This window comes from Hevea brasiliensis, chromosome 3 (genome assembly GCF_030052815.1).
Source record: "Hevea brasiliensis isolate MT/VB/25A 57/8 chromosome 3, ASM3005281v1, whole genome shotgun sequence".
Lineage (NCBI taxonomy): Eukaryota > Viridiplantae > Streptophyta > Magnoliopsida > Malpighiales > Euphorbiaceae > Hevea > Hevea brasiliensis.
In genome coordinates, this window is record NC_079495.1 from 1,070,330 (window position 1) to 1,134,907 (window position 64,578).

The window sequence follows — 64,578 nt, forward strand, 5'->3', positions numbered from 1 at the left end:
TTACAATTAAACCTAATTTGAAGTTTCTGGTGTAACTTATTCAGTAATCATATAATAGCTAATGTGGAATTCTTACTACATATACAAACGATTTATTGACGGTTTGGTTAATTTGAGACATCAATCAAGTGTAAGTGTAACACTCATTACTCGGTCTATAGTGTAGCCGAGCAAAGTGTGCTACATTCGGTGTCGGAGCACCCTATTCTGTCTTGTCATATACAATATCAATTCATTTATATTATATTATGTGTATAATTTTTTTTTATCCTATTCTGTCACATCATTTCTCATGTTAATCGTTCATGTACCATATCATAACATTACTCATAATATTTTCAAATAAAATAAACCTGCATTTTATTCATATAACATTACTCACAATAATATAAAATTTTATATACAATCCAAAATTTAGTTGCATATCTCCATCTGATTTATTACATACAATAACCAAAATACAAAATCTAACTATACATGAGCCCTACCAAAAAGAACTAGTGAGGTGACAATCTACACTGTAGCAGATCTGCTCAAGTTCTGTCTAGGCTCTATTGCTGCTGCTGCTGTGGCTCTCCTGTACCTACGCGTGGTAATAACCAACGCGCTAAGCATAATGCTTAGTGGTGCATATATTGAAATAAAAATAAACAAATAACTGAAATAATTATTCTACGTGTATTCTTATAGGGAAATATAAAATTTTATGAATTTTCTAGGTCTTTAACATGTTTATAGAACTTTGGACAAAATAAATTAATCGGAGTCTTTTTATCATGTATCTTATGTTTAATTCAATGAAGTTCACCTTAACAATCTTCTCATATATTTATTTCAATTAATGATTTATACTCATTTCTGTGCTCAAGTAACCTATGACAGACTATAAAGACTGGATACACGGGAGTATACAAGTTAGACAGTCGTATGTCTATCAAGTATACAACGGTCATATCAGGCATAAGGCCAGCGGCAGGCATAAGCCAGTAATAATAAAAATTGGCACTATGGCCATCGGGCAGGCATAAAGCCAGTAGAATAATTATCTTAGACATATGTTGTCTGTCAATGATTATCCCTGTGGGCAGTACTGTAATATGTAGTCCCTAATTGATATACCAATCGATCCAAGCTATATAAATGAGTCCAGGTGTACTTTGGGCAGAATAATATTATTAAGTTTTTATAATTTCATTAATTCATGTTATTTTTATGCTTAACAATTTATTCTAATTCATTTCATCTCATATGCCTAATTGTTTTATGAGCTTTTCTTTAGGTCCAGATTTGGTGCACTGTCTTTGCATAGCAAATTAACTAGGATGTAGCTACTGTTTGGCCACACTCCCTTCATAGAATTTGTTCATTTATGTCTTATAGTCACTCAGAAATTTTTATTACAAATTTTCAAGTTTTGTAGAATTAATTATGGCTAAATTACCGGCCTGAATTCATGTACCCTGTTCTACCAGGACTCATGTTTAGATCAGAAACTTTGACTCCCATTTTGGAGTTCTTATGTTCATAATTTGAGGACCAAGTCTAAAACAAAGTTGGAGCCCTGTTTCTTAGGGTTCCAGATCTGTATGGCCCAACCCAATTGGATTTTTCTAGTAGGAGATATAGCTAAATGTGTGTTATGAGGTCAAATGGTTCTTTTGAAAATTTCCAGAATTTATATATTAACTTAACCTAGTCAATTGACCTAGTTCCCTAGGTTTTTGGATTTTGGTTAAAAGATCAATATTGTATATCTATGTCTTATAAAACTTTTGCCATTGGTTTCATTGCATTTAGATTTTTATAGACCAAGTTATGGCCATTTTGCAAAAACTGGTCGGGTGAGCTTTAGTCCAGAAAATTCTGGATAGAATGGTGCAGGTCAGTTTGGTGTCCCGATTTGAGTCAACAATTTCATTTGGTTAGAGGCATTTCTGGGCTTGGTGTTCTCAATGAAAGTTGTAGTCCTAGGTCTAATCTTTAGAATAATTATCTTAAACATATGTTGTCTGTCAATGATTATCCCTGTAGGCAGTACTGTAATATGTAGTCCCTAATTGATATACCAATCGATCCAAGCTATATAAATGAGTCCAGGTGTACTTTGGGCAGAATAATATTATTAAGTTTTTATAATTTCATTAATTCATGTTATTTTTATGCTTAACAATTTATTCTAATTCATTTCATCTCATATGCCTAATTATTTTATGGGCTTTTCTTTAGGTCCAGATTTGGTGCACTGTCTTTGCATAGCAAATTAACTAGGATGTAGCTACTGTTTGGCCACACTCCCTTCATAGAATTTGTTCCTTTATGTCTTATAGTCACTCAGAAATTTTTATTACAAATTTTCAAGTTTTGTAGAATTAATTATGGCTAAATTACCGGCCTGAATTCATGTACCCTGTTCTACCAGGACTCATGTTTAGATCAGAAACTTTGACTCCCATTTTGGAGTTCTTATGTTCATAATTTGAGGACCAAGTCTAAAACAAAGTTGGAGCCCTGTTTCTTAGGGTTCCAGATCTGTATGGCCCAACCCAATTGGATTTTTCTAGTAGGAGATATAGCTAAATGTGTGTTATGAGGTCAAATGGTTCTTTTGAAAATTTCCAGAATTTATATATTAACTTAACCTAGTCAATTGACCTAGTTCCCTAGGTTTTTGGATTTTGGTTAAAAGATCAATATTGTATATCTATGTCTTATAAAACTTTTGCCATTGGTTTCATTGCATTTAGATTTTTATAGACCAAGTTATGGCCATTTTGCAAAAACTGGTCGGGTGAGCTTTAGTCCAGAAAATTCTGGATAGAATGGTGCAGGTCAGTTTGGTGTCCCGATTTGAGTCAACAATTTCATTTGGTTAGAGGCATTTCTGGGCTTGGTGTTCTCAATGAAAGTTGTAGTCCTAGGTCTAATCTTTCCACTGGTTAAAATTCAGATCATTTAGACTTGTCTAGAAGAAGTTATGGCCTAATGAACATGTACTGTTCATTTGGTCAATTTTCTGGGTTCAAGGTCTGGACATCCGAATTAGGACAGTAAATTGGTCAACTTATGGACAGAATTTGGGCATGGTTTCTTCATGAAAAATGGGGCACTTTGTCCTAGGTTTCATCTCCAATTGGCCTCACACCAATTGGAGCAACACAACTCCAGTTATAACTTAAACAATGCACTGGACTCAAAGGTCCGATTTTCCTGCATAAAAATCAAGACTCCTAAACTCAATTCTCCCAACTCCACAAACTTCATTTAACATATATAGCACTTCTAATGGTCATTAAATCATCTCAACATCATCCATTTCAAGACACACATCAATTTCCTCAAAGTTAGGTAAAAAACCCTAGCTCACAATTCTTCAATTCATGTAAACACATGCCAATCAATTTGTTCATCACAATTACTCATCGATATCACTAATAAACACAAATAATTTCCTCAAAACCATCAAACCACAACTCATATAATGGCTGCTGAAATTTAGAAATTTTCTATCCCTACAAATTTCTTTTAATTTTATATCAATCTAACTTAATTTAGCAAGCTTGTCATACTTAGAAAAGAAATAGAAATAAATTAGTGCACTAACCTCTTTGAGATCAATTTAAGCTCTCCAAAACTTCAATATTTCTTCTCTTTGTTACTACCAATAGCTTTCCCAAGACTAGAAATGTATTTTTTGTGAAGGTTGTATGAAGATTTATGGAGGAAATTAAAAGAAATAAAGCTTGAAAAAAGAAGAAGCTATGGAGCTTTCTTTAGGGAATGGTTTGGCCAACTCTAGAAAATGGAAGAAGATGAGTGATTTTTGGGTTTTTTAATCTCATTTTAACCTTTTTATGAATGCTTGTTGGATAGTGATTGGCTAACAAATTTTTATTACATCATGCTTACATGTGCATGATGTCATAATCCTAATTAAATTTTATTTTCTTTTCATTTCTTTTCTACTTAATTTTAATTTAATTTGTAGCAATATTTATTCATATTTTAGATTATAATAATTATTTATTTAACTGGACAAGTTGGCCAAAAATTATCTCTGAAGACGAAATGACCAAAATGCCTTCCGTTTGGCTTAATAGACTAAAATTGTCTGTACCGATTGAAAAATTTTTCTAAACATTTTCTTGGCATTCTAATGTCATAGAAACCTCAATGACTCTTCTCTGAAGTCCCAAAAATTATTTCATGAATTTTCTCATGGGTCTGGGGTCGGTACCTGTCTTTACCGATACTTCTCCGTGCGGTCACCCATCGCTAGGGCACCGTGCGGTCACCCATCGCTAGGGCACCGGCTCATTTAACTTGATTGTATTTTTATTTTTAAAATTTTTTCTTAATTTTTTTTTTTACACTTATGTGAGTTATTTATGACTCCCCACTCTAGTCTAAATATTTTTCTAAACGTTCTAACTATTCAGACCGACACTGATCATCGAAATAGTAGAATATACGGAATTGCTACAGTTAGGGTGTTACAGTAAGGGCTATGATTGAGTTTTTTAAACAAAAAAATGAAACCCAACTAAAGCAACACATCAGACAAGAGGAGAAAATGAGGGGAGAGAGGATCGACAGTCAAGACGTTTGACCACTCTTAGACTAGACTGATATTATATTTTTTTTAAAAAAGAGAGAGGTTTTAGTAAGAGAAAGGAATTAAGCATCTAAAATTTAATTTGTGTGTCTGTGAAACCCCATTATTAAAATTCTTTTGATCAATAGGTGAAAATACAAAGACATGTAAAATCAAAATAATGTTATTTGGATGATGGTACAGATAAAAATATTATAAACCTTTATATAAATGACATATGTTTGAGCTCTCTCATACTAGACTGAGATTAAATTTTTTTAAAAAAAATATAGAAGTTTTAGTGAGAGAAAGGAACCATCTAAAATTTAATTTATATGTCTGTAAAATCCCTTTATTAAAATTCTTTTGATCAATAAGTGAAGATACAAAGACAAGTGAAATTAAAATAATATTATTTAAATGATGGTACAAAAAAAAATATTCTAAACCTTTATATAAATCACATATGACCATAACGACTATAAGTCTCCTCTTATATGAAGAAATCATCATAAATGATTAAAGTGAGTTGCTAGGTTCACTGCATATTGAATGTTTAGTCAAAATCACTACTCTTGATTCAATAGTAAAATTATTACTAGTTGATAAAAATTAATGAATTTCCTCTTCGTTAAGTAAGAGTTTAATTTTATTATAAAGTTGATAAAAATTAATGAATTTCCTCTTCGATAAGTAAGAGTTTAATTTTATTACAAAATATTATAAAATAACCTATTCTCAATATGCTAGAGAGTGCATTATTAAAATCGATTAAAAAAAATAGTTTTAAAATGTAACTTAATATTGAACCAAATAATTTTAGAAAAATAAATAATTAAATTTTAACTATATTTAAACAATATAATTTAAAAAAAGTAGTTCAAACCACACGAAATTAGAATACACTCCATATGCTCAATTTTTTAGAATATCGTCAATTTTCCAAGAAGAAATGATAAATTAATATTTAATATTTTACATTATGAAATAAGCATTTGAATAACAAATTATTAAAAATCTGTTTAGTGTTATTATTTGAATTACTATTAAAAAGTACTATATTAAATATATTAGTAAAAATTATTAAAATTATTTTCATATTAAATTTAATATATTTTAATCATAAAAATTATAAAATAATTAAAAAATATTTAAATTACTTATTTTTAATAATGTCTAAAATAATAAAATTTTAAAATGAAAACTTTAACCTTAATGCGAAATAAACTCTAATTCATGGATAATTTTTTTTAATCTAAAGATAATTTCATTCCCATTAAAAAAAAAAAAAGTCTAAACTTAAACAAACAAAACCTTTAAGCAATCGAGTGTGTGAACGATCTGACATTACAGGAGACCATAATGCCACTCGCTAAGGAAAGCACAGCCAGTGCCTCTGCTAATCGAAAAACTTGAAAATACGATCAAGCAAAGGCCACAATCATCTTCAAAATTAGAGCCGAGTCAAAAGAACTAGGAGAGAACCCTTAGACCTAGTTGAGCCATAACCCAAAAACTATACAAATAGAGAATCATCAAACAGTAAGATAGAGCTCTTTTGGCACTCTCAAAATCATTTAAGTGATCGGATGCTTCATCTATGATATCATGTATGTCCCTGGAGGTACTAGAGGTACCAAAGCCACACCAAATTCAAAGATACGCAACCTAACTCAAAAGTATCAACCACATAATACAAATCCTAGCACCATGAAAATCAACTCAAAATCACAACCCACATAGTGGCTTATCTAGTAGGTATCGGTACATGCAGGTCGAAACAAGCCTATCCATGAAGCACATCCAACCAAAAAAACCCAAAAGGATATTTTACAAATCAAGCCTAGAGAGAGGGAAAGGAAACCCACATTCCAGGGTTAGGGGAAGGCCAACCCTACTCAGAAGGGAAAGGAAAAAGCAACATCTAGCAAATGAAGACTTCTGAAGCTAAAAAAAAAAAAAAAAGAGGGAAGTTTCTATCTCCCCGTGATAGAGAGAGAAGAGGCAGTATATGGAATTAAATAAAGTGGCAGTGAAAAATTACAGACAAGAAGTCCTCCATTACAGGGAATGAATCCCATAAATTTCAGACACAGATCTATTAAAAATAAATAAATAAAACTATGATATGCTTCTAACAATGCTTCTAACAAAACTGGCAAATGTATGCTCAAAAGCTTAGGGGACAAAATAAAGAGAAAGCTTGGATAAAAAGAGAATATGGTTCAGAAAGTGACAACATTTGTCCATAAAAAAAAAAGGTGCATGTATTATTATTATTATTATTATCTTTGTCTTTATTAAAAAATAATTAATATTTAATTTCATTAAATATTTTAATCATTTCATCTTTTTAAAATTTGAGTGCTGCTAAATAGCTCAATTTGAGCTGGCTCAAATGGTATTAATGTACGTAGTTTTACTATTATACCCTTAAAAGAAAGAGAGGAAACAATTTAAAAATGGCTTCAAAGCTTGGAGCTGGTGAGATAGCTCATTTCATGGCTCATGCAAAGGAAAGCGTGCATGCAACAAGCTATTATTGCTTGCAGCTATGCACACCATTCAAGAACTGATGATTCGATGAGTGTGTCTACTGCATTAATGCATGCACATATGAGCTAACACATGCAGCAGTGATGAGCATTCCTTGTTTTTGCCTTCCTTAAAATATTTTCATTCTTTGTTTTTGCCTTCCTTAAAATATTTTCATTCTTTGTTTTTTCTTTTAAAGTTGATTCATTCTCTCAGTTTTTTCAATTTTTTTATGGCGGGGTTAAGTCAGGGAAGGTCATATCGTAGGCAATTGTTTGATGAGATATTTGATTTTAGTGAAGATGATAGTTTGTTCACTGAAGATGTGGAGGAAGATGAATCAGCTGGTGATCAAGATATGAACGAAGGAGGCATTAGAGCAGTAGCAAACACTAATGCTATTGAAGAAGGTCCTCTAACAGGGATGTTATTTCCTTGTATCAGCACTATGTTCAACTTCTATAAAGAACATGCTAGATTGAAAGGTTTTAGTGTTTTCAAAAGATCAGCAGTTAATGTACGGGGTGGATCTCGCAAATATCAAACAATTAGTTGCGATAAAGGAAGGAAAGCAATTGGTGCGAAATCATCAAAAAGGATAAATTGTCCTGCAAAGATTAATGCAATCCTAAGAGAAAATGGAATGTGGCAGATTTCAAAAGTTATTTCAAGTCACAATCACGAATTGGAACCTTCTATGTCTAGATTGATGGTTGCTCACAGGTCACTGAATATGGATATGAAGAGGAGATTGGAGGCAAACGATATAGCTGGCATAAGACCCGCAAAAAGCATTAGGTTGCTTGAAGTTCAAGCAGGTGGACCAGAAAATTTAAGCTGTTTGTCAAAGGATTGTCGAAACTTCATTGAGCGAAAGAGGAGGCTACGACTTGGTGATGGTGATGCTGAGGCTATACGTAAGTTGTTTGTGAGAATGCAACGAAACGATCCTGAGTTTTTCTATTCATTTGATCTTAATGATGATTCCAGGCTTTCAAATGTTCTATGAGTTCATCCTCGTAGTCGAGCTGCTTACGAGGAATTCAATGATGTTGTTAGTTTTGACACTACTTACCTTGTTAATCGATACAAGTTGCCATTTGCCACCATTGTTGGAGTAAATCATCATGGGCAATCTATTTTATTAGGATGCGCCTTGATCTCACATGAAGATGTAAACACTTTTAAGTGGTTGTTCATGACGTGGCTTGAAGCAATGGAAGATGTTCATCCTAATTCTATTCTTACAGATCAATGCGAGAGCATGAGGAAAGCCATTAGGGAGGTAATGCCTAATACTAGACACAGATTTTGCTTGTGGCATATATTATGCAAGGTACCTGAGAAGTTTAAGGGTGTTACTGATTATGATAGTGCATGCCTTGAGTTTAAAGCTGTAATATATGATAGCTTAACCATCGAGATGTTTGCGAGAAATTGGAATGAGTTTGTGGTGAAGCATGGGTTGGAAAGAAATGAATGGCTTTCCAAACTATATGTTGATAGGGAGTATTGGGTTCCAATTTATCTCAATCACACATTTTGGGCTGGAATGGTTTCGACTCAAAGGAGTGAGAGCATGCATGCCTATTTTGATGGGTATGTTAACTCAATGAGCACACTAAAGCAATTTGTGGAGCAAGATGAGATTGCTATGTGTGACAAGAATTAATAGGTTTTCTTTGCTGATTTCAAATCAAAAAACACAGTTGTAAATTGCATATCTGTTTTTAAATGGGAACAACAGTTTCAAAAGGCATTTACTAATTCAATATTCAAGCTCGTTCAAGAGGAGATTAAACGAATGTGGTATTGCCATGTCATTCAGCCAACTGAAGAGGGAAGGCGTGAAGCAGATAATGAGCCAGGAATTGAGAGACATAAAATTATGGAGAAATCCATAATCAACAACTGGTTTCATAGGGAGTTTGTTTATGATGTAGAGTACAGGGAAAATGGCCAATATTTCAGCTGCAATTGTAAGAAATTCGAATCAAAAGGAATATTGTGCTGCCATATCATGAGGTTGATGTCACTCAAAGACATAAAGTTCATCAACGAACGATATTTGCTTAGGCGATGGAGAAAAGATGTTAATCGTGTCCATAGTAAAAAGTTTTTTCACGGAGGGTACCCACATATGACAGAGGAGTTTGAGAAATACAGGGAGATGGAGAGGTTATTTCAAGAAGCATCCGATTTGGCTTACGATGACAATAAGATCAAATTTGTGAAACAACGGTTGGTTGAATTGAAGCGGATTTATTGAGTGGAATGATGGAATGATTGCTCCTACCAAGAATGCACAAAGTTACTATTGACACTAACAATGTTGATGAAAACGAAGAAAATGAAAGAGTTATTCTTAATCCACATGTGACTCGTAGTCGTGGACGCCACGAATAAACAGCAGATCGATGGGAGATCACTCAACGAGCAAATTCGTAGGAATAGAAACAAGGAAGGGGCAAAGTGAGAGGTCACCAAGAAACAATATTAACTCGAATATTGCCGAAAGGGTATATATATATTTTTTAAATCAAGACTAATGTTATCTATTTCATTTTTTTAGATATTTCATGTAACTTGTGTCCTTTTACATGTAAAGGTTGGGCGCATAATAGCCAAACACCAGTGCACCAAACACAAGGAAATGTTGCTGATGTCGTAATTAATCCGATTGTCGTGGAACTATACCAAGCCATCATAGTATTAGGCATTAAGGAACCCATTATACTACTAAGCATTACAATGGAACGTTAAGAAATTAGAATAGTATCATCAATGTAATAGCAATTTTTTAAATTTTATTACAACTTATCTTATGAAATAGTCAGAGTTGCGTTTATAACTTATCAAAATTAGTTAGCTAATTTTAGTCTGCTTCTGCTTCTTATGTAAGCAAGACGTAGCATATTATATAATTTATTATAACTCGTGTAAGATCATTTTTCTTGTTAAGTTGAGATTACATTTCTGGATTATAATCATAGCCATGGTCGGACAGTGCTAAATGGCACAAATGTTGTGGCACAAATAGCACAAATGCTTATAAAATGACATAACTATCCTTATTAAAATTTTGAATGGAAGAGATGTCAAGAGACAGAGTATAATTTGAATTTTCATTATCTCTCTTCTATCTAACAACTACTTGAGTAAATAGGATGAGAGTTCCCATGCTTTTCTTGAGCTACCCACCATAATTAATATTATGTGAGTTCCAATTAATATTTTAATAATTAAGTGTTTATTATTTATGATAACACATAATAATAATTAAATATTATTTCTCATTAATTTAAAATAAAATATTTATATTATATATAAGATTTTGAAAAAATTTTATCATCTTAAGTTAACTTTTAAGATATAATTAGATTTAATTTATTTTCTTAAATATGATATCAGATTGAATTACTTATAAATGTGTTTGTCTATAAATTTTATCTTCAGATATTCATATTCTAAATATGTTCTCCTTGAGACTTTTAGAGTGAATTAAACTCAATTTATTTTTTTAATTTTAAATTTTTAAGAACCTCTTTTAACAAAATTTCGGTGAATTAAAAAAATGATATAGGGAGATTTATTTCAATAGAGAAGACTAGTAAAGACATGCACCCCATCTACATATAAAAATGTAAACAGAATCATTCAAGTCATGTTCACTTTTTCTTTGTTTGAAATAATTTTCTTGGTTTCTTTCCTCGGCACATGCGATGACTTTGGCTCTAATAGCTGTGTCTCTTGCTTCGGAAACCATGCTGTATGGACAAATTACCGCACATGCACGCCCCCTAATTAATTTATTTTCTTTCCATTTCTTTATTTTTTAATCTAAGAAAGGAAAATAAATCCAAAAAGACAAATTGACTAAGAGGACACACTATAAAGCCATTAAAAAAAAGGACAGTGCTAAATGGCACAAATGTTGTGGCACAAATAGCACAAATGCTTATAAAATGACATAACTATCCTTATTAAAATTTTGAATGGAAGAGATGTCAAGAGATAGAGTATAATTTGAATTTTCATTATCTCTCTTCTATCTAACAACTACTTGAGTAAATAGGATGAGAGTTCCCATGCTTTCCTTGAGCTACCCACCATAATTAATATTATGTGAGTTCCAATTACCTTTTTGAAAAAGTTTAAAGAAGTATACTATTGTTTTATTGAACAAACCCTTATTTGTATCTATCTTCATCTTCTTTCTAAGAAACTCTTTATTGTAAAGCATTGTATCTATCTTTATCACCTTAGTAGATGGGACGGTAAAACAATAAATAAGCCTCAAGCTACAAAATGTCGAGAGGGGGGTGCTAGAGATCAAGCTGGAGTGCTTTCCTCTTACTCAATAGTTAATGCATATACACCAATTCTGTCAATTAGAAGATGCATAATTGGAACAAATGTTTAGCCTGCTGTTATTTATATATAACATCCTATGTATTCTTATAAGGACTTAATTTTCACAAATGAGGAAAAGCATTCCATCAGAATTTTAATATATTGCAGATATGCAATAACTTGAGTTTGAAAAGCAAAGGCTTGGTAACATGCGCAATTCATATACAATAGCAGTCCCCAAGCCAATGAAAATAGTACTGCAAAAAAAAAAAATCCAGCTTCCAAACTTGGTAAGGATAAAAATTATGGCAAAACATTCGACACACATAGAGGATAGCATAGCATATTGTCTCATGAAACATAAACTTAGCATACTATATACATAAGACAACACCAAAAAGGACCCTATCCAAACTGTAGCTACTGCCCAGCCCTTGTAATTTCAGTTTGAAACTCAATCCTATAGTCATCAGCCACTGTCAAAGTGAATTCCACCTCATCATCCTTTCCCAATTGGTTTTCCTGCACAAATGCACGCCATACTTTTTCAAACCTTGCTTTCTTGAAGACTCCCTCTTGACTAAACCGAGTCACATACTGAACTTGAAATTGTTTATGCACACCAGGTACTTGTATGTGAACCAACCTCCCATTCAAGCCAAGAAACGTCTTCGCAAATTCAATTGGAATATTCTAGTAAATAAAACAAGATACATTTTATACATGTCAATAACTATTTGAAAAATAATTTACATAATCAATAAAGTTTTCAACATAATTCGTAAATGGCTAGTTTACCACTTTGTATTTCCAATCAGCGGTGTTCATCACAGACACAAAGTTTGACTGAGTAGGAAGGGGTTCTGCATCAGGATTACTGTTGTGCTCTATAAAAAACATGGAATTTAATAATAATAAAGAGAAAAACAAAGCAAGTTCTTATTATTTTATTGGTTGCATGAAAGAAATAAAAAAAAAAAAACTCATAATGCGAAAGTCAGCACATTCACCTATTACATCATCATCATCTGAAGATATTTGAATTACTTCCGGAAATGGTGGAAATCCATAATCAATCTCAACTCCTTTTTTATCGAACATTAACATCTCAACCTGCTGTGTACTGATGACAGAAAATATGATACAGAACTTCTGTTTCAACTTGTAGTATTTGATAAGTTCATCAACACCATCTGTAAAATATAAATTCCCATCTTTCTCATCCACTACAACCGCAACCTGCCATGAGTGACCTTCCAAACCTTTGACAAAAAGTGTTATGGTATCAAAATTTAAATCGCCCAGCAGATGAGTAACATGATTTGGAATCCTCTGTATATGTCGAAAAAAATGGATGAGAAACAAATATCATATCAGCATCAGTAAATTATCACTTATTTCTATTTTATATTGACTAAAGAAAAAAAAATTAGATAAAAGGATATAAAGAGCTTACGATCCTGCTAGTGTTGCGTTCAACAATGAAATAGAACCTATCCTTTTCTCCCATGGTGCTCTTAAGAGAGGATTCTTTCTCTTTCAGTTAAAAATGAACGAGGACGTCGACCGTTTATTAATGTTTGAAAGGAAAGATCTCACCATTTTCGATTCTCTCTCTCAATCTCTACGTTAGGTAGATCTTTGAACGTTTATTATTGTTTGAAGGGAACTTAATGGCAGTCAACAAACCCTCTCAACACTCATCTGGATATTAATTGCCCATTTAATAAACGGAAATGTAGTGGGAATAGTGATATTAAAAAGGAAAAAAAATATGACACAGGGAGGGTTCGAACCCTTGACCATGCTGGGAAGCATGCACCAGTGCCAATCGGGCTATTAGCCCTCATCCAATAATTTCTTCAATGGAAATGACTTTATCTTGTTAAGGTGTGTTTTAAAGGGGAAAAAAAAAAAGAATCTGACACTGGGAGGGTTCGAACCCTTAACCATGCTGGGAAGCATGCGCCAGTGCCAGTCGGGCTATTAGCCCTCATCCGATAATCTTTTGTATGAAAAATATATATACACACAAGAGTTATTAAAAAATCAACACATATATTGATTTATACATTTCTATATCTCTCTCCACATGTTTATCTCTCTCTCCCTTTATTTATCTTTATATATGTGATAATCTTAATATCTCTGCCTATAACTCTTTTTATTTCTATCATTCTCTAAATATCTTTGACTATCTCACTCTATATTTATCTTGTTAAGGTGTGTTTTAAAAGGAAAAAAAAAAAAGAATCTGACACTGGGAGGGTTCGAACCCTTAACCATGCTGGGAAGCATGCGCCAGTGCCAGTCGGGCTATTAGCCCTCATCCGATAATCTTTTGTATGAAAAATATATATACACACACAAGAGTTATTAAAAAATAAACACATATATTGATTTATATATTTCTATATCTCTCTCTCCACATGTTTATCTCTCTCTCCCTTTATTTATTTTTATATATGTGATAATCTTAATATCTCTGCCTATAACTCTTTTTATTTCTATCATTCTCTAAATATCTTTGACTATCTTCCTCTATATTTAAATTAAAAACAATGATTTAATGATGATAATGGTGACAATATTGTACACATGGTGATTATAGCAGTGGTGTTGATTTAATTATTGATGGTCGTATTGGTGATTATTCTAATAGTAGTGAAGTGGTGTTAATAATATAATTCAATCATTTTTTATGACTTATTAGCATTTGATTTTCTTCCCCTATCACAAATGATACAATAATATTTCTGGCACTTCAAACATGATTTTTTTACAACACTAATACCTTGCAATATCGTGTGCGCTTGGTAAAACAATGGCGCCAAGATTTGTTTACCATTTTCCCTCCCAATATTCCCTCCATTCATGTGGAGGGTGAGTTAGACAATTTACATCCATTTGTGCCATTTGTGACATTTTTTTTTGCGCCAAAAAACATTTCCTTTTAATTAATAGAGAGCTACCATATCAACAAAATTAAAAAGGATATTTCATTGTTTTTAACAAAATAACACGCTTAAACTGCTCAATAATAATCCGAAAGAAAAAAACCATTGGCACTGGATATCAATGCAAGTTTAAAACAATATCCATCAAATGAACCATTAAAATTTGAAATAGTAACAATTTAAATATAATGACCCATGCGGATGATGTAAATGAAGAAGCTTGATTTTTCCATAATCGATTGGATGAAGGTGCACTCATCGCTTTCTCTAGTCCATAGAATCTAACAAACCGAACCCATCCCTTTGCAATTCTTGCTTTCGCTTTGGCTTCTTTCCACGTTTGGATGTCTCCTCTGTACAAACATACCCAAGTTTAAATGGCATGGGATGATCTAATCTTCGTCCAGGTTTAGGCAGCTTCCACACAATGATTGTGGTTCTGTCTCGTCCAATAAATTGCACAGCTTCAAGTGCAGGGATATCCTTTCCAAATAAAGTTGACACCATTAGAAGTAATAAAAAAAAAATCCAATTGAAATTGTGTATACAGAAAATTAATGTACTACAAATGATAGTAAAGCATACCACTTTATATTTCCAATCGTAATTCTTGCAAACAAATTTAAATGACCATTGAGAAGGATTGACATGGTTCTGTGATACCAAATGATCTACACGGTAGTATAAATCATTTAAGCAATTGCGTATCAATTCATTCTCATGAACATCTACATGGCAGGACAAATAATTAAACAATTGCGTAACAATTCATTCTTATGAATAGCATATAATTTGGTAAGAAAAAAATTGAAATTTCTCACCTGTATTTAGATTTGCATGCATTGTATTTTGATAAACATTGGTTAGCCCTATGTTATGCTCTTGCGTCCTCTTAGGGTAGTAAATCTCTCTACCACCAGAATTGATTATGACCACTTTAAATTCATATGGAGGATTGAAAGTGAAGATCAATTTGTAGTTCAGTTCTACTTTGTGGTAATCCATGAATTCTGATAATCCCTTGTCAATTATAGATACTCCTAGTCCTGCTTGACTAGCACTTCCTGTGTTTCATTTGATGGTGTGCGCAAATGAAATGTCGCTTGAAATTGTTCCATTCTCTCTTAAAAACCTTGACGGATTAACTTAGAAGAACACAAACACAAAAGATGATAGATGATAGATGAAAGAGGTACGTGAATCATACATAACAGATGATAGATGAAGGTTTCACTTACCATGGATTCGAATTTGATTACATCCTCAGTTATACGAACCTCAAATGTGTCTGACATTATTGCTTCGATTGATAGGATAAAGATTTGAGAGAGGAGGGTATGATACTCGTTTGTCAGCTAACAATTACGGATAGATATGTGAATCAGATGTGTTTTTGGGTGGTAGATATGTTTTAGGGTGATACTTGAATAATGAGCATGGGAAAGGGATGAGCATGCCATTGAAAATTGGAGATGGCAATTACTTTTGACGGCTCAAAGATCTTTATTGGTCAAACAGATATGTCCAACATTGTCATTGGAAATATGCAATGGAATTAATAAAAACTTATTGTTGAATATGAATGGCTCACACTAAGTAAATGTTGGCGTTAAGGGCAAATTTTTTGAATCAATATGGGTCGGTTTGGTTTCAAGAAAAAAACTTGTGTTCAATTCAGATCGAACCAATACACATAAATTCGAATGCTCCGCCCAATTATGCATTTAATTATGTCATTTTTTAATTAAATGTTAATATTATGTTTGTAACAAAATTACTTTTATATAAATTTGAAATTTAAAATTTAAGTAATTACCATATTAAATTTTATATTAATTTTTATAATAATAACTCTATATATTAAAGTATAGTAGTGGTGGTGGTGATGGTGTGATGGTGGTAGTGGTGGTGGTGGTGTTAGAGTTATATGCTATAAGTTATATAATATGCTATGTTATACTATTTTAAGTAAAGTTATATTATATAAAATTAAAATATAAATTTAAGTAAAATAAATAGAATATTAAAATTGATAGCAGTGGTGTAATGGTGGTGGTGGTAGGGGTGGTGGTGGTGCTGGTGGAGTGGTGATGTTGGAGTGGTGGTGGTGGTGGTGGTGGTGGTGTAAGAGCGGTGGCAGTGGTGGTGGAGTGGTGGGGGTGGTGGTGGTGATGGAGTAGTAGGGGTGGTGATAGGGTGTTGGTGGTGGTGGTATTGGTGGAGGTGGTAGTGATAGGGTGATGGTGGTGGTGGAGTGGTGGGGGTAGTGGTGGTGCTGGTGGAGTGGTGGGGGTTGTGGTGGTGGTGCTGGTGGTAGTGGAGTGATAGTGGAAGTGGTGGTGGTGTTGGAGTTATATGCTATAAGTTATATAATATGCTATGTTATACTATTTTAAGTAAAGTTATATTATATAAAATTAAAATATAAATTTAACTAAAATAAATAGAATATTAAAATTGATATTAAAATTGATTGCAGTGGTGTAATGGTGGTGGTGGTGCTGGTGGAGTGGTGATGTTGGAGTCGTGGTGGTGGTGTAATAGTGGTGGCAGTGGTGGTGGAGTGGTGGGGGTGGTGGTGGCGATGGAGTAGTAGGGGTGGTGATAGGGTATTGGTGGTGGTGGTATTGGTGGAGGTGGTAGTGATAGGGTGATGGTGGTGGTGGAGTGGTGGGGGTAGTGGTGGCGATGGAGTAGTAGGGGTGGTGATAGGGTATTGGTGGTGGTGGTATTGGTGGAGGTGGTAGTGATAGGGTAATGGTGGTGGTGGAGTGGTGGGGGTAGTGGTGGCGATGGAGTAGTAGGGGTGGTGATAGGGTATTGGTGGTGGTGGTATTGGTGGAGGTGGTAGTGATAGGGTAATGGTGGTGGTGGAGTGGTGGGGGTAGTGGTGGCGATGGAGTAGTAGGGGTGGTGATAGGGTATTGGTGGTGGTGGTATTGGTGGAGGTGGTAGTGATAGGGTAATGGTGGTGGTGGCACCACCACCACAACCCCCACCACCACCACTCCACCACCACCATTGGAGTGGTGGGGGTAGTGGTGGTGGGGGTTGTGGTGGTGGTGCCACCACCACCACCACCACCACCACCACCACTATCACTCCACTACCGCCACCACCACCACCACCACCACCACCACTTTACCACTACTACCACCACTATCACCGCTACTACCACCACCACTACTACTATCACTCTACCACCACTCCATCACCACCACCACCACCCCCACAGCTGTTCCCACCACTATCACAGTACCACCACCACCACCACCCACCACCACCACTATCACTCCACCACTGCCACCACCACCACTATCACTCTACCACCACCACCACCACCACCACCACCACCACTCTAACACTACTACCACCACTATCACTCTACTACTACCACCACCATCACTCTACTACTACCACCACCACTACTACTATCACTCTACCACCACTCCATCACCACCACCACCACCACCACCTCTGTTCCCACCACTATCACACTACCACCACCACCACCACCCACCACCACCACTGCCACCACCACCACTATCACTCTACCACCACCACCACCACCACCACCACCACTCTACCACTACTACCACCACCATCACTCTACTACTACCACCACCACTACTACTATCACTCTACCACCACTCCATCACCACCACCACCACCACCACCTCTGTTGCCACCACTATCACACTAACACCACCACCACCACCACCACCACTCCATCACCACCACCATTATCATTATACCACCACTATCACTCCACCACCACTACCACTCTACCACCACCACTATCACTCCACCATCGCCACCGCCACTATCGCTCTACCACCACCATCACCACCACTACCACCATCACTTCACCACTACCACCACCACCACCACCACCACCACTATCACACCACAACTATCACTGCACCATTACTACCACTCTATCACCACCACCACCACCAATACCCTATCACCACCACCACCACCTCCGTTGCTGCCACTATCACACTACCACCACTACTTCAACAACACCACTCCACCACCGCCGCTATCACTCCTCCACCACTATTAAATAATTTAATATATATTCTTAAATTGATATATATAATTTATATATTGAAATTTATATCATATTTCAATATTTTATATATTGAAAAAATATAAATATAACTAGTTTAACCGTCACCCTACCCACACTAATCTAGCACCTCCATCATTATCACTCCACCGCCACTATTAAATTTCAAACCAATTTTAATATGATAATTACTTTAATATCAATATTTATTGTTATAATATTTAATTTCATTTTTGAAATGCTATTTACTTCACTCAAATTAATATATATCAAATTTATATCATATTTCAAGTTAAAAAAAAATAAATATAACTTATAGTATAACTTAACATTAAAAATCAATATCTCTTATCTTATAACAAACATATTATATGTCATAACTTATAGTGTATAATATCTCTATATTTGCATATTTCCCATAGCATTAAATCAAAGATATTAATCGGATTGAATAACGCAATTCCCTTGCTTTTGGAGATAGAACCACCATAACTCATCTCTTATCTCTACTCTCTCCCTATTATCATTCTACGCTCCCTATTATCATTCAACGGTTTCTCAATTCCAACAGAGCAGATAGTATTAATTATTATATCTTTATTTATTAAAATAATATTTTTAATTTATTTAAAATATAAAATAAAATAATTAAAAATTTAAAGAAAATTTGGACGCTACTATAAGTAGCGTCCAACTTTTCTTAAATATTTTTAATTATTTATTTTTTTTAATTTTAATTTTTTATTTTATTAAATTTTAATTTAATTTTAAATTAAAAAATAATATTTATAATAAAAATATTATAATATATAATATTATATATTATAATTTTATTTATTAAAATAATATTTATATTTTATTTAAAATATAAAATAAAATAATTAAAAATTAAAAAAAAAAGGTTGGACGCTACTATAGGTAGCGTCCAACCTTTAAATTTTTTTTTAATTTATTTTTTATTATTTAAAGGAAAGCTAGCGCCCACTTTCCTTGTAAATTTTGATGCGACGCTATTATAAATAGCGTCCAACCTTAAAAACGCTTATTATAATTAGCGCCCCGCACTCATCTCGCCCAATTTCAGAACTCACCCCTTTTGGTAATTATCTTCCAACGCACCTTTTTTTGGTATTATTTTGTTTTCGATTACACATTTTTTGTCAAAAGCCCCTTATTTCGGCCTTGTGTGTTTTCTTTGTTTGGCTAAGGGACAATAGGGTTATTTTAGTTGGATGTGATGGGTTTTTAAACTATCTTTCATAAGACAATATGCTCTGATTTCCTTTGTTTTTTAATGTCAATGTCAAACATTATAAATAACCATTGTTGTCACTTCTAATGTTCTTCCTTTTCTTTTATAACCAGATAATCCTTGCTTATGTTAGTAAAGCATAATAATTGAAAAACTATAATTTTTCTACTTGTTTGCTATAAAGCACTAAGAGCACCATCCGCTTATCGCATTTTATCAAGATTTCTTTATCTAATTTGAAAGTGGTGTTAAATATCTCTTTAAGCAAAGATTGTAGAAGAATATTGAACTAAAGCCTAGCATAAAAGGCACATAAAACAACAATCATTATCATGTAAACCACCATAATTTTAAAACAACCCAATAAAGCACACAATATGCAACTAATAATAACAGAGACTCACCAAATTTGAAGAAGCAAGTACACACCAACAAGCCGACAGATGAGAAAAGCAAACAAGTGGATGACAAACAACCTAAGGACACTGGACAAAAATAGATAAAACAATCTCATAACCATAGAATGAATAAGCCAACACAATCAACAAAATAATTTTTCGTGATCTGCTTTCTCATAAGCATAATCATTAAAATAGAATCAGTATATCCACCACAATGAATGTCCATTGCATGTCTATCATGCATGCACGTTAAACTAAGCTAAGAACCCTATGTGAGAGCTACTTTACTCCAGCCACCAACATGTCTTATTAAGTCTCACGTTAAACAATGAAACATTCATTCCCAAAGTAAAAGTCTCCACGCTCAACATATATATATGGAGATTAACGGAGTTTAGTGGTATCAATCTAATTACATTCATTAGCTCAATTCTTTCCCATGGATACAACACCACAGAGAAGGATTAGGAGGTCCATTAACTAGCCCGCATCTCCGGCAACGCTGGAAACAATGTACAATAGCACTAAGCAACAGTTGGAAGAGCTAAAACCGAAGTGAATCACATCTGAAAAGATTGGTTCTTGATATGGGTAAGGAATACATCATCGCTACCTTATTGGATGAGCCACCACTCTTGAAGTCTTATGATATCTTCCTTCGCTTGCCTCAAACAAATGGAAATTCAACAAACAATGACAACAATGTTATTATCATCTCTCGATACCTCAAGATCTGCTCAATCATTACCCTGTTGAGTCATTACCTCATCTTTGAATGAAGAACGTGTCAAGTTGGCGTCTTGTGTGAAGCTATGGAAAGGATTTGTTTTCTAATTCTATGTTTCGTGGATATGTTTTGTTATCTATGGTTATGTTTCATATATTAGCTTGTTATCTTGGTTATCTTATTCCAGTGTCCGGTTTCTATATTATAATATTTCTTTTGTATTTTTTTTTTGTTTTCTTTTTTGTTAATGATGTGCTATGTTCCATGTTGTGTTAAATAATGTCTTATTTTGCTCAAACACGAAAAATGATTATGTTTTATAAAGATAAAGATTTGAAACTCTAAATGTTATATGTAAATATAAAACTAAGACCTTAAAATCTAAAAGCTATAGCCTCCATGATTCAACAAGAAAGATTAGTAAGGTGATCCTTCAAACGTGGCTATCATATTTTTTTACAATTGTTTTCCTTGTAACTTGTTTCATTTTATGCAAGCAATTTTGAATTGTCTTATAATCTCCTATGCTTATTTGGCATTGTAATTCAAATCATTTTGATTGTAAAAAAAATAAAGAAACACAATTTGCAAAATTTTTACAGATATTTTAAATTTAAGTAAGTAATACCACAAATAAATATTTCTAGAAAATGAGAAAATATCATGACAAAATCTTTAATCCACCAAAACAATTTCATAATTTAAATCTACTAATATATACATTAGGCTTTAAGATAACACATCAAAAGGGTAATCACTTCATTTTTTCCAGTACTATAAACTACATCAAGTAACATCCGAATAAAACCCCAAAATGATCCCAAAGAACAACCAGAGAAAAAGCACTATAATCCAATTTTTTGGACTCCATATTTCTTAACTGCAGATTACTTATTGAAGGAGATTCTTCACGTGGGTCTTCCTTTCCAAACATTAAGGATTTCTTTGACTCCATATTGATTGTCGAAAGATATTGTTGACATGGCTCTTCATTACCCAAAGTTGTTGAGATTCCAGATGAAGCAACAAGAGACATTCCATCACCACCACGATATGAATTCATAGGCAGATTGTTAGCATGATTGAATGCATGCAAGGCCTCCTCCATTGTGTCATATGATTTGTACAAGCTCCTGCTTACACCAATAACATGTGGGGCGCATTCTTGCCATGAGGTGTAAATCCCAGGTTGAAGACCATGGAAGACAACATAAAATTTTTCTTTTCTTCTATTGCTTGTGACCCTCATATTTTGAGAGTACAGTAGGATATGAACGTTAGATGAATGGAAGAAGGAAGGTTATTCATCTCCATAAGTCATGAAGTAGGTATAGTCATAAAGAGTTTTCATGGAAGCTTTCAATTTTTAGAGTTCCAACAGCTGCAAATGTATTAATTTCACATTGAAAAATGTTGTAGTTAAGTGGCTTATAAATGTTGTAGGTAAGTAGATATTAAATGAACAGACTTTATAGTTAAGTGGCTTATAAATGAGCTAAATGGCTTATAAATAAGCTAAATGGCTCACAGTCACTCTAAATGGCTCATATCTTAAAAGGGTAAAACGGTAATAAATTTCAATGTAATTACCAATATGTCATTTTGAGCTGGCTCAATTTGAGTCGTGTAGCATTTTTGTTAAATAAAGTGGCAGTGAAAAATTACAGACAAGAAGTCCTCCGTTACAGGGAATGAATCCCATAAATTTCAGACACAGATCTATTAAAAATAAATAAATAAAACTATGATATGCTTCTAACAATGCTTCTAACAAAACTGGCAAATGTATGCTCAAAAGCTTAGGGGACAAAATAAAGAGAAAGCTTGGATAAAAAGAGAATATGGTTCAGAAAGTGACAACATTTGTCCATAAAAAAAAAAGGTGCATGTATTATTATTATTATTATTATCTTTGTCTTTATTAAAAAATAATTAATATTTAATTTCATTAAATATTTTAATCATTTCATCTTTTTAAAATTACAACAACTTTCAAGATATTTTAAGTTTCTTTTTCAAAATAGAAGATTCACAATATCTGTAACAATAAAATTTATAAATAAAATAATAATAATATATCTAAAAATTAATAGATAAAAATATTAAAATATTTAATGAAATCAATCTTGGAGATATTTTTTTTAATTTATTCTTCAAAATTTTTCTTCATAGAATTTTTTTTTTAATTTTCTTTTTTCTTCTCCAACATGGCTAAGAAATTAATTAATATTTCCAGAAAAATAATATTTAATAAAAATAATGCTGCAGAAAAGGGAAAGCCATGCCAAGCCATGCCAAAAAAACACCACCTATATATATTTCTCTTTTCACTTTCACCATCCGTTTCTTTCTCCACCACTTTGCCTGGAAACTGAGAGCTTCTTCTGATCTCTCTAGAAAAATTGGAACAGAAAGCAAACACTTTGCTATTATTATTAAGTGCGTCTGCGTGTCCTCTCCTAAAGCTCCCTCTTGCCTCTTTGAGATCTATTTGCTTCGTCAACTAGATAGAGATTGCAGAGAGAGGACAACGAGAGATACGTACTTAGATACAGACATAGATTGAGAGGGAGAGCACAGCAGGTAAAACTTATCTCTTTCTCAAACCCTATTACAAAAGCCCTAAACCTTGAGGTTTTTCGGTCGTTTAATTGGACCTGCAAAATTTTCAGATCTGTTTTGCTGGTTTCTGATTTTCTTTTTGTTTGTGGGTCATTTCTGTATTTGAAGCCAGTGATTATAATTTTTATAAAAAGAAAAGTGTAACAGTTTTTTTTTTTGGAAAATTTTTCCCTCCCAGTTCTTAATTCGTTTTAGTTGACAATGATTGGGGCCTTTGTTTCATTTTTTATCTGTTTTGTTATCAGTTATGTTTTAGTGAGATCTGAGATGGGTTTTAAGATGGGAGATGGGTTTTAAGCTGGGGTTTTTACATTTTAGTGGATTTTAGGATTTGGCTTTTGGTGGGTCGTTATTAGCTTGTAGAAACGTGTTGAATTTGTTGGAGTTAATTTTGAAGTTGGTTTTGGAAAGAATATTTGCGAATATGTGAAGAAGGATGCGATATGCTCTATAGATTTTGTGTATCTATGTAATTAATCTCGTCTTGGATGGGATAATATGGTTGATGATACTGGTTGGTTTGTGTATTGCTGGTTCTAATGGTTATTTGATTCTGTGTCCTTTCCGTTGTTTCTGACCTCAGATAAATCTATGCCCCAATCCTTTTTATCATACACGATTACTTGATTCTTCCTAAAGCCCTGTTGCATACTGTCGCATTTCTTTTAGCTCGAGAAATGATTGTTTGGCCTCACATCTTCCTTTTTCTAGATGCTGATCTTTTTGCTTTTGCTTTTGTTTTTGTTTTTAGCGTTGGACTAATTGTTTGTTGAATCGGGACATCAAAGGAGATAGAATTCAAATAATTCGTGGAAGTATCACATGGATTGGTCTAAACAGCTACTCATGGTCAGGAGATGAGTAGGGTATCTAGCAGGAGGGCATTACAGTTACTCCACGATTGCATGCAACTTAATTTAAGTCCAAGGATTCTATTGCTATCTGATGATCACAGATAATGTTGGAATGTACTTCTAGCTGGCAATCATATTAATTTTTCCATGGGGAGATTTTGCTGATTTGATCAGTCAAATTACATTTCCTAAGGCTGCAAGTCCAGCAATATCTCTGCTGTTCTTTTATACGCTTATACTGCATAGTTGTGTGCTTCATAGAATTGGATTTGGCTTTGGCTTTACTGAGACAAAGCATGTTTAATTGAGCGACTTGCTAGTGTTTTCACTGAATATTCAGTGATAGGTGGAACAAACTCTCAGATATGCAGATTTAAGCAGCAAGTAGCAATGTAATTTATTTGGCTTGACATTCATTGGGGGGGTTGTTCTTTTGGCTGGAGTGCTATTTAAGTATCATCTTGCCCTGTTACTTACATTTTACTTGTAGTACCAATCAGTAACATGGAGACTAAGTTTGTGAATGTTAACAATCTATCGGGTATCCTTCATCGACTGCTTCCTGCTGTTGGACCTGGACTTTTGATCGGAATTGGATATGTTGACCCTGGAAAGTGGGCAGCAACTGTTGAAGCAGGTGCTCATTTTGGATATGATTTAGTCCTGCCTATGCTCATTTTCAATTTTACTGCTATTTTGTGCCAATACCTCTCAGCTCGAATTGGTGTGGTTACTGGAAGAGATCTTGCCCAGGTATTTGCCTCTTTATTTGAAGATACTATATTAGGTTTATATTACCTTCTTTGCCATAATATTGCTACTGATGATCCCTTGGAAATTTTATGTTTTTATTCCTTTTTTTTAAATATATATATGTTCAGGGTTAGGTTTTCATGAACTATTTCTTCCTCTGGCATACTGGGAATTAGTGAAATTTGGAAATGAAAAATAAATTGGTGCAAGTTTAAATGGAATTGTTCATGGTACATCTCCTACTTTTCTTTTGGGTCAAAACATGTGCATGTGTCTTTGGAAAGGTAAACTATTTATCTTCATGAGCATATATAGTGACGGAGGCAGAATTTTTAATTAGGAGGCCCCAATTAAAAAATATCATTTTTAAAAATGAACGCACACGTATATTTTATATTCAATTCAATCACTAAACAAGACGTATTGGAGAGCTAATTGTAATTTAAAATGGTTTACAATGCTAAGCAGAATTCATTTTGCTACTGCCATTTCACAAATTAAGATCATTAGGGGGCTTCTTCATCTTTCATTCTAATATTTTACTACTAACACAAAACTGTCGCAAATGTCCTATACCATAGACTAGTCCATTCGCTCTAAGAGCTATGTTATGACTGAAGTCCCAAAGCCTGAAGAATAGATTTTCAGCTTCCAATATGGCAGTAGGGTTGAACACATTCCATAAATTATAAAGTATCTCATGATTCATTGGAGCTTTTCATTAATGACAAGATTAAGATAACCTCGTATTTCTCATAAAAAGAGATTGTAAATTTGAGTCTTCGGGTGGTGTATGAGCTATAAGAGCAAAGCGAGATTGTAAATTTGCTAACTAATAGACGTGAGAAGCCGATGATAGATAAATACGAGAAACTTAAAACAAAAAGAGTTCTGATGGAGTACTTACAGGTGAAGATTGATGATGCTATTATGCTTTTCCATGACTTCTAAAGTGCATTTGATGACTGTAATACTACCACCTGGCATTACTTGTTAACCATCTCTTTGAATATATATATATATATATATATATATATATATACACCTCCCTTCAGTTGAAAGTGTGATGAGGTTGTCTCCTTGACATCCTGCAGCACGTGTTCAATTCCAATACAACTACAAGTTTCAAATTACTAATAAGTCCCTGTTTTTATTTTTTGAAAATTTCAGGGGGCCTCAATTCCCCCATTGGCCCTAGTGTGGCTCCATCCCTGAGCAGATATATGCATAGATCTATCAGTTATCTGAGGATTTTCATTCCAAAGAACAAAATTTAATTTTGTTGATAGTAGTTGGCTTCTTTGTAGTAGCTCTTTTTTTTAGTTTGGTTGGTTGGCTGGCTATTCTCTTTGAATCTCTCTTTCTCTCTTCCATAGTTTGTTGAAGTTTAATTAACCATTTTCTTTGTCCTTTTCCATGCCATAGATTTGTCACGATGAGTATGACAAGTTCACGTGCATGTTTCTTGGAGTTCAAACAGCACTTTCTGTGATTGCATTGGACCTCACTATGGTAGTTTTTCTCATTCTTTTTTAAATATATACATTTGGCTGCTTTTTTTCAAAAATAATGACCTAAGACATCTAATGTGATTATAATACTCTATTCCATTGTGTTTAGTTCCTAATATATGAATGTAATGATTTCTCTAGATCCTTGGTATTGCACACGGTCTTAATCTTCTCTTTGGGGTAGACTTGTCTACTGGTGTTTTTTTAACTGCTGTTGATGCTGTTTTATTTCCACTTTTTGCCACCCTCCTCGTAAGTCCAATGACTCAATTCTATCTATTATCTTATCTTAAAAATATCACCCATAATTTACTTATTGTTCTGTTTTGCAGGAGAGATTCAAGGCGAATTTCCTATGCATGTGTGTGGCCGGCTTTATATTGCTTTTTTATTTTCTTGGAGTGCTTACCAGTCAAAGAGAAATTCCACTTTCCTTCAACGGGATGCTGTCAAAGTTAAGTGAGGAAAGTGCATTTGCCCTGATGAGTCTTCTTGGAGCTAATATTATGCCTCATAATTTTTACCTCCATTCATCTTTTGTGCTGGTATTTTTCTTTTCCTTTGTCTTTCTCTCATGATCCTTTCTTATGCCTGTGATTAATCAATGTCATTTTGGTGATATTGCTGAATTTTCCTTGTCATTTTATATGGCATTTCATATCTTACAAAGAATTTTACTGCCGTTTGAGCTTGCCTACTTGTTTTCATCTGACATGGCCAAAAGGCTAAACAGACTTATCCTTCTCGTTGGATTTGGAAAATGAATATGTACTCTGTAAGTTCATTTCTGGCATTGAATCAGTGAATATGTGCTATAGATTTGTGCGTGTGCATATTGTTCTTTAGATTGGCAAGGAATCTGGTGTGAATTCCAAGGCACACTTGTCCCCTGGTCTCTGGATAGGTCTGTGTTTATGTTTGGTGAAGGCTCCAAAAGTTTGGGTAAAAAAAAAAAGGCTCGATGCACAGATTAGGGTTTAGATCAGCTGTTTTTTTTCCCCTGATGTGACATAATTACCAGGTGCCTTCGTGTTTCATTATCATTACAATTACTACTTTCTGCTCCTTTAAGCCAATTTTTGAACACATTGTTTTATGCATAGCTTGTTCATGAGGTGGGGATGGAAAGCATTTTAGAAGGTGGAGATGCATAGAACCTGTTACAAAATCTTTATGATCTTGAATTTGCTTGAAAGGAAATTTTTTTTTATATGTAATTGAGTAATGCCTAAACCAGACTTGTAGAGATGTGTTATTATAATTTTCATGAAGGTAGTCTGGGCTTTTGAGTTTGGATGACGTGCAACTGTGGTGTATGATTTACACATGAAGTGCGTTGCTACTTACTATTTCATCTCATTGATTTTTGTCTGACTGTTCTCTTTTCATGCTCAAACATTTCCTTTTGAGTTCATTATATATATATATATATATATATATATATATATATATATATATTTTAACTTCCATTTGTCACTTTATCAAAATCTAGTGTTTTAAATGTTCTTGCAGCAGCATCAGGGTTATCAGAATATTTCTAAGGGTGCCTTGTGTCATTGCCATTTTTTTGCCATCTTATGCATCTTTAGTGGCATTTATCTGGTGAATTATGTGCTTATGAACTCAGCTGCAAGTGTGTTCAACAGTACTGGCCTTGTTTTGCTTACTTTTCCTGATGCAATGTCACTAATGGAACAGGTATGATTCTGTCATAGCACTTGGTCTTGATTACTTATTCTTTTGGCATAACATTTTCATATTCCTCTAATGAATTCAGGTGTTCAGAAGTCCTGTGGCACCCCTTGCCTTTTTAATCATTTTGTATCTTACAAGTCAAATCACAGCATTAGGCTGGAATCTTGGTGGACAAGTAGTCTTACATGATTTCCTTGGACTAGATATACCTAATTGGCTTCAACATGCTACGATCAGAGTTATTGCCATTGTTCCAGCTCTTTATTGTGTATGGACTTCAGGAGTAGAAGGAATATACCAGCTGCTTATTTTTACACAGGTTACAATTGCACTGCTACTTCCGTCTTCTGTGATCCCACTTTTCCGGGTTGCATCATCAAGGCCGATAATGGGTGTCTACAAAATTTCTCAGCTTTTGGAGTTTGTAGTACTGATTATTTTCATGGGTTTGCTAGGCTTAAAGATTATATTTGTGGTAGAAATGATTTTTGGTGACAGTGATTGGGTTGGTAATTTGAGATGGAACATGGGTAGTGGTGCATCAGTTGCTTACATTGCACTTCTTATAACTGCTTGTTCGTCATTTTTTTTGATGCTTTGGTTAGCAGCAACACCATTGAAATCTGCAACACTCTTAGATCCTCAGGTATTGAACAGGGAAGTACCCGATTCAGCTGAACCATCCACATTGAAGGAGGAAAGTCTTTTATGTGAAACTATACATGATGGAGTGGAACCCATTCAGAATGAGGAAGAATTGCCAGAACCAGGGAAGATTTATTCTGATAGAAGTGGTCCAAATGCTGAACCTGATTTGCCTGAGACAATCATGGAATCTGATCAGGAACTGCATTTGAAAGCTATTAACGAAAGTCATTCTGATGTTAAGTTTCATAGCCCGTCAATAACTTATCAGGAGGAATCAACTTCCACAATAGACACCGTATCAGTATCAACTTCTGTTGATGAAGTTGTTGATGGTGATCTGCAGGTCATTGCAATGGTTAAGGATGAGTCAGTGGAACCAATTGAAAAGACTGGGGGGATAGAGGGAGATTTACAGCCTGAAAAGGAGGATGATGAGGGAGATACTTGGGAGACTGAAGAATCGTCCAAAGTAGTTCCTGGAAGCACATCTCTGACATCTGATGGTCCACCATCATTTAGGAGTCTAAGTGGAAAGAGTGATGAAAATGGGAATGGTGCTGGAAGTCTTTCAAGATTAGCTGGGTTGGGGCGTGCTGCAAGGCGTCAATTAGCTGCATTTCTTGATGAATTTTGGGGACAGTTGTTTGATTTTCATGGGCAAGCAACTCAAGAAGCGAAGAACAAGAAACTGGATTTGTTGCTAGCTGATTCAAAGCTTGCATGTTTCTCATTGAAAGTGGATATTAAAGGAAAGGAATTTAGTAGATATTACCCACCTTTTGGTGGCAGGGGAACCAATTCTATGATTAATACGAGTTTATGTGATTCCCCCAAGCAGCTGAGGGTGCAAAGCAATATGGACTCTTCATATGGAGTTCAAAGGGGATCATCCTCATTGTGGTCCAACCACATGCAATTGCTGGATGCATATATGCAAGGTTCCAGCCACAATGCTGTTGACTCTTCAGAGAGGCGGGATTCTAGTGTGCGCACTTTTCCTTCTTCTGAGGGCTGGGATAGCCAGCCAGCTACGGTACATGGTTATCATATTGCATCTATAGTCAATAGAATTGCTAAGGACAGAAGTTCCAATTGCGTGAATGGTCAAATGGAATCCCTGTCTTTGGGCCCAAGAAACTATAGGGATCCAGTTGCTGTTGCTTTGGGGCAAAAATTGCAAAATGGATTAAGTTCTCCACAAGCCTCAAGGTATCAGAACTTTGCAGCATCTGGAAACAGCCCGCTGCAATCAGAAAGACCAAGTAATGATGTTTGGTTTTCTGGATCTGTTGATAACACAGTGATGACAACAAATTCAAAGAAATATCATAGTTTGCCCGACATTTCAGGACTTGCTGGTCCTTACAGGGACATGTATCTGTCTGAAAAGGGTACTCAGTGGGACAATACTGTTGGATTTGGAGCAACTGTTGGGAGAACAAGTTATGAGCCTTCCTTCTATTCAAATTCTGGATCAGGAATGCGAGGTTCTTTGGCTTTTGATAATGTATCAAAAGGATATGGGGATGCTTTCTCTTATTCTATGAGTTCAGACCATGAATCCATCTGGTCCAAACAGCCATATGAACAGTTTGGCATTGCAGATAAAAGTCGTGCTGTTGGGAGTGGAGTGGGAAATAGGTCAAATTCAAGTACTCAAGAAACTCTCTCTCTTGTGGATTCAGAGGCTCAGCTTCTTCAATCATTCAGATGTTGCATTGTTAAGCTTTTGAAATTGGAAGGGTCTGATTGGCTATTTAGGCAAAACGATGGAGCTGATGAAGATTTAATTGATCATGTGGCTGCTAGAGAGATGTGTTTGTATGAAGTTGAAACAAGAGAGAGAAATCGCATGGTTCACATGGGTGAGCCTCAGTATTCCTATTCTGATAGGAAGTCTGTTTCTGCATTGAAGAATGATGAGGCTGGTATAACCAACATTCTGGTTTCATCAGTTCCTAATTGTGGAGAGGGCTGTGTTTGGAGGGCAGATTTGATAATAACCTTTGGGGTTTGGTGCATTCACCGGATTCTTGATTTGTCAGTCATGGAAAGCCGACCAGAGTTGTGGGGAAAATACACTTATGTGCTTAATCGTCTTCAGGTCAATTTCCTGAACCTTTTGCTATCTAAGTTCAATTCAATTGCATGAAGTGATGTTGATCTTTGCATATGATGTTTGATCTGAAATCTGGCTTGTTAGCAAACTGATACTCTGCTCAAGTTGGAGGAATTTTGCTTTTTCATTTTGTGCATTTTTGCATATCCTTTTTCCTGTTTGAGCCAGGCCATTCCTTGATGGTGCACTCATCATTCTTAATTATCACAACTAATCATCTTGTTCAACTCTCCTTTACCTTTTGCTTGGAAGCAAATTTAGGGAGGAGGTAATATGGGAGAAATGAGAAGTTGGATAGGAGAATTATTCTCTTTCAATTTTTCAGATTGGAAGGATTATAGAAGAAATGAAAATGGAAGGAAAGTTGTTGAATTTACTTTTGGTTGTCTCCCATTTTATGATGGTGAATTTACATTTTTATCCTTGGTCTTAAAAGATAAATGTTGTTGTAGGGTAAATTTGTAATTTCAAATCATTTCCACCCATTTTTTTTTTCTCCAAGTTTGGGAAAAAGTTTTTAGTGGCCCTGTGTATTTTCCATCCTATTTTCTTTCCATTTTCCCTTCTCCCCACTTCCCTCTCTCCCAAACATGGTAAATTTTTATATTTAAATTTTCTGCACCATTTTTCTTTCCTCCAAGTGTCCACCATTTCCCAAACATTAGCATTAATGTATTACTTGCCCTCCCCTCATCCAGCCAAATTTATCTTGTCATCTTTATCTAGCAACAAATTATTTCAAGTGTAGGGTTTATGAGGCTTTATTTTTTTTTCCTCCCCTTCATTTGGGAGGCATATATGTGGTTTGTTGGTTGTTACTGCTTGGATCTTGAACTCATGGGATGGATACAACTTTTTCTTAACGAGGCATGTATAAAACTTGAATCATTGAATTGCACACAAACAGTTGCCACTGCTAACCAAAGCCTTAAACCATGGTGTCAGTTCTGAATGTGACTACCATTTGTTTTCTTCTTTCCTTGTACTTAAATACTAACAGCAGCATCTTTTGATTAGCAGGGGATCATTGACCTGGCATTTTCAAAGCCCCGTAGTCCGTTGTCCCCATGCTTCTGCCTTCAACTCTCTGCAGCATATCAGCGTAGGTCAAGCCCACCTGGAACAAATGGAATGTTGCTCCCTGCTGCCAAACCAAGGAGGAGGGAATGCACTACTGCAGCAACGCTGCTTGAATTAATCAAGGATGTGGAGACTGCAATATCTGGCCGAAAGGGTCGATCAGGCACTGCCGCTGGTGATATAGCTTTCCCAAAGGGAAAAGAAAATTTGGCTTCTGTGCTTAACCGCTACAAGAGGCGATTATCCAACAAGCTGAGCGGGAGTAAATGAGGGGTCTAAGTCAAGCAAGGTTGTGAGATAAGGTTCTCAATCTGCCTCAACCTCAAGTGGGTAAATATAGGGCTGCTTGATTTTGAAAAGCAGCGTATATACTCTGATCAGAAGTTTAGTTACGGGGCTCTCTCTCTTGTGTATTTAAAAGTTAATGTGCTGCAAATTTTACTTGGTTGTGTGTTATATATACATAGGATAAAGACTAAGGGATACGTAATTGCAGCATGATTAAAGAAAATGGTAGAAAGGTGGAAAGTTGCTTGAAACGCATTTTCTGGTTTCAGTAACTTGTCACCTTCAAGGCAATGTAGATTATTGCATTGGGTGGGGGGAAAGTTTCTATACCTAATCTCTATCCTACTAAAAATGGTGTATATCTTTAGTTTCTCTACTGAAAAACAGACAATGTTACTGCCTTTTTGAGTTTACAACAGCTCATGTAAAACAGGAGCTTGATTGTGTCATTGTTCAGTTGCTCTAGCACATCTCAGGAATTGACTGTGTATCACTTCAGGGATGGAAATATTCAAAAATGGATGTCAGCTGTTTAGCCGTTCAATAGCTAATGATTAACTGCTGACTGTAATCGTTGAATCAAATAGACACTTGTGGTGGGAAAGTTCTTATTTTGCTTTATTTTAGGGATTTCAGTAGCCCACATCAGCCCAGTGATGAGAAGCTTTTCTCCTAAAACAAGCGAAGAAGGAACCCCAATTAGATCAGTTTTGAATGAAGCCTCTTCCCTTTTACAGAAATTTCCATCATTTCTGTGCAACAGCTTGAGACTTTGCTTAATTTGAATCACAGGGACAGAGAGGTAAGCTTTCTCTTCTTATTGAATTCCATTATGAGCTTTACTTTTGCTTTCTTTGAATGAGCAAATGTAATTACAAATTTGCAATTAATATAGTGCTTATATCTAAGTAGATCATTTTAATCGTTTATCATGCATGTAAATATTCTCAATGTTAATTTTAACCATTGAAGAATATTATAATTAACATTTAAAATTATAATAAATTTATTAAAATTAAAATGATCAAATATGATTATACTAAAAAAAAAAGATATATATATATATATATATATATATATATATATATATTTTTTTTTTTTTATCATTGTACCTAACATAAAAGTCGATGATATATTAAAGTGAATGTTCTTGATTGGAGATATATAATTTTTAATATTAGAAAAAAATAAAATATTTTGATTTTCTGATATTTCATATTATAATATCAAGAGTATTGGAGTACTAAATTATTGGGATAATGCAAATTATATGAAATCCAAACTTGAGTGATCCAAGATTTTGAAATATTTTATTCTTTTTTAAGTGAATTAAAAATATAGTCAAATAAAAGACAAACGGTGTATGCATACCAACCCACTTGGAGTTATTTTCTAATAACAATTTTCTATTTTGAATGGTTAAAAGAGGTAAGCTTAATCTATCTTAATTCCACATTAATTAATTAGTTATATGTATATTTGATCAACGTGACTCACTCCAATCAAATATAAGAAATATTATATATGGAGACATGCCCATTGTTATGCCAACCACTTTAATGATTTATTATCATTATTTTTTTATTTTTAAATTTAAATTTGGGATTTTATAATTTTAAATATTATTTTATTTCATAAATTATTTGTGCACGACACAATGTAGCATGCCAGCTAGTTTTTATCTAGTTTTGATTCAGTTAAAATATGGCTTTAGTTTACGATTTTCAATTTAATTTCTATTTTGAATTGAACGAGATCTAGCATAGCTCATCACTAACAGGCATCAGTGCGGTCCAGTTTTAGATCAGAATAGGAACCACATTAGCAATAATGACCCTAAAGTATGAGGAATCGGATCAAACCGAAAGGTTCCCCTTAATTCTAATCTCGGTTTGATTAATTTGATAATCAAAATATTTTTAAAAAGTGTAAAGTCTGATTTTTTATTGAGATTGGACCAAACTATTCTAAACCGATTTAATCTTTTTTTTTTTTTTACACAAACAAAACGAATTAAAAATTTTCACCATTGAGTTAATTTTTGTAGTAGCAACATGAAATGGAATTGGCTTTAGTTTGTGATCTCTCATCAGCCAACAAAACAATTACGAAGATCGATCCAAATAATTCATATCATATCGTTTATATTTTAAACTAATTAATTTCAAATTCTGCAGCTTAATTTCTAATAATCAAAATGTTAAATTAATGATTACAAAGCTTAATTTTATAATTTCTGTCACCCCTAATTTATTTTAAATAATATATATTTTTAATTTTTTTAAAGCATATATTCTTTTTAAAATTAATTTAAATCTAATGTCCGGTATTACATCGAAATCTCACAACTATTAAAGACCTTTTTTAAATTAATTGAATTAAAATATGTTATAAAATTATTAAAATTTTAAAATATAAATTATTTGGGTACTGTTTAAAATATAAATTATTAATTAAAAAATATAAAATTAAACGGATTTAAATAACGATAGGCAATAATCTCATAGTCATAGGTGATGTGGTGCTCCTGCCAACCATGACCGATTCAATGGAAACGATTTCTTTTCCCCCTGTTGCCCACCAACCCCAAGCTGACCATGCAGCACTACTGCGAACTCAAATTTACCCTTCTCCTCTGATCATCCCTCATGCATTCTCAGCCCTTGGAATTTCCCACATCAATGGCCACTATTAATTTTCAACCAACCCACCACCTGTATATCCCTCTGCCCGTCTTATGCTTACCTACCCATACACTAAAACGAATGCTTCAACAATCAATTGCTTCAACTGATGCTATTTGAGTCGTGTTGTGTGGTATCATTTATTAAAAAAATAACGAGTACTTCAACTTCTCCTTCTATTTAAACCCCATTCCCACCTTCTCTTCTTCTCAGGAAATCCATAACCATCTCAAGATTTCCTGTTGTCTTCTCCTCTTTTCTTCGTCAACTTCACTTCATTTGATTGTTTAGCGATCTGGGTATTTCTTAAACATGGCAACATTCTCTCAGAATGGCCACCAGAACGGTTCTTTGTGCACGACTCGTGACCCACTGAGTTGGGGTCTGGCTGCTGAGTCAATGAATGGTAGCCATTTAGATGAAGTGAAAAAGATGGTGGCTGAATATAGGAAGCCTTTGGTCAAGTTAGGCGGAGAGACCTTGACAGTTGCTCAGGTGGCAGCTATTGCCAACGGCGGCCGCTGTGATTCTTCTGTGAAGGTGGAGCTTGCAGAGTCGGCTAGAGCTGGTGTTAAGGCGAGTAGTGACTGGGTCATGGATAGTATGAACAACGGAACAGATAGCTATGGAGTCACCACTGGATTTGGCGCTACTTCTCACAGAAGAACCAAAGAAGGTGGTGCTCTACAGAGGGAGCTCATTAGGTAAGCTTTGTTTCTCTATATAAATTCTGTTAGAAACGTTACTTGAACCAAAAAAAATTCTCTACTTTTGCTCATTCCATGGTGGGTGACTCAGTCGAGTTGACCCAGTGTGTTGAATGGTCAGATGTGGGATTGTCATTTGAGTAAGAGGGGTGAAAATTGAGCAATCTGTCTTCAATATTCGGCGAAGACCGAGTTAACTCAGTAGAGTTAATTGACTCGGCTAGCTGGCCTTCCTTTTGCGTGAGTTGTCATGATGGCCTGAATAGAGTTACCATGATAAGTTTTCATTGGCTAGTAGTTCAATAGTGGACAAGATAACTAGGCAACATTAATTAAAAGTTTAATTAATTACAGATTAATTGCTGATTTAAGTGTAAATAATTAAGAATTAAGTAGTTTGGGGAAATATTGATCACCTAACACAACTATATTAATTTTCCTTGAAGAGAAATTCATATTATAAGTATAAAAACTATTAGGCTGGATGGATTTTCTTATCTAGATCATTTATCATAAGATATAAAATATATAGGAAGATCTACATAGTAAATAATTTTTTTTGTTGATAGATAGAACATGCGCACACATAGATCAGTGATAGGAATAAATCGCAAAACAATATCAATAAATAGATACTTATTATTAAATTAATATTTAAAGTGTGGAAAAATAAATATATCATCAAAAAATTTTAATTTAATAATATTTAAGATAAAATTTTATAATTTTAAAAATAATTTAAATACTATTAAATTAAGCTTCGATAAATATTATATTTAATTGCTTGATTAATAAACACAGTGTGCCTGTGTTCTATCTTTAGACAAAAAAAAAAAAATGAAGACCTTGAGAGAGGTGAGCCTAATTGAGTCACCAGTGTGTGATGCCATGGTGGTTGAGGTCCGTGTTCGCATGGGCTTGTCCAGAGCTGGTCCTTTGGAATTCTACATCGGATGCGGAATGTGTGTGTACATAGTGCTTGTATGGGATGTGGGTTCTTGGTAAGTTTTACCAAGATGCCAAGTCCTATCTTTGAGCATTATGTGCGTGTGTTCTATTTTCAGAAAAAAAAAAAAATGAAAGAAAAAATTAATTAAATCTTATAACTAATCTGTTATATGGTACTTCATTTCTGCAGATTCTTGAATGCTGGGATTTTTGGCAAGGGAACAGAATCATGTCATACATTATCTCACTGTGCAACAAGGGCAGCTATGCTAGTGAGAATCAATACCCTCCTCCAAGGTTACTCAGGCATTAGATTTGAAATCTTGGAAGCTATCACCAAGCTTCTCAACCACAACATTACTCCATGCTTGCCACTCCGCGGCACAATCACAGCTTCAGGGGATTTAGTCCCACTGTCCTATATTGCTGGATTACTCACTGGCCGGCCTAATTCCAAGGCTATTGGCCCCAATGGGGAATCCCTAGATGCCCAGCAAGCCTTTCGCGTTGCTGGCATTGATTCTGGCTTCTTTGAGTTGCAGCCTAAAGAAGGCCTTGCTCTGGTTAATGGCACTGCAGTTGGTTCCGGCTTGGCTTCTATGGTTCTTTTTGAGGCTAATGTTCTGGCTGTTTTATCAGAAGTCTTATCAGCAATTTTTGCAGAAGTTATGAATGGAAAACCTGAATTTACTGATCACTTGACACATAAATTGAAGCACCATCCAGGCCAAATAGAGGCTGCAGCTATAATGGAGCACATTTTAGATGGTAGTTCTTATATTAAAGCAGCAAAGAAGTTGCATGAAACGGATCCCTTACAGAAACCAAAGCCAGATCGATATGCCCTGAGGACTTCACCGCAATGGTTAGGTCCTCAGATTGAAGTTATCAGATTCTCAACCAAATCAATTGAAAGAGAGATTAATTCAGTGAATGATAACCCATTGATCGATGTTTCGAGGAACAAGGCCTTACACGGTGGAAATTTCCAAGGGACTCCTATTGGAGTTTCAATGGACAATGCACGTTTGGCTATTGCATCAATAGGGAAGCTCATGTTTGCTCAATTCAGTGAGCTCGTAAATGATTTCTACAACAATGGGTTGCCATCAAATCTTACAGCTAGTCGGAATCCAAGCTTGGATTATGGCTTTAAGGGTGCTGAAATAGCAATGGCTTCTTACTGTTCTGAGCTCCAATATCTTGCAAATCCAGTCACTAGCCATGTACAAAGCGCGGAGCAGCACAATCAAGATGTGAACTCATTGGGGCTAATCTCTTCAAGAAAGACAGAAGAAGCTATTGATATCTTGAAGCTCATGTCTACAACTTTCTTGGTAGCACTTTGCCAAGCTATTGACTTGAGGCATTTAGAGGAGAATTTGAAGCACACAGTGAAAAGCACTGTGAGCCAAGTAGCCAAGAGGGTTTTAACTACAGGTACCAGTGGAGAACTTCATCCATCAAGGTTCTGTGAGAAGGACTTACTCAAAGTGGTGGATCGCGAGCAAGTCTTTGCCTATATAGATGACCCCTGCAGTGCTACCTATCCACTGATGCAAAAACTAAGGCATGTTCTTGTCGATAATGCCTTAGCAAATGGTGAGAATGAGAAGAATCCGAACACTTCAGTCCTCCAAAAGATAGGAGCTTTCGAGGAAGAACTGAAAGCCCTTTTGCCTAAAGAAGTTGACATTGCAAGAAAGGCATATGAAAGTGGGAATCCACCAATTGCCAACAAGATCGAGGAATGCAGGTCTTACCCACTATACAAGTGTGTGAGGGAGGAGTTGGGCACTGGATTGCTTACCGGCGAGAAAGTTCGGTCCCCTGGAGAGGAGTTTGATAAGGTTTTCACTGCTATGTGCCAAGGAAAGATTATTGATCCAATGCTGGATTGTCTCAAGGAATGGAATGGTGCCCCTCTTCCAATTTGTTAAGTTGTATTGTTTTGTTTTCACTTGAAGATTTGTTTTCCAATCCCTTCCATGTACTTATAGATTGATTACTTGCAATTATTTTGAGTTAAACCCATTTTGTCCAAGTATGTTCTTTTTAAGAATTTCACTGAACTAAATTACTAGGTGACAAAAAGATGTGCTGAATTTTATGTACCAAGCAAAAGACATCCATAGATTTTTGAGGTCGAGAATCCATATGTAAATGCAGTAGTTGGCACTCTGCTGCCCTTCTTACAAGCTTACTCCTTAGTAGCTCAACAACCATTCACTTTTCAATTATATTAGTGGACTAGGCTTTTGCCACGCGCAGTATAATCACTATTAATAAATTATTTAATTGAATAAAAATATAATTGTATAGTATTTTTTATATACTTATATTTAATTTATTTAAAATATTTTAAGAATAACTTACAAAAAAATGTAAAAATATATAAAAAAATAAATATAAAGAATAATTATAAACTGAAAATAAATATAAAAATAAATAATAAAATGCTAATAAAATATATATAAATAAATTCATATAGATAATATTATATTTATGTAAATAGTTCATTATTTTTTTTAATGCCTTAGTTATTAAAATATCATTTGGTAAGTTTGAGAGAAAATCGTAATTAAGCATTGTATTTTGTATTTGCATTAGGAGGTGACTAATTTGATTTTTGAAGTGTGATATTAGTTCATATAATTTATAATTGCAACTTTTGTTACTGTTTAAATTTTTTTTTATTATAAAGAATTAAGCATATATTTTTATAATTATAGTGAAAAATAAAAAGATTATTTTAGTTTATATAATTTATAACTATGGCCTTAATTTTACAAATATTAATTTAATTGTAATTATTATCATAATTTTTTTTATTAATGCCTTATATTAATATCTAAATACCACTACATATCATCGATTGATATTATAAAATTATTAAGGCAATAGAGACAAAACGAATAAATATGAAAAAAAAAATCTAATATAGCGTTACTTATCATCATTTTGGTGAGTTTATTTTGAGGCAACTTTATTACATTTATTTATATAGATAGATTATTTCATTTTTTACCAAAAGATTGAGCATTAGAGACACACCAGCTAGCTTGATCAAGATCAAAAGATATAAATATAATTAATATTAAAGAGAAGGCAAGAAATGTACACGTCATCTTGGTTTAAGAGAAAGCATTTTTCTCTTTGGGTTTTTGGTCTCTGTTACTCTCAGGCCTATCGAGTTTTGGTTCCCGTCGACTTCTCCCACCTTCGGGCAATGGAGGACTTTGTTTTTGGCTCTTTGGCCTAGCTTTGAGGGATAGCCCTCCCTCGGCTTAGTTGTATATGGTTGCTATTTTGCATTTGGTTGGATTGTATGCAGGTCAATCTTTAAAGAGAGGGCTTTTTATAATTGCTCCTGTGTGCTAGGTTTGGTTTAAAGGGGTCTGATTAGAGACGTGAGGACAAATGGACTCTCAGAGGAAATCTTTGGTTTTGTTGTGGGGTCACTATCACTCTTATCTCTATGCGGACTTCTATTGCTCTGACCGTTTCTTTTATACTATGACGGAGAAGTCATCCTGCCAACTTTGTGTCAGAAGGAGCTTCGCGGCGATACTCCTAGTCAATGTCGAGTTGTTATCCTGTTTGTTGAGAAAGTTGAGAGGTCTCTCTATTTAGCTGGATTTGGGCTGATTCATTTTATTGGGCTGGCTGCTATATTATCTTTGGGGACTTCTTTTCCTCTTCAATTTTTTAAATCCAATTTGTAACCTTACCCTTTAGGATTTTAATGCAATATTACATATTTAAATAATAAAAATTGAAATAACAAACTAATAAGCTTCATATTGGATTAATTTTTAAAGTTATAATATCTTAAATTTAAATTTTGATTGGACTTAAATGACCAAAAATAAGCACTCCTATATTTTAACGACAACATCCTAAAAAAAATCATAAAATTAAAATTTAAGTAATTTTGTGCCTTCATTTTAACCCCACACAAAATTTTAATTAAACTTAAATTTTAGTTATATAAAGTAACAATTTGAAAAAAAGGAAAATAGGTATATCGAAATAAAGACACCAAATAAGATAAAAAATAAAATAAAATTAAAATACTATTAAATGATATATTATAAAAAAATGAACTATCAGATAAATAAATAGAATTAGATATCAGAAATCAAATTTTCATGGTAAAAAGTGTGAGAAAAAAAATAGAGGAAGAAAATATAAGTACCTAAAGCCCATAAAAGCCCAATTGAAAATTATGTGGGTAAACTATAAAGCCCAGCCCAATTGTTTTAAATTTTAAAAGTCTCCTTAAAAGACAAATATGTTCTAAAAAGTCTGCTTGATATTCTGCTTTACTTTTCAATCAGACGAAACGAACCAGAAAAATCATGGCTTCTCAGGTCCTCAGACGCGCTCTAGGAAGCCGGTCCTCCCAGATCCTCTCCTCCACCACCACCGCTGCCGCTGCTCCTAATTATTCCTTATTAGCTTCTGCAGCCAGGGCCTTCTCCTCCGCCACAACTCCGATCACAGCCACCCTCTTTCCCGGTGACGGCATTGGCCCCGAGATCGCTGAGTCTGTCAAACAGGTCTCTCCCTTTCTCTCTTTCCTTCGAAATTCCTATTGAATCTAGACTTCAATTTTATGCATCCTGCTGCTGCTGCTGCTGCTGCTCATGATCTGAGCTTTTAGCTGGTTACCGATTGAAAGGAGTTTTATAGCTGGGTTTTTGGATACGATTTCTGTGTGAATAATCGTGAGATTATTGTTCTGTGTGTGAGTGTCTTTATTGCTTTAGTTGGCTGTTAATGCTACTCCATTCTTTTAGATGCAATCATATTTGATTTTATTTTATTTGATTTTATTATTATTTTTTTTTTAAATATGGTCTTTAATTTTAGTTTCATTGCTGTATCATATACGTAATTATGCTAAATTGAGTCTAGTCTTCACGTTCAGTTGACATTTGAAGAGTTCTATAGGGAAATGTAGGCATTCCAGAAGTCTGGCTTCTTCAGTGCATGCTAGTTTCTGTGTTTTCTTATGCCTTGTAGTGAGATTATTCAGTTACATTTAACGCTTAGTTGATGTTTTATGTGTTTTTGAGAATATTTTCTTTGTTGAATATCTTCTCAAGTATTTATTGGGAATGCCCATACTAGACAGTGGTGCAAGCCCAAAATGCACTCTAATAATTCTGGGGCGGACTTAAGTATGAAAACCATAGCCCAATCTATCTGGTGGAGCACTTCTTTTGAGGAGACCATCATCAATCAAGTAACATTTGGTTATTTTGGCAACTAGTTTCTTGTGCCGTGACTTAGTTGCACGAGTAATTTTGGATTCCAAACATAGGTTTCAATCAATATTGACAAGATTGGTTTATGGTTGCTGTTTAACATAGGATTAACGGAAACGATAACCGAGTGTGTTCTTGTTATGAGAAATGTACTTTGCATTCAAGATTGTTCCACTTCGGTGGGAATTTCTGATATCTGAATATGTCAGTTTTTAGTAATAATTTTAAATTCTCTTCCCTATAGTTGTATGTACTGTTTTCCTTCATATACATGTAATTATATGGTTATTAATTATCATTTTAATCATGATAGGTATTTAAAGCAGCTGAGGTGCCAATTGAGTGGGAAGAGCACTATGTTGGGACTGAAATAGATCCTAGAACCCAGAGTTTCTTAACATGGGAAAGTTTGGAGTCAGTTAGACAAAACAGAGTAGGTTTGAAAGGGCCAATGGCCACACCCATTGGCAAAGGCCATCGTTCTTTGAATCTCACTCTCAGGAAAGAACTTAATTTGTATGCCAATGTCAGGCCTTGCAACAGCCTTCCAGGCTATAAAACCCGGTACGATGATGTGAATCTTATTACTATCCGTGAAAATACGGAAGGGGAATACAGTGGACTTGAACATCAAGTAAGTTTCTTTCAATAGAATGCTGATGTGCCTGATGTGCACTAACAAATAGAGAAGGTATAAATTTAAGGCAGTGTTTAATTTGATAATAGGTGGTGAGAGGTGTTGTTGAAAGTCTCAAAATCATTACTCGTCAGGCTAGTTTGAGGGTGGCTGAATATGCTTTTCACTATGCAAAGGCCCATGGTAGAGAGAGGGTGTCTGCTATTCACAAGGCAAACATTATGCAGAAAACTGATGGTCTGTTTCTTAAGGTAATGCAAGTGGCCCTGTTGTAAATTCCTTTTACATCAAAGACTACGGGAAAATTTACCCAAGTATGTGGACTCTAAGTTGTTTAATTCATTTGCAGTGCTGCCGTGAGGTTGCAGAGAAGTACCCTGAGATAACATATGAGGAAGTTGTTATTGACAACTGCTGTATGATGGTATATTAAATCCCTTTCTTTGGTGTTTTGTGTATGTAGCTTTTGTTTGTGGGAAACCAAGAGGGGAAAGAAAAGGAGGGGAGACAAAATGGAGGGAAAGAGAGTGAAGGGGGACAATAATTTCTCTACTCTTGTTTCGGAAGAGAAGAGAAAAGAGGAGGGTGGGGGGATGAGGGAATATATGTGAAGAGTAATTATTTTCGTTGATTCATATTACCATAATGTTCTTCACTGTTCAATGAAAGAATTAAATATATGGACATATTAGTAAATGCAATGACCTTCATCTCATTTTCAACCCGTGTCATTTTCACCTCCTTTCTGGACTAGAATAAATGGGAACATTCTTCCCTTTTCTCTCCTTCCTATCCGCTCATCATTTCCCCTTCCCAAGCATAAGTAGCAGTCTCTAGGTGAAGAAGAAGAGGACCCTCTCTCTCTCTCTCTCTCTCTATCTCTCTCTGTGGGGGGTGGTTGGGGAAGCTGTGTAAAGACACATCTGATTACTTGTTTCGCTGTACAGCTTGTGAAGAATCCAGCATTTTTTGATGTACTGGTGATGCCTAACCTCTATGGTGACATTATCAGTGACCTGTGCGCGGGATTGGTTGGTGGTTTGGGCTTAACACCAAGGTACCTGAAGATGATCTTTCATTTCTGCTAGCATAGCATACTTACAGATCGTCTAACAGTTTTGTCATGTTTTACAGCTGCAATATTGGTGAAGGAGGCATTGCTCTTGCTGAAGCTGTGCATGGTTCAGCACCTGATATTGCTGGAAAGGTTAGCTTCTATAGCTAGCTAACTTAGTTTTTCATGGTAACACTAGATTAGGTACCTGTTGATAGTTTTTAAAGGCATAACAACACAAGAAGAATTTCTGCAATTTTTTGGTTGATGCTAACCCCATATGATTAATTTGTTTCATCATTTGTATAGTAAATCCAACATGCCTTGTTTTCATCAATCAAACCCTAGACTCTTGGTTAAGATGTTTCATTTAGATAAGCTGGCAACTCTGCATGTGTGTGTGTGTGTGTGTGTGTGTACGAGTTTTAGGGGAAAAAGAACATTGAAGCTTTTCAAGGTTTGCTGATGTTCCAGGACTAGTGGATTTGACATTGTGCCCTTCCGAGGACCTAGAAAAAACATTAATTATAGTGTGACAAAACTCTTTTAGCATTAACCAGTGGCTTTTTTGTTGGTTATTATGGATTCTGAGGAACTAGAATGTCCAATAGATTTTTGCCTTTTTGCAATCTGCTGTTGTGAAGATACTATTAAGTTGAATGTGTTGTATTTACAAGTAGAATTTAGTAAAGTTTTGTCGTGCAGTCTGTTAGAACTTCATCGTGAACTTATAATGGTTAACTGGGGAGCTTGGCTAGTTATGGACTGTGAAGATGTGCTCATTATTGGAGTTTATTGACAATGGTTGGTTTTTTATGTAAGCCTATTTGTGGGTGCATTCATTGGCAATTCAGGGTTTAAGCTTCAGAAGAGGATCTTTTGGTTAAAGATTTTGGCAGCTGCTTTAAATCACTTGATTAGTAATTTTTTCAAACCAAAAAGTAAAATGGATTGTATTGAAGAAATTTTGAATGTGAAGAACCACATCTTTCCATAAAATTTTATATAATTCATTAATATCAAACAATCTCTTAGTGTTAATTGCTCCTGACTTCTTATGTTGTTGAATGTCAATAGAATTTGGCGAATCCCACTGCCTTGCTGTTAAGTGCTGTCTCAATGTTGCGCCATTTAGAGCTCAATGACAAGGCTGATAAGATTCAGGATGCTATCCTTAACACAATTGCTGGGGGAAAGTACCGAACTGCAGATCTAGGTGGTACTTCATCTACAACTGATTTTACAAAGGCAATATGTGACCATCTTTAGAGATTCCTATGGAGAATTCTTTTAGTTTCACACGGTTCTTTTTGGAGCCATGTGTAAAACCTGTTTTTAGTTGTTTCCAGAGGGGAATAAGACTGCATAACTGAGATGGTTGTATAGAAGATCCTTAATATTGCTGTTCCTAAGATATGGGAGCCAAATATTGTGCTCCTGCCTATTTTAATATCTCAAAATGAACAAGTGATTCAATTCTTTCAAAGGCTCAATTTCCCATGCTGTAAGTTTTTCTTGTGAGAGAGTAACATATTGTTTGTCATTTTGACAATAAATAAAGAGTACAATAATGTGGTTTTACTCCAGATTTGTCCATATTATCATTCGTTTCTGACTTGAATTATGTTGATTATTTCTCTGAATATTGATTAAATATCAGATGAAAGCGTCCCCCGTTGAAGATGCAAAGTTCGTGAAATTATTATTATTATTATTATTATTATTATTATTATTATTTTGCTTAATTTTTAGTATTAGGGTTCTAATATGTTATTACAAAATGATTTTGTTACAAGTGTACGCTCACTAATTAAGTCGATTTTGTCAAAAAATGGGTCCATTAAAGAAATTAGAATGGAATCATTTTCTTTCTATCACAGGCTGTCCTTGAAATTAAAGTTGGATATTAATTCGCCATTCATGGATGATGGAACCAACCTCTAACTATTTGCCTCCTGGAAATTTTCCTTCGTGACTATTCATAATAGTGCTTAGCCTGTTCCATGGGATTAAAAAAAAAAAACCTTTAAGCTGATTGTTCTGAATTAACTCAAAAATATTAAATATAAATTTCAGATACATTTAATATAAATTTAAATTTATATCAAAATAAATTTAATTATTATTAAATTAAATATTTATATTAAGGTATATATATAAAATTAATTAAAAAATATATAAATTTATATGTAAATATTTAATTTAAGTGTAGATATACATATTCTAATTTGCATGAGTTTCAATTATAAATTCAACTCAAGTCCAACCGAGGATGAAGTGAAGCTCCATTCATCCTTGTTGATTGCAAATCATTCAACGCGTGGTCAACACAGCAGCAAGTATCGCGTGAAGCCAACCTATTCCCTCGCTCCTCTCCTCATCGGCTCTTCCGCTACTCCACCCTCGTTTCTCGCAAAGACATCTAAAACGCAAAACAGAGAGGGAAAGCAAAAGATCAAATCTATCGCGATGACCGATCAACCCCGTATCGTCATCATCAACAATATACGGACGACGTCTCAACTCATCAAACAAGCCGCCGCCTCCTTCTCCGCCAATCTCTTCACCTTCCTCTTCCTCTCCCTCCTCCTCTTTTCCTTCCGCTCCCTCGTCGAGAATGGAACCCACGTCCTCACCACCTTCATCGACCGCGACCCTTCTCTTAAATCCCTTCTCTCCCGTCTCGACATCGCCGGCCACCACCTCCACCCCCCACACCACCGCATTCACCGCCCCCCTCCTCGCCGCCACCGCCGCCCCTTCCTCCATCTCACCCGCGTCGGAACCCTAGATGACGATTTCTTCTCCGGCGATGACGATACCGATCGTCCCCTCTTTGGTCCTAACCGTAAGCTTCTTCCCAATGGTAGCTTTGTAATTCTTTACAACTTTGATTCTGGGCTGGGATTTTCCGAGTTTGTCATCGATAACGGGATCAAGATTGCTGAAACTGTTCGTTCTGGGGTTCAATTCAAGGTGGAGAGTCTTGATAGTAGCGATAGGGAAACTAGTGATTATAGTGACAATGAGAACGAAAAGGAAGAGGAAAATGGATCGGTGGGTTTAGAGAAAGGTGGAGATTTGGACAGGATAGTAGATTTGCAGTTCTTTATTAAGGGATTGGAGCTAGGCCGGCGTGACGCTGCTGCTTTGTTTTTTCTAATAAGTTTCTTATCTGTTGCTTATGGGTGGGTGATTCTTGGGTTTACTGCTATATATTCGTGGATATTGGGCATTGTTTTTGTTGCTGTTGTTAATGATTTGTTGGGGAGGTTCACTTCATTCGTTGCTGTTGTTTGGGATGGGTCTAGATTGGGGCTGAAACGACTCACAGGGTTTATCCTCATGAGATGGGCGGTTAGGGATGCTTTGACTCAGCTTATAGGGTTGTGGTATTTTGGTGAAATTGAGGACCAATACTCGTTTTTCAAGCTATTTGTGAGGTTGAAATTGATGCCATTTTCTATTACGTCCCCGTGGGTTCGAGGGTTTGAAAAAGAAATTTCAGGGTTTTTGTTTACTTGGTTTTTGTTGGATGCATTTGTGGCGTTTATATTTGCAGTGGATGCATGGGTTACCATTGTGGATTCCAGAAGGACGGGGAGAGAGATTGTTAAAGAAGGTTGTTATTTGATATCAACTATGTTTAACCAGGCTATCCAAATAAAATCTATGGAAACAATACTCTGTGGTTCAGCAGCAAGATGGGTCTTAACTCGGGTTTTTGGCAAGTTTTTGGCTGCAATTTTTCAGTCAACTGTGGAGGTTTACTTTATGGTAGCTTGGTTGATATTTTACTTTGCTGCAAGATGTAAGGAAGCTCATTCAGAGGGAAGGAGGTTTGGGAGAAGAGAACTGGAGGGATTGATTGATGGGCGTAGATGATATTCACTGGTGATGACTGATGAGAGATGATACTTGCTGGCAACATCAGCTGTAGCGCAAAAATAGCGTGTGATGATCTTTCAGTGCTTTCTTTGTTCCTGTTTTTAGCAGCTTCAGTCAGTCAGCACTGTCATTGGTAGGTGTAGTCAACAGCAATGTATTGTATGTGGTTGTGTCACGAGGCAATATTATTACTTGTGTATATTTTCCACGATAATGCTTCATGTGCATATTTTGTTCCGATCATTGTTCTTAATCCTATCACGATTTAGATTGAGAAAGGTATTGATTGATATCCATCTGAGCTTTATGCTATTTCATTTCTGAAATTTGGGATTGTGTCTTGTTTACCTTTTTACTCAACTAAGCAAGCATGGCGGAGTTTATTTTCATTTTGGATTTTCTATGAGTTTGTTATGTACACGTTTCCTCGCATTTTGAAGAACAAAGCTAACTTTGTTTTTGTTACTCTAGAGGTGAATTAAATGACTAAATCAAAGAAAATTGGATAGAGATTTTATGAGTTAGGATAAGTTTGTGATGTCTTGTTTGAGCTAATTTAATGAATCTTGGTAGAAGGAAGGTTTTTGCAAAGTTGTAAACTCACTTTTATTAATGAACTAGGATAAAGAGAAATTGATGGCAAACTGGTGAAATTACATGTTTCCTTTTCCATATGCATATCCCATTTCTGGATTATGATAATTTGTTACTTTCTTCTTTAATGTGTGTGTTGGATGTTAGGTGGCTAGCTCAAAGCTTATTTTGAGAGGAATTATTGCATGGTCAATTCAATTAAACTAGATGTGCAATTTCAGAATTTATTTTTAATGAAATACTTACATTAGTTACTACAGTATTTGGAAGAAGAAGTATTATTTTGTAGATGTTTGATGTGTCCTTGCAGGGAAAGATGAAAGATTTGGAGAACCTTTTAGTTGCAGTCGCCAGTATTCTATCATTTAGATTGATAGAGGTCCTGCAGGACATTATCTTGCTTGCAGTGTGTTTGTTAAGACAATGCCATTTTCTTCATGTTTCCTACTAAGACTCAACTCAACTCAACTCAACTCAACTAAGCCTTTATCCCAAAAATTTGGGGTCGGCTATATGGATTCGCTTTTTCCACTCTGAACGATTTTGGGTTAAATCCTCAGAAATGTGTAATGCTTCTAAGTCATGCTGTACTACTCTCCTCCAAGTCAATTTAGGTCTACTCCTTTTTTTCTTTCTATCCTCTAGCCTAATGTGCTCTACTTGTCTAACTGGAGCCTCCGTATGTCTACGCTTCACATGACCAAACCACCTCAATCTCCCTTCTCTCAACTTATCTTCAATTGGCACCACTCCTACCTTTTCTCTAATACTTTCATTACGGACTTTATCTAGTCTAGTATGGCCACTCATCCACCTTAACATTCTCATCTCTGCAACTCTTATCTTAGATGCGTAGGACTCTTTCAGTGCCCAACACTCACTACCATATAGCATAGCCGGTCGTATGGCTGTACGGTAAAATTTTCCTTTTAATTTATTGGGAATCTTACGATCACATAAAACTCTCGTGGCACGTCTCCACTTCAACCATCCGGCGTTAATCCTATGACTAACATCCTCCTCACATCCCCCATCTACTTGAAGGACTGAGCCTAGATATTTAAAGTGATTACTTTGGGACAGTGCCACTCCATTCAAACTAACTCCTTCCCTATCACCAGTTTGGCCTTCACTGAACTTGCAATGCATGTATTCTGTCTTCGTTCTACTTAACTTAAAACCCTTTGACTCTAGAGTACTTCTCCAAAGTTTTAGCTTCCTATTGACTCCTTCTCGTGTCTCATCTATCAGAACAATATCATCCGCAAACATCATGCACCAAGGAATACTCTCTTGTATATGTTTCGTCAGTTCATCTAAAACTAATGTAAAAAGGTAAGGGCTTATGGCTGATCCTTGGTGTAATCCAATTGAAATCGGAAAATCTCTTGTTTCACATCAAACTTTTAGCACAATAGTAGTTGCTCCTTCATACATATCTTCAATACTTGTATATACCTAATAGATACCCTCTTTTGTTCTAACGCATTCCATAAGACCTCTCTTGGAACACTATCATAAGCCTTCTCCAAATCAATAAAAACCATGTGTAGATCTTTCTTCCCATCTCTATATTTCTCCATCAAGCTTCTAATGAGAAAGATCGCTTCCATAGTTGAACGACCGGGCATGAAACCAAATTGATTGAGAGAGATAGAAGTATCATGACGTAGTCGATGCTCCACAACTCTCTCCAACAACTTCATAGTATGGCTCATGAGTTTAATTCCCCTATAGTTTGAGCAACTCTGTATGTCTCCCTTATTTTTAAAAATAGGTACTAAAATACTCTTCCTCCATTCATCAGGCATTTTCTTTGAGTTTAGAATCTTATTAAATAATTTAGTTAACCATGCCACTCCCATATCTCCCAAATACTTCCACACTTCAATTGGTATTTCATTGGGTCCACAGGCTTTACCTACTTTCATTCTCTTAAGTGCTTCCTTTACTTCTAAAGATCTAATCCTTCTAGTATAATTTACATTCTTTTCTATTGTTCTATAATCTATATTCACGCTATTTCCATTTTGACTATTATTAAAGAGATCATTAAAATAATTTCTCCATCTTTCTTTAATGTCCTCATCTTTCACCAACACTTTTCCTTCTTTATCCTTAATGCACCTAACTTGATTGAGATCTTGACATTTCCTTTCTCTACTCCTTGCTAATCTATAAATATCTTTCTCCCTTCTTTAGTTCCAAGTTTCTCATATAACTTTTCAAAGACACATGCTCTTGCTTGGCTAATCGCCTTTTTGCCTCTTTCTTTGCTATCTTGTCTTGTTCATATGCCTCATTGTTATCACATTTAGGTAATTTCTTATACCATTCCCTTTTTCTCTTCACTGCCTTTTGTACTTCCTCATTCCACCACCATCTCTCTTTTGAGGGTGGTCCATGTCCTTTAGACTCCCCAAGTACTTTTCTAGCTACTTCTCTAATCTTTGATGCCATCTGTATCCACATATCATTGGCCTCCATATCTAGCTTCCATACTTCGGACTCAAGAAGCTCATTTTTGAACTTCACTTGCTTTACTCCTTTGAACTCCCACCACTTTGTTCGAGCTACACTATTTCTTCTGACCTTACTTGAATTGTTCCTAAACTTGACATCCAAGACCACCAACCTATGTTGACTTGTTAAAGCTTCTACTGGAATGACCTTGCAATCCTTGCATAGAGCTCTATTTGTCTTCCTGGTTAAGAGGAAGTCGATTTGGCTTCTATGTTGCCCACTTTTGAAAGTCACTAAATGTGACTCTCTTTTTATAAAGTAGGTATTTGCTAGTATTAGGTCGTATGCCATAGCAAAATCCATGATGCTTTTTCCCTCCTCATTTCGACTGCCAAAACCAAAACCTCCATGAACATTCTCATAACCTTGCCTATCACTTCCTACATGTCCATTCAAATCTCCACCAATGAAAACATTCTCTTCATTCGGTATGCTTTGCATTAAATCATCCATATCTTCCCAAAACCTTTGTTTACTCTCCTTTGTCTAGTCCTATTTGTGGGGCATAAGCACTAACTATATTTATTGTTTCTCCGTCTAGTACTAGCTTTACTAGTATAATTTTATCTCCTACTCTTTTCACAGCTACTACTGCGTCTTTCAATGTCCTGTCTATGATTATACCCACTCCGTTCTTGTTTCTCTCCTTTCCGGTAAACCACAATTTGTACCATGAATTACCCACTTCCTTACTTTTCTCTCCTACCCATTTAGTCTCCTGAATGCAAGCAATATTCACCCTTCTCCTTTCCAAGGTATCCACAAGCTCCATTAATTTTCCTGTAAGTGATCCAACATTCCAAGTACCAACCCTGATCCTCCTCCTATCCTGCTCCTTCCTAATTGGTCTCCTTCTATGATATCTTCTATTATTTTCTATGTCTATCTTGTGTTCTGTTCCACTATTTGTTCTATTATCTGTCTTATGGACTAACTTCTTTACCCACACCCGTCCATGATGTGGGAACCCTTGCTCACTTAACACCACACCCGGGCGCCGGTATGGCGCGTCGCTTTCGGTGAACGCTCTACACCCTTGCATATTTATCACTACACCCGGGCTCCGATGTAGCGCGTCGTTAGTAGAGGACGCCCCAACGTTTATATCATTTGAATCCATATCATAGGGTGTGACGAAATTTTTACGCTGGTTGTCACCTACCGCAACCCTCCTCCTTTATCCGGGCTTGGGACCGGCTAAGCGCAAACTACTTAGGCGGAGTTCATGTTTCCTACTAAGGTGTATGCAAAATTCAATCTTAAAGGTGTGGTGCAAAAGATTCAAACAAATGTATAGTCATGTAGACCTAATATTATTGGATCCTGCTGCGTGGAAATGGCACTGGGAAACATTGTGCTGCTTAGCACTTCCACAGGCCTTGTTGCAGTTGTAAAATGCGAAGTTTAAGGGTTACTCATCATGTTTTCTTTTGCATACCTATCGCATTTTTTTTTTCTCTCTCTCTAGGGTCAAGCACCGGGTGTAGGTGGGTGCCTAGGTCTGAAATTCACACACAACATAATCTAGGGGCAGTTGTTCCAAATGCTTTAGAAGAAATGTGTATGGCCTAGGAGATCTATGAGTGCCTTTAAAAACTTGAAGAACAGATTCAGTGGTAAAAATGCATAAGATAATGCTCCAGGTGGGATGATATGGTAAAATTACATAAGATAATTCACCAGGTGGGATGAAAAATTACATAAGATAATTCACCAGGTGGGATGAGCTTGAGTGCAAGCTTCTATAGCATGGGTTACTGACAAGGTTTATGACATCTGGTTGAACAAAATCAGTCTTGAAGTCTATGTTAGAGCACTCTGAGAATCTGTTTCTTTTTATGGTCAATCTGTTGGTATACAGCAAAATTTTACTCTCTGAGCATGAGGGAAGAGCAATTATCGCTAGATGGGGTCTTCATGGCACTCACTCATGCCATCTTGAAGCTTGAAGTTGTCTTAAAAGAACTTATAAAGGATCTTTGGCCTTCCTGACCAATGTAACAACCTAGGATGGGCTTAAAGATTTATGACCATATAATATCAATCAGGTGTCAGAGTTATCTATGATCACTTGGTTAGGGTATTTGTCTATGTATCCAATATGGATATTCTGTGTCTTGGTTCGTATCAGGGGTTGAGTGGAGCCTTTGAAGCCTACCTTTAAATGCTGGTCTCCTAATTCATAGAAATTAAACTCCTTCAATAGTTGCACTAAGTAGGTATTCACACCTCATCAATCACATTTGGAGTTGGTTCTTTTGCTCAAGGAACAGAGAAACATTGTGGGTGTTTGGCAAGAGAAATTTATACCATCCGTTGATTGTTTTCTGGTTGGTTGTATGAGTTCACCAGCAACCAGGGCTGGAGGTGTTTTTTTTTTTTTTTTTGGGATAACGCAAGTGCTTTTGATCTACTGCCTGCCTTGCTATGCTAACCAATTGTAATTATGTTTCTCTGTGGAACTAGTAGCTTGAATGTGGCTTCTGCTTCCTGTGAATTTGTGTTTTGGATAATGAATAATATAGGTAGCCCTCTTACTGCAGTAAGCATTTAAGATTCTCCATATCATTTTTATCATGGCCAAAAAACTGGCTCTAAGCTACTGAATAGCATTCTCGAAATGGAGGCTTTTAGGGACTTGGCTACTGTTTTCATTTAGCGACTGGGAGTTATGGCACACTACTGTAATGTCTTCTGAAATAGGGAAATTTTCCAACCATAGTACGGGATGAAAATTTTGATTTTTCTCCATTGTGGATGGTCCTACCTGAAAAGATTATCCTCTTCCCCATCAGACGCATTCCAGTTTAGTAGAGATGTTATGCCATAAAAAAAATTTGTGGGAAGACCAAATACAGTTTCCCAGAAGACCAGACGAACAAGGGAATTCTCCTGTGATAACGTTCCTGCTCATTTTTCTTCCTCACCATGCTGACTGACAGTAGTCCAAGGGAGGCTTCATGCCTACATGAAAGTTAGCAATTATAAACTGGCAACTTGAAGATATCTCCGTTCTTCTCTCCTTCTCTCTTTTCTATTCTGGAAACCAAAATCGTCTACTTTTGAGAAGCTGCAGGTTCTTGTGGGACTGTGATGTTAGGGATTAATTTTGCAGCTTATCTTGTTACTCAAATAGGTTACTCCTGTTATTTGGTAGATGAATTCTGTCCTTTAAAAGATGGTTGCTTCCATCGTGGTTGTAGGTCTATGGCTGTGGATTCTGTTCTTCAGGTAGAGATATAGATGCTTTCTGTTCTTGCTTTTTTCTTGCACTGGAGTGGGGCATATGTTAGTCTCTTCTTTATTGAAAATCTTATTAGTCTTGGAAAACAGATATATTTTGGCATAAATGTGAAGTCTATTTGTACTTGTTTATGCTATTCTAACGAGGCAATTAGAACAAGGTCTTCTAAACATTATACAGTATGATAATGTCTGCAAATGCTTCGTGAAAAATGATGAATTTTAATTATCTGTTGGATTCCCAAATGCTTCACCGAGCAGGGAAAGGATTATTTTTCCTTTTTTTGGTTTATTTGGTTTCAAATTAAACCTAAACTCAAGATCTTAGTGGTTCTGAAAATGATTTCAATACCATTGAGTTAAAGTTTGTTGGCTTCTTTTTTTTAAATGATCTTGGTTAGTTGTTTTGAAATGGTTAGTGCTTCTGCCTGCTATTTCCATCTTTGTGGGAAGAACTGCAATGTATGAAAATATGGAACTGGAAAATGCCTAGTGCCTTACCTTTCCCCAAACATAAGGTGTCGTGTCCTTTGAAGGATTAGCTGCTGCAACTCCTGTGCTTGAACAATCATGTGGGCTGCTGCAACTCCTGCGCTTCTGCTCTACAAAAAGGATTAGCTGCACTGCAAACATCATTAGCAATCATATGAATGGCTTGACCAAGCCCACTTCTTTTTTCCTTTTATAATCAATGAAGTGGAGGAGCATGCATGATTCTTTGCAGCCGCAGTTTCTGCCTTAATTTGAAGGGTTAAAATCCTAAGATTTCCCTTCAAAACAAATTTTGATTAGTATTGTTTTGAACTTGGCAATTTTGATTCCAATAGTTTGTTAATTACATGTGTGGCCCATGGGGGCAATGTCTTGAATTCTGTGAGCCTGTGAGGGCCCTTGTTGGCATCACACCCTCTTGGCCATTAATCACAGGTTAGGGATGATAGGCTCTTGAAAAAGAGCTTGAGGATATGATAGGAAAATGGAATGTATGTCTCAAGTGGGATGAAATAACAGTATAGTTACTGCTTTAGTATCTCCAATCCCAATAGTTGTAATTTGCGAATATAGCCAACTAATATCAATCAATTTGATGAACATTTTAATTTTTTTGATGATTTGAGGATTTTTGTTTTGTTTAATTTTATTGGGATTCCTTTGACGCTTAAAATTCCAAGTCTCATAATGCTGAAAATTACTATAATATTGATAATTTAATTTGAGAGATTATAGCTATTGAAACAATATTCTATTTGTTATGGTTGAAGCTTAAGAGTTCGTTTGTATTATTATTGAAATTATTATTAAAAATATATATTTTTAAATTAAATTTGATATGTTTAGAACAAAATTTACCATTATGGAATGGAATTACAGTTATGATCAGGCAGAGAATCTTTATGTTACAGTAACTACATATGGGTATACAGCGGATAATTAATGGTTTACGCTTAAGCCTCAAGAAACAAGAATTAATCAGAGCTCTATTGAATCAATTCTTAGAGATAAAGGCAGGTTCTTGAACTCTGTGAAGAGCTAGCACATTGAATAACGTCAAGGAAAATGCTCTCCTCACAGGGAATGCAGAGTTTGAAGTCAACAGTGAAGTCATATTCATCCTTAGCTTGATCCAACAATGCCCTGAAAAGTGGGTGGTCAAGTAAGCTAATTTTGATCACAAACCGTTTGTAGTTTTGCCCCACGTAGACCACTAAATGACCCTTTGGGACATCTCTAGGTATTGACTTACCTTCGTGCGAGGAAGCCCACAAACTCCAACTGCAGCAGTTCTCACATCCAGCACAAGGTATAAGTCTACCCCCAATCTTACTCCACTTGTTAAAGCATGCCCTTAGAAACTTCCTCTTCATATTCTTCATGTATTATAGAGAGAGCATGTTGTGGAAATGAGAAGGAAGAAGGAAGAGGAGGAGGAGTAGGAGGAGGAAGGTGGGTTAGTGGTGGTGGAGACATTGAAAGAAGGATTTATATAGTGTGGAAATGGGAAGAGCCGCTCTTTTGGAGCTCAATATTAAATGGTTGACAAGACAGGGTAGATAAGAAGCAAGTCTAGTTGAGTACTGAGTAATGATAATAATACTTGGAAGCTTAAATATTGGGGAGTGGTGGGTGTTGGTGTGGCGCGGGGGAAATTATATTTAGTTGTATATGTGATGGTTGGCCATGATATGCCTTTCCTCCATTGAAAAAGAAAAGAAACCTTGGTATGAAGAGTGTACGATTTCGAACATGCATTATTGTATGATTATGAAGTGATATAAAAGCTTTACTGGTAAAATAACCACATAGGAGCAAGCTCTTTGTGGGGTTTTACCTAGTGAGGAGGACGGTGCTTAATCAGTGATCTTTCGAAGTTCTCGAAGTTAAGACCCCAGACCCCACAAGTGGAGAGAGTGGAAAAGATAAGATATGAATAAGGAGGGATGGGATAAGCTTCTTGGGCAAAGTGCGATGCCACTTACTTTTGTTATATATTTACCTATTGGATATAGTAAAATATTTCAATTTTGCTTGCAGAGAGATGACACTTTTCTTTTAGCTAATACTCACTTGTCTTCTTGTTGGACTTTTAGTACAATTAGGTGATTAAAGATTTGAGATTTTTCTGTAATTATTTATATTTTTAATTAGAGTGATGCGAACTTGAGCTCTTTTTGGCATTTTCTGATAAGGTTATTCTTTCTGTGGTAGGAATATGATGTTCTAGTTGAGTTTCGTAATCAAACAACTGATCATCAATTAAATAATTTTTATGCATTGTTTAGTAGGATCAACTCAGCAGGAAAGCACAATTAATGACTAATGTAGTGGAAGGGATAGCCATTGATGCGAAGTTGTTGTGTAAACAGAAGATACCATGGCGTTTTGATTGAAATGAACAAGTGAGATGTTGAAGATTTTAGTGAGTGTAGCATTCTAATAGAAGCAGGAAAGAAGTTATTCTGTTTAGGAATTGTATACGTGGCGCGAGGAGAACAGATTAGTTAGTTTCTATAGGGAATCAATTAGCTGTTCTGTTTTGTGTAAGCTCATATATTGAGCTAAACTCCTGTAATTGGGGTGTGATTAAAATAATAACTATCTTCTTCTTCTAGATCTATTTTTCTTCTGTTCTTCTTCTTCTCTTCTATTAAAAAAATTCTTTTCTTTGCAACATTGGTATCAGAGTTGGTCATCCTCGGCCATGGCAGAGGGTACAAGAGCGCAGGAATGGAGACATGAAATGATTTCTTTGTTGCAAGATTTTGAGCAAAGATGGGAGCAAAAGCAATCGGTTTTGCAACAAGAATCTGAGACTCGTAACAATCAGATGATGATGGACATAAAAGCTATGGTGGCTGGATTGAGTTTTCAGAACAATGAGCTTGCTGGGAACAGAGGCCAATCAAGTAATACACCAGCGGGAAACAGGTTTAATTCACCCAACCCTCATTCTTGGCATCATTCTACAAAATTAGAATTTCCAAGATTTGATGGAAATGATTTAGAAACATGGCTGTTAAAAACTTAGTATTATTTTGAGGTAGTGAATGTGTTACCGGAGAGTAGAGTGAAAGTGGCAGCCCTACATTTAGAGGGTAAGGCTATCTCGTGGCACCAGGGGTATGTTAAAATCAAGGGACCTGCTTCATATGATAATTGGCAAGAGTATGTAGGAAGTTTGAGGGCAAGATTTAGGAAGCAAGGGTATGATGATCCTTTGGCAGAGTTAAAGAACTTAAAACAAACACATGGTCTGCAAGAATATCTTGATACGTTTGATGCATTATATCCTAAGGCAGGAGTGATGGAAGATCAAGCCCTTAGTTTCTTTCTTTCTGGATTGATTGATGAGCTTTAGATGCCTGTTAGGATGTTTAAACCTCAAACCTTAGCTGAGGCTTATGCATTAGCTAAATTACAAGAAATAATTGTTGCTGCAATCCAAAGCAAACCCAAACCTGCAGTTAAGACCTATACTTCCTTCACATCTCTTGTTAATTCCACTAACAATCAGAAGAATAATATACCAAACCCAAAAGACCAACCCGGATTATTACCTACACCTAACATCTCCAAATTACCTATCACAAAGAAACCACAGGAGTTAACCAGTAAGGAATTCAATGAAAAAAGAACTAAAGGGCTATGTTTTTAGTGCAATGAAAAATTTACTCTTGGGCATAAGTGTGCTAAGATGCAAGCTTTTGTTATGCATATTAGAGTGGATGAGGGAAGTGATGATGAGGAAGAAATGTTGGGTTGTGAGGAAGAACTTGTGACTGGGCAAGAGTTGCAAATGTCACTTAATGCAATGAGAGGCACACCTGGAGCACAGACTATGTGTGTTGCAGGAACATGTGGTAAAAGGAGTTTGCAGGTTCTAATTGATACAGGTAGTACTCACAATTTCCTTGATTCACATATAGCAAGAAAGGTGGGATGTGAATTGGTGAAAGTGACTGGAGTTGTGGTTGAGGTTGCTAATGGTCAAGAACTACAGTGTGAGCATTTTTGTAAGGAATTTACTTGGTGTATGCAAAATCAAACTTTTACTACTGAAGTTTTTATTCTACCATTGGATAGCTATGATTTGATTCTTGGGGCTAGTTGGTTAGCTACTTTGGAAGAAATAACATGGAATTTTCAGACTTTACAAATGAAATTTTGGGTTGATAATAAGGCACATGTGTTGCAAGGCCAAAATAAACAGTACTTGGAGTTGACTGTAAATAAGCAAATCCATAAATTGCAGAAAGCCCATCAGGTGTCTTCAATACAACTTGTGTGGCATAAGGAATATTGGAATTCCTCACAACCAATTCAATTGAATGCTTTGCATGCTACTGTTTCTACCTGGCTCGAATTACAACAAACACTCCATGAGTATTGTCACGACCCAACCTATGTGTCACACCTTACCCCTCCGTAAGGCATAACATGATCCCGTAGAATACTTAATGAACTACCGAACTTCACCTACCGATAACTCATTAAGTACCCTACAAGAGATTTTAAAACAATTTTCTTACATTTTGGAAGTGGTGAGCATTTTAGTGAGAATTAAAAACCATTTATTCAAAGCTTAAGGACTAGTAAAAATTTTTGTCCATTTAAATTTTGCCGTAAATTTTATAAAAATTTTGACAGAGTTCCCTCTGTATTTTGAGAAACCAGTTCTTCAAATACCTGTAAAAAGCACTTTCAAAAGTTTTCCACAACTCCCAATCTCCAATAAAACTCAAATCAACCCAATTCAAATCACTTCAAAGCAATTTCCACAATTTAATCAAATTTGATCATCACAAAATTTTTAATACTTCATTAACAAGGCATAAAGCAGAAAATTCATATTTACAAATATTAAATTTTACAGAAGCAACCTAAAATAATATTATTACAATTTATTTACAACTGCTCAATTTACATTGATACTTATGACATTACAGTATTTACATCAAAATAACCATAAGGGTATAAAACAATACCCGTACAAAAGGGATCAAGAAGTTCTTGTCAATCCCGCTGCTCACTCTGCTGCTTTCTCCTTGCTCTTATCTGCGACAGTAAATTAAACTATCGCTGAGTATAAACATACTCAGTGGTGCACAATAAAAATTTAAAATGCGATACATAAATCATTTATTGATGAAACATAATTTGAATACTTCACAATCACATTTCACAAATATCAAAGCTCATAACAACTCATTTTGTCAAATAATATATTAAACACAGTTTAGTCAAACAATTTCATAAACACAGTGTTGCCAAAATCATACACAGCTTAAGCCATGACACAAAATTTTCGATCAATGCCGTGTTGTACACCACGACAAAGCAATCTACAACCCCATTAATCGAAATCAATGAGGGAGGTGGCTAGCTAGCTAATGAGTACTCATCCGATCTACAACCTCAACTGGCAAGCCAGAGAGGGAGGAAAATAAACGATCTCAACCCCATAAATGGAGGAGGAATAATAAGTAACTGTCATGCTAAGTGTGAATCAAAAATCCATTTCAACCATTTCATTCAAATATTGCATACAAAAATCAAATCAATTTCCAAAGTTACAATTTGATCACAAGGTGGCAACACAAAAGTTCATAAATTCATAATACGTATTAAATCAAATTTTCAAAGATAAAATGCTTAAATAGGGTTTATTGTGCACAAACCTGACTGGAGTCGCCTCTAGGCCTTGACTCAGTCTCTCCGAGCTTCCAAGTCTTTTTCAGCTGAAACACACAATTTCATAGTGTTTCAGTACCATAACTTAACATAAGTCCAAAAATAAATTTAACTTCACTTTAACTAGCTCTATTGCGTTAAATTCGATGTTCTCAAAGTTTTTGTGTTTCGGGTTACTATTCACTACACTATTCAAGTCAAATTGTTGACTTTTTAAGGATTAATAGATATGGGAACTCCAACTTCACCCACATACCACATTTTGGTCATCAAACTTGTTGGTTTTGGTCATTTTCTCAAAGCTTAGGTCATTTTGGCAAAATTGCCAATTTTCGGTTTTGGTGCTCCGAAGTTGCACTGTTCCATTGGTCGATCTACTGTTGGAATTTGACAAAACTTCCTTCATAGAAAATGTTCCTTATTGTCTTAAGTGTATTCTCATTTTTGGATCACCTCAATCGGAGTTTTTTAGCTCAAGTTATGGCCAAAATAAGTTTACTGTTCATGTGCACTGTTCATACTGGTATCTTGGGTTCTAGCAGATTTTGATCCAACTTTGGTCAGTAATTTGATCAAGTTAAGTTCATAATTTGGTCTAACTTTCTTCATATGAAATGTTCTAATATGTCTTATGTTTCCATCGGTTCAAGAATCGCCTAAATCCGAGTTTTGTAGAGAGAGTTATAACCCTTCAAACATTGCTGCTCAATGAAATTTCTGCAGAGTTGCAGGTTTGGTAACTTAACTTTGCTCAATAATTTGAATGGGTTAATGGCATAATTTGGGGTGGTGTTCTTCATGACAGTTTTAGATCTATGTCTTATCTAATTGCTGGTAAAATTTCAGGTCATTTTGACCCTCCTAACTCTAGTTATGACCAAATGAACAGTTACTGTTCATTTGGTCAGTTTGGTGCAGTGGCAGCCTGCTCTCATTTCACTTTGGTCAATTATTTCACTAAGTTTTAGTCAGTTTTTTGCCATGGTTCCTTAATGAAAATTGTGCTATTTTATGTCTATTTTCATCTCCAATTGGTGGCATATCAATTGGACATGTAAAATTTGAGTTTTGGTCCTTCAAAGTGGGTTTGGTCATGCTGCCAGCAGCATGACCATTTACCTCCGAATTTAACTTAGTTTCCTATCATTCCCACACAAGTTATTTGGTCATAATTGACCATTATTTCACTTCACAATAGGTCCAACATGCCATTTATGCATTTTTCCAAAATTTGGTTCACAACCCTAGCATTCAAAACACTAACTCATCAATTTCACTACTTTGTTGCAATTAATCACACTTAATGGTATTAATACTAATCATTCAACTAAGGAAGGTTTCTAAACTCATTCAAATGTATCATACTCATGCAAATCATATTCCTCTCAAGCTGCCCAAAAATTCAGTTTGGTTTTTCCCCCATTTTTATTTCATTTAAATCAAGTTCTAAGCTCATTTCAACCACTAGTTATGCATGTAAATGGAAAAATAAGGAGTTTGATATGCTAACCTCACTTAAAGCTTCAAATCACTATCTTTAACTCCTCTTTCTTCTTGAAATCCTCTTCTCAAGTTGAGATCACAAGTTCTAGTGAGGTATTTAAGGGAGTTATGTTAATTAGGTGAAGGAAATTAAGCTTAATGTAAGCTTAAATGAAGAAATTCTCATGGGAGATGAGAGGAAGATGGGGCGGCAGCAATGGAGAAGAAGAGTATTTTTTTCTTTTTTTTTTTGTTTTCTTTTTTTCAACCTTATCCCTTTTTGAAGACCAAAATTCCCAAATTAATAAAATAAATCAATAGAGCCTTTATGACATCATGCATGATGTCATCACTTTGACTTTTCCATCTTCTTTCTCTCTTTTTTTTTATTTATTTTTTTCTATTAGTTCTTTAATTTAATTCTCGATTCCGAAATTTTCTTTTCTCCGATTTTATTGGACAGTTAGGTCAGGAGTCAGCTCTCGGGGTCAATTGACCAAATCGCCCCTCGCCGGTTCATCCCGGTTTGCAAATAATTTAATATTTCTTCCGGTGACCTAATTATTTGACTGACTTAATAGTTCTTTTTCGTGATTTTCTCTTTTCCACTGTGTTCATAAGGGTCCTAAGGACTGCAGCGTCACTTTTTACGATTCGAAATTTGAGTTTAAAACGACTTCGCAGTCGTTCCCGAGGAGGTCACTCGTCGCTGTGACTCTCGGCTCGTTTAACCTCTTATGTTCTGTTTTTCTTATTTATAGTTAACTAATTAAACATTACTAATTATTTGTGTTTATGGCTTCTCAAGTTGTCTTAAGTGTGGCCCTAATCCCATTAATTGTCCGGACCGACACCGGTCACCGGAACAGTGAAATATACCAGGCTATACAAATAGGGGTGTTACACTATGGGCCGGACCGGCACTAAGACCTGGGCCAGCCTAAAGCCCTCGAGGCCCGTAGCAAGCCTAATTATTCATTAACCCAACTCTAAGGCCCATTGGGCCCAATTTCAAGAAATCAACCGGACAGAGTCTGGCCATAAAATGGACCTTTCAACGGGTAGTTTTTAACTCACCCGACCTGTAAACACAATATATATCAATTGGGGAGCTCAGTTCACTCTCTACATACTCATAACATCATAAAATAAATGGGAGCTCTGCTCCCTCATCCAGTCCATCAACATGCATAGAATAATAAGTTTACAGGTCCAAAATAACAATTTATATTACAGATCCAATTCAAATGAATATTTCTAACACATGCGGAAATACTAGAAGTTTATAGAATTACACAAACATAAATAGATGACCTGTGAGGGAGAAAAGTAGGTTAACCTCAAAAATATCCTCCTGTAGCCTGGAAAAATATTGAACAGGAGTGAGCGTTCGACTCAGAGAGTAAAATATCAATTTTAACCATAATCTCTATAACTATCTAAAACTAATGCAACCTGTAGAGTGAAATGCAACATCAATAATATTTTCACATCATAACAGTAAAAAGATAATTTGAAGCACTCACACCCAGTAATATCAATCATAATATATATATGGGAGCTGATCCCCTATACAGCTCTCTTAAATCCAACCTGTGCCAGCGAAGAACTCAGCTCGGACTTCCACTTAATAACTAAATCGGGGTCCCAGCGAAGAAGGACCGGGTCCCAGTGAAGATCTCAAGCCGTGTCTACCCGTCCTATCCATAGTCCACACCACATCACACGCACACTAATGCACGCACACTGCTCCAAATTACCACAACAACATTCATGGCACTTTAACAGTTGTGAATGCAACATAAAACGTGCCTAGAGTTTAACTACATAATTATATACATATAAGTGATGCATGGGCATGCTTGAACATATAATAATATCGAAATTACAATTAAAATTAATATTTTACTCACAGACTTGACAACGGTCACTGTGGCGGCTGGGCGGAGGAAGAAGGCTGTCCCGGCTCACCTGACAATTACATTACAATTATTTAATACAATTGACTCAATACAAATCATGAAAATACCAAATACGTCCTAAATCGTGCCGAAAATCCGGCAGAATCTCCCCTATACCTAGGACCTACCCAACCTGCAAAAGGGCTCAAAACACACTTTTATATTCACAATCCATATATCCACAACTCAATCACATCACACAGCCCCTCCTGAGCCCATCAAATCATTCATCCATCACAATATGTAAAATTTCAATTTAGTCCTTATAATTGATCATTTTTGCAAAATCTGTCCAAATAAGCTCTAAAAATTCTAAAACTTTGCCCTGCTGTCCTTAGCAATATTACTAGGCTATTACAAAAAGAATCATAATTTTCTAAGCTACCACGAATATTTTATGGATTTTTAATCCTATTTAAGCACTAGAAAATTACGAAAAAGCAAGGTTCAGGTTTATCTTTGCCGATTCCGACTCCGGGGACGCGCTCGGAACGTCTGACAATGGTGGGGTAGCCAAAACCTCGATTCAATTCGGAGACTTTTTCTGATAGCCGGTCTGTTTGGCCGGAAATTTACAGACCTGGACGACTATCGAATTTCCGCGAATTGAAGATACCTACACGAAGTCCACAACACGGGGGTTAGTATAAAATTTTTATGGAATTTTCTAAGCTCATTTAATGCTCAAAAAAATACTGCGAAGTTTCGTGGGACCAACCGAAAAACAGTGTCGGAAAATTTTGAAATTTATATCCCCGTGAAGCTCTCGACGAGTGGAGCGCTCTGGTACTCTCAGTTTTCTCGTGGGGTTTACAGTTTGTGAGAAATTTAGCCCAAAAGTCAAAATGGGCTAAAACTTTCCGGGCAAAAATTGGACAAATCGCTCGATGGATTTCGGTGTTCTTGGTGTCTATGGAAAGCTCTCGATGAGTAG

General features: G+C 35.5%; 6 protein-coding genes across 6 annotated transcripts; all 6 read left to right on the top strand.

The window, feature by feature from the left end:
- Positions 1 to 7,358: 7,358 nt before the first annotated feature.
- LOC131178795 (protein FAR-RED IMPAIRED RESPONSE 1-like) lies at positions 7,359 to 8,798 on the top strand. The gene is made up of 2 exons (XM_058144733.1): positions 7,359 to 8,043; positions 8,137 to 8,798. Exons 1-2 carry the CDS (start codon positions 7,359 to 7,361, stop codon positions 8,796 to 8,798), a joined length of 1,347 nt encoding a protein of 448 aa, XP_058000716.1.
- A 132-nt stretch (positions 8,799 to 8,930) lies between these two features.
- On the top strand, positions 8,931 to 9,395 carry LOC131178796 (protein FAR1-RELATED SEQUENCE 3-like). Its single transcript, XM_058144734.1, has one exon. It carries the CDS (start codon positions 8,931 to 8,933, stop codon positions 9,393 to 9,395), a length of 465 nt encoding a protein of 154 aa, XP_058000717.1.
- A 13,759-nt stretch (positions 9,396 to 23,154) lies between these two features.
- Positions 23,155 to 33,005, top strand: LOC110655302 (ethylene-insensitive protein 2.1). The gene is made up of 8 exons (XM_021811549.2): positions 23,155 to 23,474; positions 24,265 to 25,120; positions 26,546 to 26,632; positions 26,773 to 26,883; positions 26,964 to 27,176; positions 28,144 to 28,329; positions 28,409 to 31,078; positions 32,114 to 33,005. Exons 2-8 carry the CDS (start codon positions 24,872 to 24,874, stop codon positions 32,441 to 32,443), a joined length of 3,846 nt encoding a protein of 1,281 aa, XP_021667241.2. The 5' UTR covers positions 23,155 to 23,474; positions 24,265 to 24,871; the 3' UTR covers positions 32,444 to 33,005.
- Positions 33,006 to 35,059: 2,054 nt separating this feature from the next.
- Positions 35,060 to 38,844, top strand: LOC110655301 (phenylalanine ammonia-lyase). Its single transcript, XM_021811548.2, has 2 exons — positions 35,060 to 35,849; positions 36,991 to 38,844. Exons 1-2 carry the CDS (start codon positions 35,458 to 35,460, stop codon positions 38,738 to 38,740), a joined length of 2,142 nt encoding a protein of 713 aa, XP_021667240.2. The 5' UTR covers positions 35,060 to 35,457; the 3' UTR covers positions 38,741 to 38,844.
- A 2,258-nt stretch (positions 38,845 to 41,102) lies between these two features.
- On the top strand, positions 41,103 to 45,360 carry LOC110655300 (isocitrate dehydrogenase [NAD] catalytic subunit 5, mitochondrial). The gene is made up of 7 exons (XM_021811547.2): positions 41,103 to 41,362; positions 42,387 to 42,707; positions 42,800 to 42,961; positions 43,060 to 43,134; positions 43,658 to 43,767; positions 43,845 to 43,917; positions 44,842 to 45,360. The coding sequence occupies exons 1-7, from the start codon at positions 41,162 to 41,164 to the stop codon at positions 45,031 to 45,033; spliced, it is 1,134 nt and encodes a 377-aa protein (XP_021667239.1). The 5' UTR covers positions 41,103 to 41,161; the 3' UTR covers positions 45,034 to 45,360.
- A 609-nt stretch (positions 45,361 to 45,969) lies between these two features.
- LOC110655299 (uncharacterized) lies at positions 45,970 to 47,948 on the top strand. The gene has a single exon (XM_021811546.2). The coding sequence runs from the start codon at positions 45,997 to 45,999 to the stop codon at positions 47,647 to 47,649; it is 1,653 nt and encodes a 550-aa protein (XP_021667238.2). The 5' UTR covers positions 45,970 to 45,996; the 3' UTR covers positions 47,650 to 47,948.
- Positions 47,949 to 64,578: the final 16,630 nt, after the last annotated feature.

Bases quoted from the DNA above. Each gene is read 5' to 3' on its own strand.
- LOC131178795 (XM_058144733.1), top strand. From the start codon at position 7,359: ATGGCGGGGTTAAGTCAGGGAAGGTCATATCGTAGGCAATTGTTTGAT. The intron at 8,044-8,136 runs GTAAGTTGTTTG...ATGTTCTATGAG, and splicing joins TGGTGATGCTGAGGCTATAC to TTCATCCTCGTAGTCGAGCT.
- LOC131178796 (XM_058144734.1), top strand. From the start codon at position 8,931: ATGTGGTATTGCCATGTCATTCAGCCAACTGAAGAGGGAAGGCGTGAA.
- LOC110655302 (XM_021811549.2), top strand. From the start codon at position 24,872: ATGGAGACTAAGTTTGTGAATGTTAACAATCTATCGGGTATCCTTCAT. The intron at 25,121-26,545 runs GTATTTGCCTCT...TCCATGCCATAG, and splicing joins CTGGAAGAGATCTTGCCCAG to ATTTGTCACGATGAGTATGA. The intron at 31,079-32,113 runs GTCAATTTCCTG...TTTGATTAGCAG, and splicing joins ATGTGCTTAATCGTCTTCAG to GGGATCATTGACCTGGCATT.
- LOC110655301 (XM_021811548.2), top strand. From the start codon at position 35,458: ATGGCAACATTCTCTCAGAATGGCCACCAGAACGGTTCTTTGTGCACG. The intron at 35,850-36,990 runs GTAAGCTTTGTT...TCATTTCTGCAG, and splicing joins CTACAGAGGGAGCTCATTAG to ATTCTTGAATGCTGGGATTT.
- LOC110655300 (XM_021811547.2), top strand. From the start codon at position 41,162: ATGGCTTCTCAGGTCCTCAGACGCGCTCTAGGAAGCCGGTCCTCCCAG. The intron at 42,708-42,799 runs GTAAGTTTCTTT...ATTTGATAATAG, and splicing joins ACAGTGGACTTGAACATCAA to GTGGTGAGAGGTGTTGTTGA. The intron at 42,962-43,059 runs GTAATGCAAGTG...ATTCATTTGCAG, and splicing joins CTGATGGTCTGTTTCTTAAG to TGCTGCCGTGAGGTTGCAGA.
- LOC110655299 (XM_021811546.2), top strand. From the start codon at position 45,997: ATGAGTTTCAATTATAAATTCAACTCAAGTCCAACCGAGGATGAAGTG.